At 41.5% G+C, this 72,089-nt stretch overlaps 1 protein-coding gene across 3 annotated transcripts; it reads right to left on the minus strand.

Moving 5' to 3' along the window:
- Positions 1-7,775: 7,775 nt before the first annotated feature.
- On the minus strand, positions 7,776-59,833 carry LOC138200386 (BMP/retinoic acid-inducible neural-specific protein 3-like). Of its 3 annotated transcripts, none has more exons than XM_069152992.1 (8): positions 59,279-59,833; positions 58,670-58,980; positions 40,583-40,773; positions 38,592-38,776; positions 21,106-21,211; positions 20,404-20,640; positions 15,872-16,094; positions 7,776-9,671 (listed from the first exon to the last, which is right to left on the minus strand). In XM_069152992.1, the coding sequence occupies exons 2-8, from the start codon at positions 58,921-58,923 to the stop codon at positions 8,603-8,605; spliced, it is 2,265 nt and encodes a 754-aa protein (XP_069009093.1). In that variant the 5' UTR covers positions 58,924-58,980; positions 59,279-59,833; the 3' UTR covers positions 7,776-8,602. The 3 variants fall into 3 exon arrangements, with proteins under 3 accessions (XP_069009093.1, XP_069009092.1, XP_069009091.1); XM_069152991.1 differs by having other exon boundaries at positions 7,776-9,719; positions 58,670-58,977; positions 59,279-59,832; XM_069152990.1 differs by having other exon boundaries at positions 7,776-9,719; positions 59,279-59,832.
- Positions 59,834-72,089: the final 12,256 nt, after the last annotated feature.

The following is a 72,089-nucleotide window of genomic DNA, read 5'->3' on the forward strand; positions in this document are numbered from 1 at the left end:
TTGGATCGAGCCGCCTACTTATCGGAGGCAAGGTAAGTTATCTCAAACTAAACTGTGGCCACTTTATCATGCCGATGTGGAGCAGAGACGGAGATCACGGTGTGTGACCACAACCATCGAATAGATGATGTCACAAGTCATCGGCTGCACTACGATTACTGTGAAAGTTGAGTGAATGGGCGGGAGTTTAAAGTAGTCTGCGTAAGGATGAACATTTGTACGGCCCTTTAATACAATAACGGCATGAAGTCTACGACCAAAAGACTGAATATTTAGTATTTCCTAGAAAAATGCTTTTCCAGGCCCTCAAATCTCCTGCCAGCAGTTCATGTTTTTTAGGGGGACTTTCTGTCATCAGTCTCAGCAGGTAAAATACATGCTCAGTTGGGTTTAAATCTGGTAAGTGCCTCGGCCAGCCCGAGGCCTTTAATGTCTCCGTCACTGATAAAAGCCTCGGTCGCGCAGGCGATGCGTTTGGGGTCATTATCTTGTTGCTGGGAGGAACGTTTGGACTTTTTCTTTGCTCGCCTTACAGATGAGTTGTCAGTCATTCTCTGGTCTTCGTGCTGCTGCGTGGCTTCCCGGCTCCAGTTTGCTGAATGATGAAAGGACGGCACGAAGGCCAGGCGCCCACGACCCTTTTTATGTGTCCGGTCGTTAACTCAGTTTTTGCTCAGTTGAAAGTGCGAAGGGAAGCCAACACAGCACGGCTATTTCTGTAAATTAGTCAAATGCATCTGAAGACCGGTAAATGAAAGCTGATAATCACTCCTTTTATTTAACATCTTAGGTTATTGGCAAACAATATCTAATTTCACTCCGCTGCTACTGTAGCTTACTCATGGAGCGGACTGTACTCCGTCTGCTTGCTGGGCAGGTAGCATGAAATGGGTTTTTCAGAAGACAATGGTCTGCCTGAGAGTGCTGTGAGTGAACTAAAACAGTAAAAATTGTGGTCTGTCAGGCTTTTCAGTAACTATGTTTGACTTCTTCACCGGGTTGTTCTGTCCCTCCAGGAAATCACGATCTTGGGATTCTTTTTTCTAATTCAACAGAAGCTGTGCCAAAAAGTATTAACAGCAGACAAAACTGACTTTATTAACAAAAATAACTCCTCGTTTACAATCAGAAAGGCTCCGCTCCTGCTTTCTCATCACCAAATAAAACTCGGTGCACCGGAGGAAACCGGAACAAGAGGAAAAATCGGAAGTGACCGGGTTTGTGGGAAATGTGGACTTCACATTAAAATTGTCTAAATAAATGCTTATTATCAATGGAAGACATTACACATTACTCTATGCTGCAATATTTGTATACCCATGTGGAGTTGTAAGAGCCTGCACTTTGTGTGCATACAGTAGGCCTGTGTGTTGAATTAACATGAATTAAACTGCATCTAAAGCTCTTCTTTTGATGGCTGATGTAGTCACAAACTGTATATTCTGTAAGCTCAATAAAAAAAAATCAAGTATTTTTGATGGCAACAATCACAAAAAACTCTTGCTGCTTGGTTTTGGATTCATCACATCTTGTTAGTTAAAAGCTGCTGGCAATTAGAAATAAGGTTGCTGAGATGAGAGTTTGTGAGACTCGAAAAATGACCCTGAATTGATGATCGTCTGTGGGTCCATTCACCTTTCTCACTTATGCAACTTTAAAGGCAACTAGTGGGGCAGGATAAACACAACTGCAGTAGGTAACTTCTCAAAGCTGCAGTTGTTGTCTTTCTCCTCCATTATCCAAAATATTCCATTCACTGCAGGGCTGCTTTTTTCCCCCCAAATCATGAGATTTGGGGAAAAAAAAGCCGCCTCAGATCCAGTTTTCACGTCACGCCTGAACACAACTTGGCGGAGTTGATTGAGGAACACATTTGCATTTGGCCGACCAAATCACTATTTTTATAGACCTCTTTCGCAATTACATATTCTCCGTGTTAATGTTACTTTCAGACGGAATTAGTTCTTTATGTGCTCCGACGCTTGTAGTCCATTAATTTAGTTTTATTGCCGCTAAATTAGATTCACTTACTCCCCCTGGCAAGGAGGCGTAATGTGCATAAAAATAACTTATACCCCTAAACATTTGTTCTCCAAATATTCATTTCAAGCGCACTGTTGGTAGGCCGCACGCATGTCAATAACCTTCAAAGCTCCTTCATGTTTCTGACGCTTATTATGATATGAACTGAATAACTTTTTTCTTTTTCCAATTGAGTTCCTCTAAAAGTCACAGGCTGCCTCCGCCAAGCTAGGACATCATGTATCACCGCCTACTCCGAGTTTCTGAGGGAATCTTTTTCTCTGAGGATCTGGCATTGAGGTAATGATAATATTGTCACCTTCACCCACCGCATTCAGTGCAGACGGCGCTCTTTCCCTTTTATCCTTTAACATTACGCTTTAGTGCCACTATTAAGGCATTATGAGTTTGCAGGAGTGTTTTTTTTTTTTTCCTTCTGCGGGAGAACGAGCTCCCGAGGTCACTTTGGGAATTGTGTGTGATTGCAGCTTGTGTGTGGTGAACTATGAAGTGCATTTTTCAAAGAGCCGAGTGGATTGTTCTGCAGTTTGGACCGAGCTGCCTTGAAACAAAACACGTACAGAATTAAACTGAACTCACTGAGTTTCAATAAAAGAAAGACCAACATTTTCTGACATGACAAACTAGATCGACCAAACATTTTGAAAAAGAAAAAGATGGTTCTCAAATTTGCTGCTATATAAATAACTAATAATGCCAAATATAATCACCGTAAACTCTGCTTAAATGTCAACAAGATGTTTGATTTGGTAACGTTTTAAGTCATCTTTACATAACCAAGACAGTATAATATACTTTTGGAGCCTATCCCAGCTGACTTTGGGCAATTTTGCACGTTGGGAAACTTAAAATAAAAAAAAAAAAATCTTGCGCGAAATATTCATCGCGCATGTTCTGCACATGGAAAACGTGGTTTTGGAACACTTTCATGGTGTAATGTGTGAAGCCCATGTAGATTCCCATGTGAAAAATCTTGTTGCACTGTGCTAAAAAAGTGTAAAACGTGATCACGTGTAGAAAACATGAAAAACTTGTTATTTTTCTACAAGGGGCTTATTTTTCACGCATAGATAAGGAATCTTACTTAGTGAATGTTTTTAAACTGATGTCATTAAACTTAACATTATGAAATCAAATATGATGACCTTACTTGAAGCTACCCTGTCAAGTTTTCGATCACTAAAGGTTCTGTGGAGAAATGGTTTTAGAAGTGGATGCCAGTTTTGTTTGGAAGCTGAATGTCCATAAGAAATGTTCCAACACTGGTAAAGTAGACAAAGTCTGTAAACCAGCAGTTGAAAATTTAAAATATTGAACAAAAAACTATTTTGCAAACATTTTATGAGGAGCGAAATACTTTCAGCGCATTTGTGACGCTTTACATTCAGCTTCTCAAACACAAAACAGACTTTTTGTTTGTCTACAGGAAGAAATACGCAGAGCGCTGCCTAAAACGTGTGTTTGTATCGGTAAAGTTTTGCTCTCGGTTAGTAAAAGATAAAAAATAATATTGCTTGCCAGTACAGCCTATTCATTTTCCGGGGAGGATGATTTTTCTCTGCGTGAAAGCGTAGCCAAATTACATGAAAATTCAAACATCCCACACCCACAGAAAAGTGTTTATGAATTTTGATAATTTTCATTAGAAGAATTTTGTATTCGGCTTATTTTCTTCCTCTAATCTTCCAAGCGGGACCCAAGATGAAGAGAAATTATTTTCTTTTGAAGACTGAAGACAAAGCTTTGAACACAATTCAGACTAAAAGTGCCGGAACTTTTCTTATTAAATGTGACCACAGCAGAGTCTCCCTCAGAGCATCGTCTCCGAGGCATGGAGGGGAGCATATATCATGCAGTCTTGGGATTCATTTTTTCTATACTCTCTGCATGTCAAATGGAATAAATGTATATTTTATTTTTAATGATGATAAGTGCTGTACAAATTAAGATTTTTCAAAATAAAGAGTTGAAAAATAGGAGCAACAAAGCCAAGAATGGCCTCAAGATATGAAACATGTCTCTGTGCTTTGAATAAAATCGCTTTTAATGTGAACGAGCGGGATCACTGCGTGTCGGCTGAATCGTGTTTTATAACCGATTCCAGTTCAAGGCCGAGATCTGACTCTCTTTCAGCACAGACAGAAACATCGCGTCCGAAGCATCACAGGGCTGCTGTCAGTGCGCTGAACGTCTGATGATAGAAATGAGAGTACGGAGACCAAATCAGCAACAAACTCAAAGAAAAAAAATCAAGACTTTCTAAACGCTTTGTAGCTCAAAAAACCTCGGCCTTATAATGAACGGCTGTACAGATACTCGCATGATCGTTTATTTGCTTTTATTACCGCTTTTATTACCACCTGCGTTAAGCTCGGTGCTCTCATTATGGCTTAGAGGGAATGTTTCATTTTCATAATCTGTTTCCCTGCTCTTGCATAAGAAATCAAAGTGATTTCTTATTTTCTTGCGATGGCCTTAGCTATGTTTCATCTGTTTCAAGTAAAACAGTCCCCAGGCCCACAGGAGAGCCCCCAAATTGCTATGCTTTGGTAGATGATGGCAGGGTCTGTCAATCAAAAGACCGCTATATATTTAACATCCCACCGTGTCCACTTATGGTTTTGAGTCACAGCTCATTTTGTGTAGGCTAAATAAAAATCTATGTTTGCTGAAATATTCCAACATGGCATGTTTTATCAAGAATGATGTAGATCATTTCTACCAATCACCAACATCTACTTAACTTAATTGCTTTATTCCCACAGGATCGGGGCATGCTGGGTAATGGCAGGGAGAGGAGTCCAAAGGGGGACTCCGGGGAGTTACCCAGCGGTGTGCCCTTGTCACTTTCATTTCATGTGAGCAATAAGAATGACCACATTGGCATATTGTCATATTAAATGTTGGGTGAAAATAAAATTGATAGGGCCCCCGCATTAGCTTTTGAAAATGGGCCCCCAGGTGCTTAAAGCCGGCTCTGAATATAACATTTCGATTTCAAGCCAAATAAAAATGTTGCTTCGCTCCAATTTAGCAAAAAAAACCCCAACTTTTTTTGGTTGTTGTGATGCGGGGATCATCTCAAACCAAATCACTTTGCAGAAAAATAATGACAAAAAGCAAAAACACCAGACGCTGAGGTGCATGATGGGGCTTACGCTACGTTCCATTAAATCTTGGAAGGGGCAGAAATTCCCGGCTGGCACGGCGTAATTACACCGGGGTTTAGCTCGGATACGAGAAGAAATGAGTGAAACATCTGTGAGATTTAATTTAACCAGCAAATAAGTTTTTCATGCAAATGTTTTTTTGCCAGCTTCACATCCCAGTGTTCTTTTTTTTTTTTTTATAAATTCCATTCATCCAGCAATCCATTCTCTGTACTTCTCTTGTTCAGGATCAAAGGATGCCACAGCCTACCCCAGCATGCACTGGGCCATAGCCAATGTTAAAGTGAATACATTTTGTAATTTATCACATTTTCTTTGATTTTTTTTTTTGAGAAAATACAAAAAAATTTACATTTTTTAAAAATAAAAAAGATGTCAAAGATGGTAAAAGTAAGTCTGAGCAGTTAGTTTTTCCAACTGTCAGTTATAACGATTTTGGAAAAAACTTGGCTGTTGAGAAATCTTTCACACTCTACTCGCAATTTCCACTTGATCCATTCTTTCATTATTCCAGCAGGAAGGAGTCATTTACATTTTCCCTCTGACATCTCTGGCATAAAACATCACTGCCGTCTAAACGTGTGACGGAGAATACTCCAGGCGACGGCAGCCTCTGAAACCTGCATTTCCACATCGACTGCTTTCATCATAGGAAATGGTTAAACATCAGAGAGGCGTGAGAGAAAGTGCCGCGTGTAGTTACGAAGCCCCCCCGACTGCACCTGGAGGACTTTGCGGAGTGTGATGCTTTTATTTCACGGCTCGGAGTAAGACATAAACCCCTGCAAATTACAACAGACTGGGAACCAGCGGGAGGGGCACCTGAGACAGCGGCCTTTGATGCTGCGTCTTCCCGACCGCCTCAAGCAGCCATCCATCAGCACGAATCCACAGCTCAGAAGAGAAAGTCTTCTTTCATTACTGTGAAACATTATTTGAATTGTTGCCTATGATTAAAAAAACAAAAAAAGCCAAGCATCAGTTGCAGCTACGAACATCACAAATTACAGACATGTATGAAATTGTTATTGTATGATAATGGATTGTTTCATGTCTTGGATTGGTGTCCAAAGCAGTAAATGACCACTTAATGAGCCGGAGTTCACCGGATTTTATATTTAAACACGAGCTGCCGGTTTTATTTTCTGACCTCTTAACAAACCAACAAAGCAATAGTTAATACTTAAATTGCATACTGACATATTAAATGGGCATCGATTTATTGTATTCAAATTTGAAAGTCTATATTAATGATGCGAGCATTGTTCATGAATGTTAGGATTCAAATGGCAACAGCAGCTGGCAGTAACATTAATGGTTCTATTGAAGTGGAGCAGCGGTGGCGACGAGCCAGCAAGCACCAAAGGAAAAGAAAGGACAAATTCCCATGACAACTGCATATGATAGTTAAATGTCCTGATTTCTGCTTCCCTTGTTAATCACTCAGGACACTTGGTTGTGTTCTTTTTTTTTTTTAGATACATGGTGTGTATCTCATTTTAAAGTGGTACATGTCACCAAAAAATGATTTCTTCATCTTACATGTCAGAAATGGTTGTTTTTTTTGGTGTCAGCAAATGATGTTAAATTTGCGGAGACATTTTGTTTAATGCTAAAATGTGGACAAACCTGCATGTTTGTAGGTTTGGCCTCATAAACTTGGTGCTCCGACAACTACCTTTGAACTTTTAAGCTCCCTTTGAAAAACTGAAGAACAGAAACGGTAAGTCAACAATCCACAAATGAGCAACGTAGTCCAGAACATTTTCACTGCGTGAACTTGAAGGGTCTGGACACCCTCCATATGGAATCATTTGCCCGGCTCTGGCTATTTCACCTAAATACTTTTCTTCTTTTCACCACAAATGCTGTCACGTAAAATCTTCTACTCAAGAGTTCCTAAACAACAGCCACTTTCCTTGTGGGATATTCCAGTTTTGTCAGGTGTTCAGGTGTATTTTCTAAAGCTGGAGTGAATCAGACCCATTTTCAGTGTGAACATACAGGTCTGGCTACGCTACATAGAGAATCGTCTGCAGTCTTTTCATCCTACTGGGCGTAGACCTCGGGTTGATTTCAACCAATCAGCATATACCGAAACCAGCCACCTCTGCTGCTACTACCTACGGCCCTTCTCCATCAAATATTCTTTTTGTTCTGAGTGTAACATATTTTAAAAATTGTTTTAATGAGCAGCTTGACGAGGTGCTGAATGTTGGCCTGATTTTTTTTTCAGTTGAAAAATATTTACGCTGCGCTCGTCTCTGTCATCAGCCGTCCAATCACAGTGTAGGAAGGGCGGGACAAATGCGGTTAACCACCGACACAGGTCTCTGATTGGTCCGCCCTACTGTGGCGTGCAAACGCTTAATACGAGCCGAGTTTCCAGACTGTTATCACAGCGAATGTGAGCGACGGTCGGTGCAGCCAAGCCAACATCCGACATGTCGTTGCAGAGAAAACGTGTTATTAATAACCAAAATTAAAGCTGCCCAAACGTAACGGAGTCCTTGTCAGTGATACTATATTATTTATATGACAATGCATGACAAGCACACCATCTATAGACCACACATAAAAATGTATTTTATTTAGTGTATTAACAAATTGTATTATACATTTTATAGACAGTATTTTTGTAACTTTTGTTTCACAAACAACAGCATTATAAAAATAAAAGCACATGTAACATATATTGTGATGATGGTACGGTTTTTTTTTTCTCTGCAAATCTGGAGTAATACTGCATCTAATTTTTTTTCCACTTGATTTCATTTACTCTTTTCTTACAAAAAACTGTCGTAGAGCTTAAAAAAAATGAGTGACTGTATGGAAAGCTTAAAACGGATGTGAGGTGTAGAAAATAATAAGTACTTGTGTCTATTTTTGCACTTGAAAATAAATGTGATGAGGCAAAAAAATAGAAACAAAAAACAAAACAACATGCTGGTGTTGAGATGTTTGTGAGATGATTACATTGCTTAAGGGTAATAATATATCCGCAAAAAGCTTTTGTTTACGTATGCGAGTGATTCAGGTTTGTGCAAATCTACAAACGTCAGCACACTGGCAACATATCAGAGACGGCAGAGGTTTAAATTTATATCATTAACTGTCAAAGTTGTCCTTTTTATCAGGAGAGGGAACAAAAAAAAAGAAAAGCTATGAGGCAAGTATGGTGAAATCCTCCTTACTTCTAAGATGTTATACAAATTTAATAGGAAAAGCTGACATGAGGATCTCTAATACGCTCTTGAGATCCATGAAGACGATGGAAAATGTCCCCCGATTGTCCCCTTTGCACGGCTCCAGGATTGCTCTTCACCGTCATCGGGCCCCTGCGCGATAACCGCCCGTCCATCTGTGCTGCCCAGCCGCCGGTCCGCCTATTAGCTACATAATTTGGTTGTTTCGTATTCCATGGAGTTGGGCTGCTTGGCGCTGAACGTCTGCAGCGCCGCCTGGATCCTGGCGACGTCGGTGGTGGAGAGCTTGAGCCGGTGCCGCAGCAGGCAGGAGAACAGGTCCAGAGGCTGGGCTCCAGGCGGCGACAGCCTGTTGACCCGGTCCCGGATCTCCAGCAGCTGCAGCAGGGCCGAGTCCTGCGATCCCTGAGTGTATGGGTAGTCCAGCTGTAAGATCAGGTCCTGGATCGCCTCCGGGTCGAAGTGCATACTGTAGCCGTACACCTGGATGCTGTTGATCTTCATGTAGCCCAGATTGCGCCCCGGTTCCAGGTACTCCAAGGGTTCGTAGTACACGGTTCCGTTTCCGCTCGTCGACGGGCCCCTGATCCGGCTCCGTAGGTAAAAGTGGACTGTCTCAAAAAAGGTTTTCCACTTGTTGCCTAAAGTCAAAGTCCAGTTGTAACAGTCATAGGGAAGGTCTAATTTAGTCCTCTCCCAGTCTGGGTAGTTGCTCTGCTCAATGGGCATGATCCAGCTCTCCGAGTGGCTCCCCCCGAACGGATTGATGTAGACTGACAGCATGGGGTCCAGAGTGCTGTTCTTGGTAAGGCAGATCTGCAGAGACATCCCCAGGAGCATGTGGACGTGGTTGGACTTGTACTTGTTGCTCTTGAGCGTCAGCAGCATCCTCTTCCTCCACGACGGGTCGAACCAGTTGTTGAGCCGCACGTCGTTGCTGACGAAGATGCCGTGGATGCCGATGCGGTTGTCGCGCTTCTGCAGGAGGTAGCGCAGCTCCAGGTCCTGCAGGTCGGTCTCGAAGCCGATGTAGTGGTCGGTGGAGTCGGGCACCTCGTTGCGGCACGCGCCCTGGCTCAGCATGTAGCCCTGGTTGCAGGTGGCGCAGCGGGAGCGGTTCTCGTAGGAGCAGGAGGCGCAGGAGGTGCCCTCGCCCACCGTGCAGGGGATGACGCCCTGGCAGGGGGGGTGCTCGTAGGGGCACGAGCAGCTCCGGGTCTCCTCCAGGTACGAGCCGATGTGGTTGTTCTCGCTGCAGTAAATGATGGAGAGGATGTAGTTGAGCCAGTAGCCGAAGGGCCTGCGACGAAGAGACGGAACACAACGTGAGATTCACCGCAGGCATGAATACAAAATACTGCAGATATTTACATCAAATTTTCAATTTTGTTCGGAAGAAAAAATTACTGTCACGTGGGGACTGAGCGAGTTTTAATGTACTTGAAAAATGAAATGGATGATTTTTTCTTTTATGGGGTTCATATTCAGAAACGATGGGTAGAAGTGATCATTTTGATGGATTGTAATGTTACGGTGGGAAACCTAGTTAAAAATTGTCCAAAAATATTTGCTATTTTTATTATTATTTGTCAATTCTTCTTTATTAATTCACTTTGTCTTTGTAATTTCTTTTCTTTTCATTTTTTTTATGGTGTCCTTGGTTTTTGTTGGTTAAATTAATTGTATGAATTTAAAAGTCTCCAAAAAGAAATGGATGATTTGAGGTCAAAGCAATAAAATATGAGCAACAAAGGAGGAACAGAGGTTTTTTTTAAGTGTATAGTTTTAGATTTTTTTTTGCCTTTCAAGAATATCATGAGGCTACAATGTGGCCCTTAATAAAAGTTAATATAAAAAATTCCTCTCCTCTCTCCATGTCAAACATTGATACATTTTTGATGATACAACCCCGCAGTGGGAAACATATGTATGAATCAAATTCAATGTGATTTCTGGAGACCAACTAAACCAACCCGTTATATGAAACGTGGGTCATTATAGCAGTAAGCAGATGGATATGTTTTCAATGTTTCAATGGTGATATCAAAAGACATGGCTGAGTTCAAGCATCTCATCTGCTTCCTGATGTAAAAGTGTGGGTGAAAGTCAACACTCCCCTCATGCTCACAATCCCTTCATATCCTCCAGAGAGTCTCGCTTTCTGAAGAAATGACCACGTTTAAGATATCTACTGGAATCCCTGAGCAGTTTTATCATATGCTTCTCGAAAGGATATCCTGTCCACATATTTGGTTTCAGTACATTCGTGCCTTTATAGAAGCTGAAATTGCTTCTCTTTCACTCCCTCTTGAATATAGTTGAAAGTGTGACTTCATATTTAGCACTAATTGGCGTCCTCGGGTGATTGGCAGGAGTTTCTCCCTTTTCTGAGAAAAGCTAACACGAGAACAACTTTCATCTGATTCTGATGAGCATGTTTTTGTTCTTCCCATTCACACTTTAAAAGCAGGGAGAAAAAGCACAAACAAAAAATACAAAACCAGAAAATGTCTCGTGGGAAGTATTATTCAACACTTCTTTATACAAACAAAATGAACAAAGTTTTTTCAAAACCACATATATAACCGTTGGACAGTACCAGTGACGGGCGTTACCGGGCCTTCGTCGTTATGGTAGCGATAATAAACGCATGGTTAATGTTTGGAGATGGTCGCAGTTTGGTTATGTTCACCAGAACTACTTGGGTAGATTTTAAGAGAAGATCATGTTTTAGAGGCATTCACACTACCATTTTTTTGGTAAGTGTGCAGTTTGAGACGACACTTGTTAAAATTCACACACTTAAAGTCCTAGTGGCGGCTGGCTTGACCGGTTTGGTCTTAACATACGACACGGTGCTAAAATCTTCAAAACACAAATCCATCGATATCTTTTTTCAGCAGATATCTTGGTTCTAACCAGACTGAGCTAGCTGAGCAGTTTAGTGTTTCTATGTGCTGTATTTATTCAGTTTGAGAAACCATCTCCAGAAAGCAATAAAACAACAAATCCTGTTGCTGGAGTGGTTGCTAAGGGTCGGACTACTCCCCGGAGAGGTAAACATTGCGTACATTACATTCCCTTCCCCTGACGCGACTGATTGTTTTCCAGTTGTTAGTCATACACCATGTATTGCCATGGAAACGGCGATCGCACTAACACAAAGTTTTGTATTTTGAGAGCGAATTGCCCCACAATATGAATACACTGTGATTACATATTTTATTTACATGGTTACTTGTTGTATAATTGCAATATTACAGCCCCCACTCAATATTGCTTAAAGGAAGAACACAAATTGAGACACAGCAATTGTCACTCTTAACGCCAAGTAATCCGACTTCCTCATTTGCTCCCGTCACAATTAAAACAGCCTCTAGAGGTCGCAATAAACGTAAATGGTTCTGTTATTGGTTGTTATTGCTCCAACTATGAAAAAAAAACATCACGTTTTTCCTGTACAATTCTATTATTTTAGAAAGAAGCAGATAAAGAATACGTGTCCTCTGGGACACAAAAATTGGATTTTAAAAACACCACAAATATGTGATGCTGATATGTTTTTCACTCCAGAGCAAAGATGTGGAGTCACTGAATGGAACCATCGGTAACAAATCTTTTATGTATTACGAGTCACGAAAAAGATTCCTGATTTTCCTTGTGAACAACAGGGCAGATGGACCTCGTGACAAGAATATAATGTTGTAAATCAGCCTTTTCAATTGTTCGCTCCCACATCTGTCACCTCCCTGAATTCCTTTTTGTTCTATGGCTTTATGTCGTGAGGCTTCACATTAAAGGGGAATGCGGCAACATAAGCGTGTCACTGCTTTGGTAATTTGGAAGTGCAAAAGCAGGAAAAACGCTCAAAACACTTCATTCCACCGTAATCAAACAAGCAAATATATGTGATAGAAAGAAAAAAGAAGGCTAATACAAATTGAATAAATAAAACTGTGACAGGTTTCTTTCTGGGAATTTATTCAACAGCATTTTGTTTTGTTCCATCCAGTGTACTTACACTTGGAAATGTTAAGCATGAAAAAGTAACTATTATCAACAGAAGTGATTACACATCACTGTATGTTAAAATACTTTTATACACAGGTCAAGTTGTAAGAGCACTTTGTATTTGTGCATCCAGCAGGTCTGTGTGTTGAATCAACATGAATTAAACAGCATCTAAAGCTCTTATTTTGACAGCTGATGTCGTCGTTTGTAACGTATTCTATGTTAATCACAGACTGTCCGTTTTATATGTACGTCACATTCAATAAATCTGGTAGTGCTTAAAAAAATAAAAATGTTCTTCCTCGACCTGCACATTTTTTTGAATTCCCACAAAACTCACCTGAAACCTAAAAAGTTTTGAGAAAATCCGCCCAGAAAAATCGAACACTCACAAAGCGTGGACATCTTATCACAACGTCTATCGAAGGTTGTGATGTTTGGCAGCTTCAAATCAGTGCTTTGAATGTTTGTATTACAACATCAGCGAGTGGAGTCAGTGTGACGCGGAGGGAAATGAAAAAGCGCAAAGAAAGGACATTTTCTCACATCATCAGATTTCAAAATCGGGTGACATTTTGTCAAAAGACTTAGCCGCCGTAAGGTGTCGACGGTCCTAACAGCGAAAGCCCGGCTCCTCTGGAAACTCATCAGTTGGAGTCGGTTGTGCATATCTCACCTTCAGAGCGGCGGCTGTGCGGCGCAGCGAGAGAGAGGAAGCCGTCTCGCCACCGTGAAGCGCTTTGTGTCAGCAGGACGTGTAAACTGTCACGGAGACGCAGCGTGCCGTTCGGGCCAAAGAGAAGCCGGGTGGTTCGCTCTGCAATCTGTTCATTGTCTGTCAGTTCATCTCACACGGATCAATGCCACATACCGACTCTCTCCGTCTGCCGGAAAACTTTTTTTTTTTTTCTCCCCATAGAAGATTTTCTTCCATTAGAGACATATTTATTTTCTTGGTGTATCCACACAAAAAAAAGGAAATAGAGAAAGGGGAAAAAAAAAAAAACAGTTGTTCTGTGCGGCTCCATTACGGCTTTCGCATTCGAAAAAACTGATAAAAAAAAAACCCAAAACCTGCATACTGTAGTTATCTCAAGAAAGTTTCAAAAGAAACTCCAAAATGGATCCGTGCCACACAAAGCAATACAATATTTTTCTATTTACTTTGTCTTCATCTGGCAAAAACCCTGATGCTTCACGATATGAATAATAGCCACGGAGGTGCATGAATATTCTCTTTTGTAGAAAATGGAAAAAAAAAAAACAAAGCCTCCATGAACTAGGTCATTACACAAGAGGCGTCACGAGATGACTTTGTGGAAAAGAAGATTATTTTTTAAATATTGTTTGGGGGGTTGGATAAGAAGATTTTATTTCTGATTACGTCCGATTTTGTATTACGCAAATGTCTATTCGGGCAGATTTTTAAAAGCAGAATTTATGAAGTGTATCTGAAGATTAAAAGACTTGGATATCGAGAGAAATGCAGTATTTAAACTGAGAAAGATACTGTGATCTTAACTGCACGGCTTTGAACTGTGTTAACATGAACCAACAGCCTCCTCCTCAGATCGTTGAAGAGCACCAGGTTATATCACAGCGGGATCCAAAATATCCACTTTGAGCATTTTTTTTTTCATCACTCCCACTCCATCTCATTACTGCATTTACCGCTCTCCCAAAATTCACCCCACATAGTGTCCGGCTTAAGTGTTGAGGAAAGATACCGCATATTAGATTCAGTGCACGCGATGCTGATTTCACTGTGTGAATATATAAGTCTGGCGACCCTCCATAGAGAATCGTCTGCAGTTGTTCCATCCCACTGGGCGTAGACCTCGGCTTAAGTTTGACCAATCAGCACGCGCCGAACTGTAACTACCGACAGCCAGAGTCCACTAAAGTGTTTTTAACTAAATACAGTGTATTCATTAAATAGTTTTAATGGTTGCCAGCAGCTTGACGAGGTGCTGAGTGTTTTATTCTGCGACTTTTTTTTTTCCAGGTCAGCGAGAGTTATAAAACATTAACAACACTGTCACCAGCCGTCTAATCACAGTGAAGGAGGGGCGGGACAAACGCGGTTTGTCAAAACGGTTTGTTTGATTGGTCAGAGCGGCTGTGCTAGTACTAATACGAGCCGAGTTTCCAGACAGCTACGAAAACTGAAGCTGTGAGCGACCGTCGGCGCAGTCAGGCTAAGTTGCTTCAAAAATCATCACCTGAAAGAAACAGAAATGTAAAATTGTGGCTCCTTTGTCTCGCGTTAAGTGATGAAACTGAAGTAACTTTGATGCCTCTTTTAAATTTGCTTTCCTTGCTCTCCCTCAGTGAACCTTAAAATTCTGAATTGCAGTTCCCAGCGGTCTGCGATGATAAATCGGGGAGACTAACTATCTGTAAAGCCACTTTCCTCCACTGTATTTCACAAATCGTAAGAAAAACAAAACACCTTCCAATAGATATGGAACTGGACCAAATTCAAAGTTAACAGTTGTGGCCATTTCATCCATCATACAGTAACTTCCACAGTGTGCATCAACTGGCAATGTGATGCCGAAACTTAAAATCAAAATAACAAAGGTAACAATACATACTGCACATGTATGTACGGTCTGATAAGATCTTGTAGGTGGATGATATCCTGTTTAAATGAACTGGAATTATTTTCCCTTATTTAGCAGAAAGAGAAGGCAGAAGCATTGTGAGACTGTGGCTCCAGTTTAAATTCACACAGCAGAGGATGAATATTTGGTTTCTCACCTGAAATGAATCCTAAAATAAGCTCCATCAGCTGCGGCAGCAGAATCACATTTCTTTTTCATAAACTCGTCTTCCAGACTATAAGACCGACTTTTTGGTGAAAAAAACACCGAAATAGATGGAAATGATTTACTGAAGATCCAAGGAGAACTTTTTTTGTTTTGTTCTTTCCCAGTATGATTTCATCACAGCCTAGTTAACCAACAGGAACATCTCCCAAACTTAGCATATTCCTTTAAAACACTGGCAAACTTTAATTTCACAGTAGGATAGCTTTGATTTCCTGAATGTAAAGGAGGCCCCGGACTGGGAGTGCAGCCAAAGTCATCAGGTGTGACACTATAGCTCACTTCGGGCGGGACCTCCGTTGAATATCAAAGCGCTGATGTATTGTGTGTATTATTACCATAATGCCTAGTTCAGGGGATAACAAAGCGATGTGCACAGAAGTCGGCTGGAGAAAATAAATGGGCACCGCCGCTCACAGCTTGCTTGAAAGGACTTGTGATGTGGCTGCAGGCTCTGGAATTTTTGCTTATTTTCCACACAGGCACAACCACCCACCCAACACACACACACACACACACACACACACACACACACACACACACACACACACACACACACACACGCGCGAGTCAACAGAAAGGTCAGCAGGAATACTTATCAGTGTCTCACCTCTCCCTCAGCATAATAATTTTGGGCTGAGTTTGACACCTCTTGCTGAGGGTGAAGAGCTTGTTGACGATGCGTCGGGCTTTGCTCAGGAGCTGCTGCGCGCCGAGCTCCAGCTGCTTGTAGCGCTGGTGGACAGCGGGCTCTATCTTCCAGAAGTACTGGATGGCGGACGTGTTCAGGGCGTAGAACGTGGGCAGCCTCCGAACGAAGTTCTGAAACTCCTCTGAAAGGAAGAGAGAGAGAGAGAAATGAGATGAGAGAGGCGAAACCATCCATTTCCTTCTCCGGCGTGGTCCAAAACAAAAAACCCTCTCACCCCTCTCCAACTATATTTGTCTAATTTAGTCGGACCAAATGAGAGAGTCACTTGGCGGAGGCCACAAGGGCTTCGAGAGCTGCGGGGCAAACTGGAAGTGATATTGTTTGACGAATATGCTAATAGAGAAAGGCAGAACTAAATACAAGGAGAGGGTGGGATTTTTTTTTTCTTTTTTCTTTCATTAATGAACAGCCAGCAGCTTTTCCCCGGCTTATTTGGCAAGTCTGCCGGAGAGAAATAAGGATGGACACGGGAGTTCAGAGGATAATATCTGTCAGTAACCTCAGAGCTACTTGTTTGCCGCGTGCACAATCCCCAGTAAACAGATGCCATTTCCAGGTCATTCAATAACAATATCATCGTCGGCCATAATCGTGATTGGTGTTATGGAAAATCGAAGCGTGCGCAAGGCTGATTAGAAAATGACCGTACTTCTGTTTTGTAATTAGTTAACGTTACGTTGATAATGAAATATCTGATTAGAAAACCAATTAAGTGTCAATGGCTTCCCCAGTGATTATGCAAGGTGTATTACATGTCCCTGTGAAATTAACAAGTTGCTTAAACAGGTTGTAATAAAATATATTAAAGGCTATTTGGGGGTTCGCTTTTCATGGCCTAGATTTTTTTTTTGAAATTAGAGATTGTCCTGAGGAGAAGACGGATTACACGGTGCAGCTTCCACATTTTTCCACTTAATTACACGAAATCAGTAGATTGCTGCCTTTGTATTAATTTTTCTTATATATTGTAAAAATAAATTTGAAGGATAAGTTCATTGTTAACATCACATCACAGGACAAGACCAAAAAACCAAAACCTTCCCTGTCTGTGTTCATTATAACATCCATTACTTTTTTATCATGGAGCTCTGAGTCACAGAGGAAATAACATACGTGTTCGGCTGTGGGTACACACGTCTTTCAACGGCTTTCATCATCTCCATTTCTTTGAAATATTGAAACGTCATTCCTCGTGACATAAAACAAAATTACAAAAAACTCAATGGGTGAATGCATATCTGACAAGCCAATGCAAATAAAAGTGACAGTGAAAAATATATTAGTAAAATTACAACTAAAAATAAAAGAAAGAAATTACACCTTCAGCAGATTACACCCAAAAATGTTGATGTTTAAAAAAAAAAAGAAAGACATAACATGGTATAAAAAAATGCTGCAAGTGCTTGAACTTGGTGATAACTATCTTAAATAGACCAGGCTATGATTTCCCCCAGGTGTCAGGATGCATGACATTTATTATTTGTGATTATCGCCAACTGATTGTGTGTATTTCATTGTCAACTTTTTCATAATCAAAAACTAGCAAAAAAAATGAAACCTTTACCCCTAATTGTTCAGATTTATTTCATACTGTGTATTAATCTCCGCATCTGGACTTGCAAAAAAACATACTGTATGTTTTGGATACTTGCAAGTCAATAAAAGTAAATAAATACAAGAGATCACCAAATATTAAAATCATGGTGTCTGGGTGAGGGTGGACACATCCGGTGCCGTCTGAACCAGACCATTATCTTATCACCTAGACAACAATATCTCATCCCTGGAAACTGGCTCTTTATAACCACCATTATTATCTTGTCAGCCACTGAGACTCAAGAAGGAAACAGCGCTTCCCTTTTGTATCCCTTTAAAAATAGAAGTCGCTGTCAGATTTGGGCGAAGCATAAGTACAGACGCTGTGTTGGCATTATTAAAACATCACGGCGAGGTTGGAGGGTAACCATAGGAACCGGGGAGGTTACCCCTTAAATTGCTAAATTATGAGGGTACAATTAATAAATGATGTGTTTTAGTAGCGGGGGTTAATTTGCAACATCTTGGAATATATTTTGGACCAAGACCTCTTGGATTCGTGTTTCACCCTGAGACTCTCTCCGAACAAAAAAGGTCACCAGGGAAATAAATCAGCGCCTCTATTAAGACTCACGATATTGATCCAGCTATAGCATATATAATATCTTGATTAAACCATATTCCACTCGGAGGGAGGCCAAAGCAAATCATGTCTGCCATCAGACTGACTGTAGAAACCTCATTTTACAATCAGAGTTATGATTATTAATCTCTCTCTCCGCTACCGATGTCAGTTGTTCTCTATTAGATCAACGACACAAGTAGGTCCACGGGGGTTTTGCGTCCAACTTTATTTTTCTTTATTTAATACAGCCCCCATGCCGCCGCGGCTCTCGGGGCACCACGCTGCTTAAAGTTATTGCCGACTGTGCGGTAATCAGGTTGCCCGGAGTACAGGTAAAAACACTCAGCCAGCGAGGTGCTCGGAAAACATCTTCAGGTGGAGCTGGAAACCGCCGAAGCAGCGCGATGCCCTTCGAGCCGGTTGGTGCAGCTTGGTTTTACTAACGGCACGGAAACGCAGGGACGCAGCCATGTTGGAGGAGGCCGTAAAACATATGTGGCACACAACACTAAGAGGGAATCAACATTTGACTGTTGTCTCTATTATTTTGTCTTATTTATTATTTAAGGCAAGCTACTATAGAATAATAGAATAAAAGTTTTAACTAATAGATATTTCCTTTTAACTTCCCCTGGTGATAACTTTTAATAAGACAATTATTTCTTTTGTATCATAACTTTTCTGAATGTGTATGCTTGATTATGCAAATGACCATTAGCTAATTCATTTTGATTTGCATACATTTTCAGAACAAAAGTCGGAACACTACAGTCGAGGTTCAAAATCCCCGTTTAATTTTTGCTGTCATTGGAGTTAAAGGTTTCTCACTGGGAGAATTATGTTTTGTCACTCCATGAATGAGAAACTTCTGTCAACAATCATTAAAAAGCCATCATTGCCGTGTTTTTGGGAATAACATGTCATTAATCAGTAAGTGTATGTTAATTGTTTTTGGTGAATTTTGGAGCTTTAACTTTGCAAAAAGACAAAATCATTTTGGATGTTTTCTTTTAGTCTAAGAAAAGACATGTTATGGAAGCAAATTTCGCCCAAAACTTCAAAATTGACTCGTGCATGAAAAAACAAACAAAAACATGAGTTTTCTAGCTTTGTGTAAATTTGTTGATTCTACTTGTTTTTTTCCCGTGTTAATCGGTTCAGTAAGGTTAACTGATGAAACGGCAATAACTGCGTACTTTATCATCAGACAAATGATAGCTGGTGGAGTTTGTCTGAGGGCTGTGACAGCTCCTCTGGACGCTACTGACGAGGCTTCATGTGACTGAATTACTATTCACCCAGTCACATCTGTAAATACTCCCCTCTCATTTTCTGGACACTGAAAATTTGAAACCTGCAATTTCCACACACACACACACACACACACACGCACACACACACACACACACACACACACACACACACATACACAAACACGGATACAGTCAAATGGCAGAAAAAGGTGGTCGTTTGAATGCCGGAGAAGATGGTTTGGATGTTTTTGACAACCTCCACTGTGGGATGTCAGATTTGTGAAGTCTCTGAGATGTTTCGGTGTTGGTTCTCCTGAGTTTAGTTCTCCCTTTGATATCTCTGGCTGTTTTTAGGCCAGTGGAGGGCAAACGTTGTTAATCAATAGGCAGCACTGCTTTACGGCCCGCGTTGGATTTACAGGATTTTTTTGCATCAATGAAGTGATGAGGTACCTTCATTTGTCTAGCATTTAATTTAGCTGATTGTTTATGGACATGTTTGTCCTACAAACACTTTAAGTGAATTTGCGGAAATTGAACAAAACCAGTGATTAAAAGACATATTTGATGACATTTTCAGCCATGGACTGCAACATTTTGATGATGTTTCTCACGATCGAGTGTTTTGACCGAGAGAGATCGAGTGGGATAACGACACAGATTAGCTTTTTGTTGTTCAAATTTTAGAGGTTCTGATTGCGTCTGTGAAAATCCATCAAACTGAAATTGTTTAAATGAATAGAGATGAGATACTCTTCTCAGTTGTTTTCATTTTATGTATGTAATTTTGCAAGATGCTGCTCTAAAAATTGCTCCTCTGTGTTGTGATGAATTCCCATTACATGGACTGGATGTAATTTTCCCTTTTTGTTCATGGCCTGTCTGACTTTGTTTTCTTTACCGATCAGCCCCTATAACAATAGGGTGTAATTTGCTGTCAGCAGGAGGGCCACCGCCATTGAATGAATGCAAAAAAAAAAAAAAAAAGAAGAAAGAAAGGAAAGGAAAACACTGACCTGACTCCTCGAAGTCTTGGTTGGCCAAATTCCAGGAATCTCGGATTTGCAGCAAACTGGCTTCCATGGCCCTCAGTTCCACCTCAGGGCAATTACACTGTGGATAGTCGACGGCACACTGGCACCAGCAGTCGCTGTCGCGGCACACAAACTGGCCCTCCTCATTACAGCCGATGTAGCTGAGAGCCGCCTGCACAAACCTGGCCCTCAGATACTCTGGCAGTACGGCCTGGAGGCCTGACGCGAGGACAAAAAACAGGACAAGAATGTCACATGGATGAATGAAGAGCGAGCGGTAAATGCTTTCGGTTTATGCAGAAGATGTCTTTAGAAAGTTGTTGTACGCTAGATCTGTAAAATCACTGAAGGCTGGCACTCATTTTCTTTTTCTTTTTTTTTTGTCACCACGCTTGACATACGCTTGGCGTCACATGCAATATGCTGAGATTCACTTAAAGTTGTGTTTTTACTGTTCTGCTGCTTTTGTTCTGAATCATTACTGCCTGGGATTCAGTTCAGAAATCCGCGAGCATGCATGAAAAAATAAATAAATAAAATAAATAAATAAATAAAAAAAGCAAAAAGAGTGATTGAAGCTAAATTCATTGTGACAATCTCGTGCTGCAGTTATAAGCCTGCCAGAGAACAGACACTGTGACAATTCCATCCGAAATTGGGGGAGTTCAATTATGGATGGCCAACCTTGCAAATGAATCTTGTTTTCAGGGCTCTGAACCAAAACGGAGCTGACAGAGTCGAGGTTGTCATAGTTACTGCATCCGAGAGGGCCCGTCCTTGTTTCGGTCACCTAAAGGGAAGAAAACAGAGGCACATAACAATAATCCATACTGAGAAAGAAAGAAAGCCACTAATGGCATTAAATATTACAGACAGACAGACAGAGGAAAACAAAGGAATGGGGAAAGAGGGCACGTGACCGAATGCCACACAGAATAAGATTAACAGTCGCTCCCTCAACAGTCTCTCACAAAATATATTACACGTTATTTAGCCCTTCTCCATTGTACAAATCAAATTTAGGATAATGACTTTGAGCTAGTGGGCTGGAAATTGGTTGATAAGGATCCCTGGTGGAAAGCATAATGAGTAAGTTGTGGTGTCATCTGTCAAATTCATCTCTACGTTGCGTTTACCCATTACGATGCCCACCGACACTCATAACACGCCAAAATCCATTGTATTGCCGGTGTAAGCGTGTCCTCTTCAATTATACATGCACCAGAGGATTTGTGTAATATTGTTTGGGGCAAAGTTTTACATGAGGTAAGCGCTGCTGCTGCAGGACTACACAGGCTGAGATGGGTTGTGAGGTTTGGCAGCACACCACTAGACTGGATATAAAAGTGTTCGTAGCTTCCGGGTCTGAAAAATGAGGCTGATTCGGAAGCGCCTTAAGCTGCGATATCACCGGGCGCCACTAGAGGTCGGATCCAAAACCAAAAACTCCGGCTCCATAGATTCACACGCAACTGGTCTCCAAAAAGTCAATGCATTTTTTTTCCATTAATTATCTCGGTGCTGTTGGCTAAAGTCGCTCCTTTTTATTTGTTTTCTGGCGATTCATCTGAAAATAATCCCGTCATTAGTTTGAAAATAAGCTTCCAGAGAGCCGGGTTTCTGGGGGTGTGTCTGTTGGATTGGTGGGCGGGATTGGTAGTATCGCCCGGTTACCGATCGGATAGAGTCAAATCCACAGCTCGCTTCCACCCACTTCGTCCTAATATGGTCGCTTCCTGCTCCAAACCGCGCCGAACTAACAAGAGGGCGACGGCCAAAATCAGGACCGGAGGCTTCATAACGGCCGTTCACAAACCGACGGGCGACGTCACTGCTGCTTGCAGCGCACTCATCACAGTAAACATCCTCCAAATGCGGCTCATCTAATTCAGACTTTGAGGATAGAAAGATAAACAGCTTCTTTTTTTCATTTAAATATTTTATAGCAAAATGACATGAATTTCGGATGTTCCAAACACAAACATTAGCTCCGATGTAGCTGGAGGATTGATTTATTAATTATGAATAAAGTAACCTTAAATACTCTTTTTTTTTTTTTTTTTTTTACAAGACGCGGAGCCATGCAGGAGGCTCAGAGAGACCGTGAGCACAGCAGGGCTTTGAGCTAAATGAAAATGTCAGCATGCTCACAATGACAATGCTAACATGCTAACGCTTGCCAACTGGCACGCGAAAAGATACAGCTGGGAATGTCACTGCCGGTATTTGGTCAAAGCACCATCATGTAGCACGACGATGCCGCTAAATAGAAAAGTCTGGGCACCAAAGTCAGTAGATTTCATCTTGAGGGGGGGGGGCACGATCCGATCGTTTTCTTCTAAAAACGACGAAGGCCCCCTAAATTTCACTGAAACTTTATCCAGCCGCGCTACGACAGCTAAATAACAAAAGAACAGCGACAAAGAATACGTGTGAATAACCTCGAAAGCACCTTCAAGTTTCAGTTTTAAGACCTCTTTGCTCTCACATCGACGGATCAATTACGAATCATTTCTGGAGGACGTCGGCAACAATCGAGTTAAATGAAGTGAAATGTGCGAGCTGAAATGAAGGTTGTGTTCTGGGTGATTAGAATCATCATTCTGTCACTTACAGAAACGCAGCGAGAAGCAAAGGGCTGATTGGGAGTTTGTTTTCAAAAATCAATACAATAATCAACTAGAAGGGCCCTCGGAGCGCACGGACCTCCGCCAAGGCCAACAATGCACTCTTCTATGCAAATCTGCCACTGCTGGGTGTATTTACAATCGTGGCGATTGTTACAGTTCTCCCCTCTGAAATCTCCGGGGACCAGATTCTCTCTCCCCCAACTGGTCGAGGCAGATGGCCGCCCACATCTGAGCCCGGTTTTGTCGGAGGTTAAAAGAGACTTTTTCCTCCCCTCTGTTGGAGTTTTTTTCTTTTCTCCGAGCTGAAATGGCAACTGTCGAATTGTTGGGTTCCTCTGTTTAATGTCGTGAAGTTCTGTTGTAAGGACTTTACCGTGTGCCTTGAAATAACCTGCGTTGTTCATTGGTGCCATGTAAATAAAAATGGAATTGCATTGAAAAGAACATATGCATCGCAGAAAATGTTTGCTGGTAACCCCTTGAATGCGGATTGTAATATGGAGTCATCATATTTCTGGCATGGCCTATGTTTTTTTTCTTTGTCACGTTTGAACTTTTTCTCAATAAACGTGAAAAATAATGCGTGGATCTAGCCTCCGTGGTTCACTTTAAAATTAACGGCTTCTACAAACTTCCACCAAGTTTTATGAAAACAGAGGTAATTGTGTTTGTAAGATATCAACAGTCCGTAGTTACATAGTGAAGACCGTCAAAGCACGATCACGGACAGCATCATTTTTTGGACTCTAGTTTCTCTTATTTCATTATTCTCTTGTTTTTAATAATCGCTGACACACAATGCAAAGCTCTGTCAAAGGTGTAAAATGCGAGCGTTCATGGTGTAACAGAACTTCTAGGTGCTCCCGCGGGGGAGCTGACAAGAGAACTATAGGATGATATTGTCAGCAGGAGTGATTTCCTTCAGTCATCGCCAAATGGAGTGGACTTTTTTTGTCCCTTCTTTTTCCCCCAATTCCCTTGAAATAAGCGCAGTTTGCTCAATGGCAGTCTGACAGTTCGGTGACTGAATGAAGGCAGCGGGGAAGGTTTTCGCCACAGAAAATTCACTCAGTGGAAACTGATGTGGCTGTGTGGGTGTAAAAGTCTTCATAAGAGAATAAATTACACCCCAAATAGGCTACTGGCAGTTTGAGGATATTGAATTACAGCAGCTTGAAGGGAGTAACACAAGTTTTTTTTCATGGTCCCTGGGGGACTCTTGTACAAATCAAGGAAACGGTACAGTGACATGAAGTGAGCTGCCAAACAAGTTGGCGGATTTTGTTGGTTTGGCTCTGACAGGGAGGTCATTCACAAACTAAGTCTACGGAGGATACGACCACCTCGTTCGCACCCCGGCGGTGCGTCATGTCTGTATTGTCTGGATATCGCACAAACTAGCGATAAAAAAAAAACTCTTTCAAGTTTGAGGATTCATATTTAAATATAAAACAGCTCTGACAGATGCAAAAATCACTGGAAACAAGATGTGACAGCGTTGGGACGCGCCAGCTGGAGGCGGTGAGGAAATTTTGATTCAACACCTGTTCCAAGTCGGGTTAATAGACTCGAGATCGGGTTCAAGCACGTAAGGAGGAGGAAAAAGAAAACATCAAGACAATTCTTTACGAATGTGAAGTGGACAAAGGGGCTGAGTGTTCATTGGAGGACAGATGTACAAACAAAGACCCCGTGGACAGTTAAGTAGTGAGTTGTGTGTGCAAGGATCGTCTAGATTGTCAGAATGCCGCTGTTTGTCTGAATAAACAGTCTGTGTAGTCATCATCGCTGGGTCCTTTTTGTCTGCAATAGAGAGCCAAATAAAATAACTTTGCTTGGTAAAATTCATGAAAACTGCACCTGTGATCGGTAATCGGGGGCTTTACATCTCGTCTGTGACAGAAAGCTAAATTGCCGTAACTCTTTAACAACATAATAGAAAGAAGAAGCAACGTTGTTTTTGTAACAGATGTGATTATGAGCGGGGTCCAGCTCTAATGCAACATTTAGAAAAAACAAGAACTAAATGACAGCAGGTCTAACAGAGTGTGGAAGATTAGACAATAACTCTCGTCTTGTATCTGTTGCTTCGCTTGTATTTACTTACAAACGAGTGGAGTGAGCTAGTCCTCGCCCCGTTTTTAATATTTTATAATTTTTATACATTTTTTTTAAACCCCCCCTCCTGTGCGCCAAGAGGAAACGATTCTCGGGGACAAATGAGGCTTTTCAAGCTGTTTAGGCAGATAACTGATCCACTGCTCCACTCGTGCTGAATGCGTTTATTTCTTTTCACCGGGTGGATCATCTATTAAAAGTCACCACTGATTCTCTGCTGCAAGACAAAAAGCTAACTATTTTGATGGAGACTGCTTCCATTTTCTGGTCCCATTAGGCCGTTGTCTGCTGTCAAAATTAATCACAGACTCATGCGTTAAGGTACATTGTAGACAAATGGGTTTTAAAACGAGGTAACTAAGTGCAAGCATGTGGAGCGGACTGATTAGACGAGTGTCATTCCTTTTGTACATCGAATACGGTGAAAAGCTCGCCAAACTAAAGTCTTTTTCACATAAAGTCACTACTAATTATTGTGGATAAAAAGGCCGAGAATTTCCACTGTTCGTTTGAAAGGGGCCCTGTGGTGACATTGTACTTTTAAAACTTCAGCATTATTTGGTAAAGTGGTCTGGGTCTGAGTCCGCAGGTTCATGCAAACTCAGGTGAGATCTGTCATCACTGACCCACTCCACGGTTGGAGAGTAAAACCTTTCAGTTGCTTGTTTCTTAATGTACTCGGTTCCTTAGGAAAAAAAAAATGGTATGGTGTTTTTTTTCATGCAGGCTAATCCACTCACAGTCGCGCATAAGTGTATCTAATATTTTCATGGAAGAACATGAAAATATCTCTAGAAGAGGAGAACATACTTTTTTGATGATGCTGCAGGTTTAATACGACTTGTTTGTAAAAAGAACAAAAAAAAGTGACACAAATTGGTAAATACAGAAAGGAGCTGCTACCATTCATTCAAAAGTGCACAACGTAATGAAGTTTTTAATATTAGTTCAATAAGGAAGATCTGTAACCTCGCGTCACGGTTTATTTCCAACTCTGTGAATTAATCCTGCTGCGCTATCTTGTGCGTCCCTTCCGATTTCCCTCGCTGTCAAATCACTCATTCGTGATCTTGTTGTCACCATTTTTGCCCAGTGAGCTCTCTGCCCAATCAGTTTCTTAACTCTGTTCTTTTAAATATCATCGTAATTCTGTCACTCTGCCTTTCAAACCTCCTGATGCGTAACCCTCCTCCTCCCCCGTCACCACCTGATACGTCTGGTTTTTTTTCCGGGGAATCTCCACCGTAGTTCCCAACAGTCATCTCCGATCTCCCCTCTCACCCAACCGGTTGAGGCCGACAACTGCTCACCCGTGATTCCTAATTCTGGTTTTCTTCCAGTTAAAAGGGAGTTTTTCCTTCATTCTCTCTGAGGTTTTTTCATCCTGTTAAAAGGGAATTTATCCTTCATGCTGAAGGAGGTTAAAATGAAGGTTTTTTTTCTCCCAGCTGTCCCTCGTGGGATTTGTTGGGTTCCTTACTTAAGTGCCCTGAGATGTCTTATGTTGTGATTTGACGCTACATAAACACAAATTATGAAATCCATATAGTCCACCAGCTCCAGCATCTCGCTTCCCATTTGGGACTTCTAACCACCAAAATGTCAAACTGTCATTACTTCAATAAATTGTTTTCCACTCCTAATAATCTCTCCTCATTTAAATGAACTAGCATTGGCCAAAATGTAAACAGGCAACACAAATTTGCAAAGTTTATGCCCAGCTCATTCAGGGCACAACAATGAAGGGAGTTCTGAACAGCAACAATTTTATCAAGCCAGGACTTTAATAATAACTCACAATCATACCAAATTAACCTATTTTAGCTGCTTGAAAGAAACCAACCTTCCAAGTGGGAGACATCTTGGGGGGGAAAACGACCTTACATAGACTCCACAGGTGAAAACAATCCTTCAATGATTCAGCGGGGTTAATGGATGTGAACTTGAAGAGGGAAGCCAAAGCTGTGACAACAAATGCTGTGATGCAGCCCAGGGTGGTCACACATGAGAACATTTCCTCAGAAAAAACAGTGACATACAGCCTTTAATAATCACCCTGACGATGGAAAGTAGGCTGAATTAAGCAGAAAATGTACTTAAAGGTCAGAGAGACTTATTTTTTACAGAGTATGAGGCGAAAAGGACACACTGAATAAACCCAATACAAAATATTCTTTACAAATTGGATGAAGTGACTGCTGAATCCTCTGAAGATGGGTAGAAAACAAAAAACAAACCTGGGAGCCAAAAAAAGTTAAAGGGAAAAACAGAGTAACTTTTGGGACGTGCATAAAAAAAGATTTCACAACTTCTGCCGCGAGTCTCGAAAGATGCAACCGGATCCACGCCTTCAAAGACACAACGCCAGATTTGTTGCTGACAGAAACAGAGACACGCATAAAAAAAAACACAGCGTAGCATCTTGGCTGTCCTTTGAGCTCGTAGTTAGATTGTTCACAATCTCGGCTCAATCATCCTTGACAAAAGCTTGATTTAGCGCATACATGTATTCAGGCTCTGCGGGCAGCAAAGATAAACTGCCAACCTGAAGGGAAATCCATCTCCCTCGCTGTCACTGGCGAATTATTGCCAAACACCATGACGGTGTCTTCTTTTAATATTTTCCCAAAGGTCCAATAAGAGCAACCACATCTCCTTGCTAGATTAATGACAGCAACCGTGGTATCCAGCCAGGAGGGAAAAAAGGAAGATTTTTGCCGCTGTGGGCAGGAAAAGTTGTCTGTCTTTTGAAAACTACTTTTGACAACTACAAAGTCAAAGAGGAACAGCGTGTACAGAGAGACATGAGGTGGAATAAATGCTGGGAGCTCTGTATCTACAGTGCAGCCGGTGCCTCTGTCTGTAGCCCACTAAAACAACCCTTAACCCAGCAAAAAGGTTTGTGGTTTTTTTCAAGCTACACTTACAGGAACATCATCTTTTGAATACAAAGACATCCTCACTTTACCCAGGAGATAAATACAGAGCTAGAAAAACAGTGAGAAGGACAGACACCGACTTCCATTCTTGTTTTTTATTATTGATGCGTTAACACAATTAATTAAAAACCGAGCAGCCTCCGTAGGGACCCGCAGATTAATTTCCAACACAGACAGATGTCCAACTTAAAGGGGAAAATTGACCAAATGCAAATCTAAAGATGGCTTTTCTATGCATAGCAATGAGACCATCTGCAAAAAGAACCCAGTGGAGCAGAGCATGTGTGCACAGTCAGCCTTCTCTATTAGAAAGTGACCCCGAGAAGAAAAAAAAAAATACATCATCCGGTTTTTTTTTTTTTTTTTTTATTTCACTACTTTCAAGACTTCATTCAGATTTTTTTGCTTAAAGGGAGAAAACAAGTTATTCTAAAAATGTGATATGCAAATGACACGGATCAGTTGGCAGGGGAATTATTAATGTGCCATAATTGAGAACAAGATAATTGTGCTGACTGTGTTGGAATAACTAACAGCTGCATTTAATGGAACATTTAATTGCACTTAAAGGGTTTCCTAGAATAAGCAGTTTGCGATGCTCATACATGCTGCGGACGTGACTTGTTTATCTAATCACGATGAGTTTAACTTTGTCCTCTAGGCAGGCCTTTTGATGTCTGTTGAAATTCTCCTTTTGGAATTTATTAAGCCTGAAAACATCCCTTGTGTAAATTCAGAAAATATATATATATATTTTGTTTGTCTCTCGGGCTGACATTAATATTACCGTGGTAATTGGAGTATTTCTTATCAAAATATGGCAAATCTTTCATTAAAAAAAATAAAATAGAGAACTAAAACACAACATAACATGATCACATCCTCATCATACAATCCCAGTGGAATTTAAATGACAATCCTGAAATTTCACCCTGTAGCAGAAGTGATTCACAAACATAAGTAATAATTTGCAACCTGTTGAAAAATAAGTCACGGCAGCAGAGCGGTATAACAGACACTTGTCAGATTTTACAAACTCATGCTGAAATGATTCCACTCCTACAAAAAACTAAAGCCTGGTTCAATGTTCCATTAAGCTGTGAATTCTGACCTTTTTAAAGTAACTTTTCTCCTGCTGTATCTGCCTGTTTTGCACCAATTAGAGCTGAGTACAGACTTCACCAACCTGCAGCCTTTTTCAGGTGGCAAGTAAACACTCATCGGATCAGTGCAACATTTCACAAGTAGGAATCATCACACACTCAGTGGCCACTTTGTTAGATTCACCTGTACAATGCACACAACTCTGCCATGATTCCACTTTTACAAACTTCATAGTGTTCGCTTTTTGTTGACTCTTTTGGAAATGTGCCAGTTGAATTCTGTTTATCATTGCGGTCATATGATGTTTGACTGGACTGCATTAGGTTGAGAAGTGTTTCTAAAATTCTTTGGCCAGGATATTAACATAATATCATGATGTTACATTTTACACCGTTTAACGAGGAGGAAGAGCCGAACACACGACACCGAGGCAGGTAGTCAAAGCAAAAGTGAGCTTTACTGCCAAAGACCAAGCACTGAAACAGGCAAAAGTCATCTGAGGAAAACTTACAAAAAGGAATTTTGCGTTCAAATTGAACTCGTAGTTACAACACAGGAAGCTGGGCCCACCACTTGCTTGGTGTTTAAGTTGTTAAGTCGTAAAAACACAGTTGCCAGATAACAACCGCACGGACGGTGTCTAGAAGCCACCGAGGCTAACAATTTATCAAGCTAACAGGCGGACAACGTAATGCAGGAAATGCAAAGACACGGAGGAAAAAGATGAGGCCGTCGAGAAGATAAACATTTTACAAATTACAAAGACAAACTCGACATGACTAAAATTACAATATACTCGCTTAATATCCAACAACAAAAAAAATATTTCTACGGCGTCTGGCATTTCCGTAAACGTCAGAAAACACGTCACAACTTGTGACCTCAAAGGTTGATATACATTTTAGACACACGACAAGACAGGAAGTGAAAGAAACAAGACAGAAGAGGTGAGGGAGTTCAAATTGAAACAGGAAACCGCACTTTAACTAACTTTAACTAATATTAAACGTCTAACCTACTTATTTCCAACAGTGTCACAAACACTAGAGGAATTCTGAAAGAGCTGCATTACAAAAAAAAAAAAAGTACTAAATTTAAGAAAGTAATAACCAGGAAATCAGCTACAGATAGAAAATTAACAGAATATTCCTGGTTGCAGTAAAATGTTTGACAACCACAAGCTGCGACAAGTTTCGGTGCTCATTAGCAAAGATTCTCCAAGTTTCTGGAACTGTATTAGAAGTATAAACATCATTTTTTCCAAATATATTTTCCTGTGCATTGTATCTGAAATCTCCCATAGGTACTTAACTGAGTCGAGATGTGCATATGCAATGCACATGCGATTCATATAATTTTTTTTTACCATTCGGTGAAGCTGCATGAAACTGTTGACAGTTGTTGTGTCCCTGCCCCCTTCTTGTTTATTCATGATTTTCCTTTTAATTTGACTGTATTGTCAAGCAAGCAAGCACTCCCAAGCGAGCCCCTGAAGGCATCCTTCTCAACTCCACCTCGCACTGTGTCTATAAAAACGTAGCCGTCTGCCGGCGCACATATTAGTTGCGGGGAGCAGTGCAGCTCGTAAAGTCGACACCGCTCCCCTCTGAGACGGCACGGCGGCCCGGCAACACAAGTGCAGCGGCTCAGAACGAATCATTTGAACTTTTCTTTTTTTCCCGAGCAGGTGAGACCCAGAGCCGGTAAGTTGGCATCGTAACCGGATTGAACGCTTGCACTGCTGCTGGTTTTACTCAGCGTCTGCAGCGGAGGGAGATGTATAAGTTGAGCTCGGGTTTATTTTCCCCTGCAGAGAGGTTACGCAACACTTGTAGAAAAAAGGGCGCCTCAATTTCTCCCTCACGTTCAAATGCGTTTTATTGGCTACGGCAGTAGAGTGTTGGTGCCAAAGCAAGTATATGATGCAGCAACCGGACCCAGCTGCTATCATAATGAAAAGCAACAACATGTATGTTAATTATTCAGTAGGAAGGATACAATATATTTTCTCTCGCAAATCTGAATTAGCAGGATTATATACAGTTGTAACTGCTGGATAACCAATTGAATGAAGTGAACTTGATAAAAAGAAATTAGCCTATAAGATGGCCTTTAAATACCTGTTTTATCTAAATCAGATTATGTCTCGCACAATTTGTAGATGGATGATAGCCTATGCGCTATTGGTGCGGAGCGACGGCAGGCCAATGCAGCACTTAGCCTGTTAACATGGTCCACTGATACAGATGGCTCTGAGGCACATTCATTATTTAGAAATGTAAGGCTTTAATATTATTATAAGACCAGTTAGACGAGAGCATTTCACTGATGAAGATTCATCACTGCTGCAAAATCCCTCGTATGAATAATTCCACAAAACTGCATAAAATGTCACTTAGCGAGCTTGTGTTGTCAGATGTTTGAGCAACAATGGACTTTAAATGGCTGCACTTTCTGCTTGCTGAAAGAAAAGGAAAAAAAAAAGTACAAGACAGCATTAATGTTTCATGAAAATCATCACTCATCTCAAAATTGCTTCATTCGCTGCACCTTCAAGAGTCGTCATTCGCTTAATCACCGCGGCACAGGAGACGCACAAATCCACATTTGCATCTGAGATACGCTTCCGCCTGTTTATTCAGTCTTTGAGGATTTCAATGCATGTTTTAAGACCACTTTGTTGCACTGGCTTACACTCTAATGTCAACGAGAGAGGGATAAGCTTATAAAGTATAAGCAAGAAAAAAGGGGGAAGAAGAGGGAAAATAGCATCAGAATGAGATTATTGTGTGCCTCCAGACAGGAGGGGGAAAAAAAAAAGAAGCCCCTGAAAAGCCACAGGGGAGCAGAGAAGGGACCTTTGGTAGAAAGAAAGTGCAATTTAACACTGTATGTGGTGTTATGTTCACTGAGGGAAACCAAGCTACGCTATTTTACAGGAAGTACCAGTCACTTAAAGAGGGGCAGAGGGAGCGAATTTGATTTGGTGCGTTTTGTTATTTGTCTCTCCAGGCTTCACTTCTTCTAAACCAGCCGCAGTTTAAAACAAGAAATAGCTGAAAGAGCATGAAATTCTTAAAAAAATCTTGACATCAAAAGTCAGATATCAGACTCGAGCAGAGAGCTATCGCGCACTCTATTTATATCACACTATTATCAGAAGCCTCTTTATGTGCAACATATCAAGGGTGGGAAACTTGTTAAAATTTAAAGGGGTTGAAGACGTGGTGAGATGAGAAAATGTGGGACATTTATCATCCGTCTTGATAATGAAGATGCAAAAAGAGTCGAATGAATAATTCATCCGCGCTAGTGATAAGAGGGCAAGGTACTTTTTTATCAAATGTATTTGTTTTATTAGTTTTTGTTTTGTTTATCCTGTCATCAAAAACTGCCCCGAACTTCGAGGAGCCGTGTTCTCCGTAAACTGTTGCTCCGCCGTCTGATTCGGGACGCTTCAGCCTCAACTTGTGTTCTCTCGCTCTCTGCTCGGACGAATGAAGCGTAACGCGACGTTGCCGACTCGAAGCGCAGGCTGGCGCCGCAAAATGGGTCAAACGTTCCTTATCGCTCCTCCTCCCCTGGTCGACGATATTATCCTCTCCACTTTGCTTTAATGAATCTTCAATACAGAGCGGCCCGTGCTGCAAATAAAAAGTAAGCGCGACGATTGATGCAGCTTATTTTTACCCCCTGTACATGCTGGCACCTCCATCCCTGGACTAAAAAGGCCCTTCTGTCCTCCTCTCATCTCCGCTCAGTCGCATCTGACACCTTAACTCATACCACAAAATGTTTGACAAATGACGGAGGCTCTCAAAGGAAATTACTGAAATGGAAGGGCTGATTCATCACACTGTGTAACAGCGGAGACTGTTTTTTTGTTTTTTTTCGCACTCCTATCTCATTTTCCCCGTCTTTGATTATTTTCCAGCGGCGCTGTGTTCAGTCCTACAGGCCTTCAGGCCAGGCATTTCTACCATTTAAATATGTTATCTATTTAAACCAGGGGACCAGTGCTCTTCTTGAAGGCAGCTTTGTTTTGGCATCCGTCTTCATCGGGGTGAGGTAATAACCCATGTTTGGAATTAAAGGCTGCTGGCGCTGTGAATATTTTACATCAGTCACCTGAAAATGTCTCGCAAACAAACGCACACCCAGAGGGCTTTTTCTTTATTCATCTCAATCAGAGGGGTTTTTAGCAGCACTTTGTTTCAGCGGTGGCTGCCAAATCAGCTCGACGTCTTCTTGCCAATTCACTTTAGAGAATGTACAGTTGCGTCTCTGATGGACTGTATGGTGGGGCATCGCTAAGGACAAGTCAATGAAAAAGGGGCCCGGCTCTCGGGACAAGAAGACGAGGCAATTTGTGTATTTTTTTTTTAAGCGGCAGCTGCACAGTCAGAATGAAGGAAATAGGCCGTCATGTTTCTGTCTTGGAGCTCCCGTTGGCTCCGTGCTGCTCACTGACAACTACTTAAGGTTTGTTTACCACCTGGGACACGAAGTGACATCCACCTTTCCCAACAAAGTACAAAGCAGCCAAGCAGATTAATGTAAAATGTAGACCAGGAATCAAAAGAACATCAAAACATTTTGACTGGTGAAAAATCTGTCCTGCGTGACCTAAATGCATCCTGGGAAATTGAATATCTGAGTATCGGAGGGTTGTTTGTAAAACACGTGATCATTCTTAACTTTTGAACGATTGATTTGACATTATGAATGAATTGTCAAATCGATCGTTCGAAAATCATTTGAAATCTCAGCAGATGCAGATGATGAAATAGCTGCTATACAGCATTCACACTAGTTTTTTTTAAACTGGTCTTGTTATACTTTATCATGTAATTTTCGGAGGGTACACCTTCACAGGAGCAGATAATAATATAGTATTGGTTGAAAAACAATGCAAAGTCTTTCAACAAATAAATAATTTGAATGTCAAATTCGGCGTGAGTCATTGTCAAACAAAAAAAATGCCAAAGGTGCTAGCGCTGCCCCTCCCAATGTGAGGATTTGTTGTTTATTTTCTGTTTTCTTATCATTGCAATATGGTCTGTTAGTCAGAAAAAGTCATTTGAATACGTCACCTTGGGCTCTACACAAAATAGTTCATCGAAAAAAAATTTATGTCACTAAAAAATGAATGCTTTTGTTTTCTCTCCCATTGTTATGAGTCTCAGTAAAAAAAAAAATCTAAGACTTCTTCTATGCACACAAAAGCTTAATTTCTCTCAAATGTATTCAAATCTGTGAGTAAGCCTTCACCTTTGACGAGCTTCATCTACTTGACAGGTGTAACAAATCATAAGGCTGGTTAAAATGCTTGAATATTGCATAAGAGCATTTCTCGACAACAAAACGGTCTCTTCTACAATGTGCAGTGTTATCATACGACACAATGCCACAGATGCCACTAGTTTTGAGAGAACGTGCAGTTCTGACCGTCCACCAGAGCCGCTGCCAGCGATGTGAATGTTTGTTTTACTCCTTTAATATAAACCGTCTTCCAATGTCGTTTCCAAGAATTTGTCGGCGCATCCAAACGGCCTCACAGACTATGTGTAACCACGCCAGCCGAGGACCGCCACATCTGGTCGTGAGTGGGCAAACGCTCTCCTTCCATGGCATGTGGCACTTTGAAGTGCTCTCTTCATGGATGAATTCTGGTTTACCACTACTGGTGGGTAGATTCAATGAACAATAAACTCAGGCGCATTTTAGAGATGGAAATTTCAACGTACAGAGATACTGTGACGAGATCCCGAGGCCCACAGTCGTGGCGTTGGTCCACCGCCATCGCTTTCGTGTTTCAGATTGATAATTCACGGCCCGCTGTTCCAAGGATCTGTGCAAAAATTACTGGAAGCTAAAAAAAAACAAAAAACATCCCGGTTCTTGCATCTCACCCGTTGAGCCGGTTTGGGATTCTCAAGATTGGCTTACGGGACAGCGTGCTCCAATTCCTGCCAAGATCAAGCAATTTCGCAACTTCACCGTTGAAAAGGATTGGAGTAGCACACCGCAGTTTACAACCAACAACCTGAGGAGCTCTCTGCAAAGGAGATGTGTCACATCACACGAGGCAAATTCTGGTTTCCTGGCCCCTCCACAACCCCCTATCCCCCCCCCCCCCCCCCCAAAAAAAGAGGAATATCTGTGAAGAAAAAAATGATAATTGAAGAATATAAAACTGCCTGTTAGAGTGGCCTTTTATGGTGGCGAGCACATCTGTGCAACATTCATGCTGTTTAATCGGCGTCACATCTGTCAGGTGGATGGATTATCTTGAATTGCAACAAAAGAAAATGTTTCAGAAGAAAAGTCTTTGATGTTTTACTTCAACTCCTGAAGAATGGGAGCGGAAACAAAAGTGTTTACATTCAGTTCAACATAATACATTGCTATGGTGACAAAGATATTAACACGAATATAACATGAGAATAATGGTAGTGCATTTTGTAAAAATCTGTACCCTGTTTGTGAAGTCTTTGACCTTTGCATTGGTCATATGATGACACCTGGATCAACTACTTTTACTGACGAAGACTAGGTTCAAGTTTTCTAAATGCATGCGAGTAAAGTTTTTAAATTGAGTTTGGTTTTACTTTTCTTTTTTTAAATCAACTGAATGTACTACTTCATTTCAGTGTTCACTTTGTCGTCCCTCTGTACTCTCTTACCGTTGAGTGCTCCCTCATGTAATCCCAATTGAATTTCATTTTAGATTATGTCACATTAGCTCATTATTTCAAGACAATACATGTTAAAATATATAAATATATAAATGTTAGATCCAAGACCCGTGGATCCGTATAATTCAGAGGTGTCCGCTTCAGTTGCCATCTCTGCAGAAACCGGTGTAATCACATGACAAACACACCAAAGAGCCTGACGGTAGTCTCAGATCGGTGTTTTTGCAGGTTGCAGTTATTACCGACATTGTTTGACGTTAATCTCTTGTTTACCCCGAGCAAGAGTAAACATTAAAGCCACGTGAGGGAACAGACTCCTCGGAAAGCAGAGCGAAATCTATGCGAAGGGCAAACTCAGCCGATTCAATTGTGTCAGCTTGATAACAACTGACAGAGTGATGAATGAACAACCCCCGAAGGCATTAAAGCAGTGAGAGATGCATGGTGATATTTACATCATAAGTACATCTTGATATGCACGGCATGCTGTTCCCTATACAAGCTCGTGAATACACACATGAAAGAGCAAGAAGGAGGGAAGCAAACAATACCGCTCGCTTCATCTCCTCTCTTGCTTGAATTCTCTCCTGCTCATCCAGCGTGCCTGTTTACTCAAATGTCACATCAAAACACCTTAAAGCGCTTCCAACACAATGCTGGCGAGGAAACGTGCATAGTTGTAATCAAACCAGCTAAATAATGTCAGTCAATTATTCATTTTAACTGCTGGAAAGCAAGTTTTTTTCTTTTACGATTAACGACATATTTGACTTAAATAGTCAGTAAGTGTGACCGTGATGATCTTACTTCACCCAAAATCCTGATCTTTCCCCAAATCTATCGAGAAACTTTCACGCCTAACCCGAGACAAATCCTAACTTATAGAGCATCACGTCGGAAAATTGTGAGAGTTTTGAAACAGATGTTTTTCAGTCGCTCAGGAAATTGAATAAAACTGAAATGCATAGTATTTAAAGTAAATTTTAAAGCACCCCTTCTTTCAAATAGGGTATTTCTTTTTTAAGTTTGAAGCCATTGTTGTTTAAGTTCAGCAAATATAGAAAAAAACTGAGAACTAAAATATTCCCAGCTATTTCTGTATGTTTGATATGTTTATTATCATCATAAAGTAAGTATTTTTTTCCTAGACTCCCAATTTTTCAACAATTCTCACAATTTACAGCAAACAAATTGAATAAAACTCCAGAAATTTAATCATTTTTGGGAAAAATATGCCAAAAAAGTTGTTTATCGCAGCAATCACAAAAAACAACAAACAATGATGGATTGAGGCAAAACTCTCGTCGCCAACAAAGCTATTAAACACTTGTAGCAACATAATCTATTGCATGCTGTGTTGTTGAGAAAACATTAGCTAATGAACTTTTAAGCAAACGGAAATAAATGTATTTGATCCATTTAACTGATTGGAATATTTCCAATCTGACATCTGGATGGTCGTATATGAACCCTGATGAATTTATGAAGCCTCTCTTGGCAATGAGGAGCGGAAATGAGGAAAAAGAAATGTTTGATTTTTTTTAAAAAAAGGGTGTTGGCATCCACTGCGGTAGAATACACTTAGTTCAACTGTTTTGTGAAGTTAATCTATTAAGTATTAAAGAGGTTGTATCATTCAGAGCATTCTCTCTGTATAATTTTACTTTGAAGCACTGTGGAAATATCAAAATGGCTGCCACGGGATTTTGCCTAGAACATGAGGTGAGCTGTTCAAGTGCATTCCCTCTTAATGGTCCATTAATTAAAAATTGTAACAAAAGGAGGTGACGTTAATAGACCATGAAGAGATCTTTGAAATATGTTTTAAGAATGATATTCTGCATTTGAAAAAGGCCAAGACCGTGACCATCGAGGATGTATTCAAGGGTAATAAACTGCATACAGTAATTGGTAATGTGTGATAAGTGCTTGGCAGGTACGGACCATTGTACAGAGTGGTTTTCTTCATTTTTTCCAATAATAAATCACAGAAAAAGAAACATGTGCAATTATCATAAAAAAAAAAACAATAAAAAAAAAAAACAGCACAACAGTAAGAGTCTGTTGGGTGTTTTTCTTTACAACATTTTATCGGGTGGAAGAACTGAACCACCAATATGAGTCGGTATCTCTGGTAAAGGTGATATACTGTTCTCATTATATCGTACTTTATATAAACAATAGTTTCATGTCAGTCAGTAAATTAACAGTAAAAGTTTGTAGTGTCTAAAATAAAAAAAATATAGTGGATGTAATTAATTTGGAGATTGAACCCACAAACCCCCCCCCCCCCCCCCCCCCCAAAAAAAAAAATACTGGACTGTGATTGGCTAACAATAATAGCTCCATTTGTTAAAACAAGCTAAATCTTGCTGATTCTAGGGTTTCTATTGAAATGCCCATACTAGCCATGATTAAATTTAAGTCTTTACTCAAGGGACTTAATCAAGACCACTCGTATTAGAAAAATACAATAATTACATTTATCCACTGAAACAAAATCTAATTGGAACAATGACCTCTTGAAAGGGCTGTAATCATGTAATCATATGTGGTAAAAAAAAAAAATAAATCGAACCGTGGCGGCAGTTTAAAGCTTTTGGCAAATCATCTGATTCCATTATTGTGTTAGACAGTAGCCCGAAGAGAAGCAGGGTTGTTGTTGTTTTTGTTTTTTTTACCTTGATGGCAGTGGAGGCGATCTGGATGTGGTGCAGCTTGTGCAGGGTGCTCTCCCTGTCGATGAAGTAGGAGGCGGCCAGCTGGTGCAGAGCTTCCAGCGTCACAGCTGTGCCATTGGATTCAGTCACTTCAGATGTCCGACTCAACTTCCGCTTGTCCACAAAGATCATCAGTGACTCTTCCCCTACGAAAAAACACACGCACGGCGACACATACACCGACTTAATTATTAGTGACTCATCCCCCTGCGAACATGCAAAGCATTCTCAGCGGCGGTAAATATTAACTCATGAACACCTTCCAGCGCTTATTATAGCACCACATGAGCGGGTAAACAATACTTCTGAAGGTGGAGAGCTGCTTAGGAACCCGACAACTTCGGCTAATTTTACACTACACTCAAACCTGTGATAAATCTGTAGTTATAGGGCACAAATTGAGATGCTTTATAGAACAATAAAAAGCCTTCAGAGGAGCGTATTGACAGGTGGTGAAAGGATCGATCGATTAAAAACAAAAGTGGTTCTAATTTGGAGAGACACTAGTACTGACATCCATTACGTTACCACTGGGGATGGATAAAGGTTAATACTTCTCTCCATCACAATGCAAAACAAGTATCTAAATCAAAACAGCCATTGCCGTCCATTATGCTGAACTAACATGTGGGGATTTGTCTGGGGACACGTTTCCGATACAAATCCGGTTCCAAGGATCATAAAGTTAGATTTTTCTGTAATTCTGTTGCATTTTCTGTTCTGTTTTTTTTTTTTGTCTCTTTCCTGATATCGACACACACTTTTTAGACTAGCCTTCGGAAACACTTGTAAAATTAGGTAAAATGTAAATTTATGTTTCGAAATGCAACATAAAACACCATTGGAGTTTTTTATTAGCACTACGATGCAGTTATTTTTTTTTTTTTTATACAGATCTCTACAGGTCGTGGTAACACGCCAGGAAATGAAGCAATGCGCCCATAAAAGGAGTGAATGAAACTGTGATCTAACACGGATGTAAACAACGTAGGATTTAAAATACTTCTTTCAAAAAAAATAATCAGCATGGCACATTATTCATAATGAAGGAACCGGACTCATCATCAAATACAACCAGACTCCACAGGAACCATTTCACAGAGGCTAAAGGTAACGCTGCAGGTTATGTTGGTCATAGTGGCTGCATTTCTTTCTTTCGTGTTTGTAACATAATGTGCGAGCTCGTCTTTTGCAATCTATTTAAATAGTGTTGATATTCATGGATTCTGAATGTTTATGCACAAGAGACAAAAGATGAAAAGAGCCAACAGAGGAGCTGGGAGGAGATTGTGCAGCAGATAGCCACGGGAGCTTTGTTGCACATTACAGCACTCTGGCTAACTTAGATCTATTGTTATGGAAACAGGGTTCATTGACGTCTTCGTCAAACAACCACAAAGACAGATTTTGAGTGTTGAGTCTGAGACGAGCTTAAACAACCGCAAACTGTGCCACACTCATAGCTCAGCCAATATTTAGTCAAATATTTAGTTGTATGGACACAAGAAAGATGTTTTAGAGAATCAAATATGTTTGACTTAAAAATTAATAACTGCTGTTTTCTCCTTTTTTTTTTTTTAAATTTTACTTTTGTATGGCAATTCCCTCATTAAATGGTCTAAAGCAAAAAGGATTAACTGGCAGAGAAGGTGGCAGTGGCAAGATTTTGACTTAGGACACTGTGGTTGCTTATGTTTCAACAGAATAGTTAAAGATACAAGAGCCACAGAAACTGATTTCTGAAATTAAATCAGAAAATAAAACTACATTAGTCCTTTCTAATTTGGTTTTAGAGACACATCTCCCCCCTCCCCCCACGGGCTGCGTGTTCGTCCCGGGTCCAGCCTACCTGTCCTCCCAGAATCTCACCTTTTAATTCCTCGTTTCTCCCCGGTGTTAAAATCGGTCAAACAAAAAGCCAAGAGGAATCACAGCGCATGCACTTTACTTACCTCCCAGTGTAGCGGAGAGCAGGAAGTGGGTTCCATATTTCCTGATAATGTTGTCGGTGATGGCGTTAAGACTGGGCCTCCTGCCCAGCTGCCTAATGGTCTGGAGGAACTCGGGGTCCAGCGGCAAGGAAAAGCCATTGTTCTCCTGTCTCTCCAGGGCCAAGCTGTTCACCTTCCAACGGCCAAACTCCCTGCAATGTCACACAAACACACGCTCGGTGTAAGCGAAGGACCTCGCAACACGTGAAATGCCGCACGCAGGCTCATTTGAGAAATGAAACCAAATGTCCTGCGTACTTCTGACCAGTGGAGGTCTTTATTTTCCATTGTTGTCAAAGAGTAACAGGGATCTGGGAGCTGCTTTTGAGACATTTCTCTCACAGACACAATGCGGAGACTAAATCCACTGCACCGATCTGAACAATACTTTCTGCTTCTTGAAATGAAGGAAAATAAGAGTCTGTTGTTGTCATTTGAGGGGAGGCAGAACACAGCTCGCTCAGATTCAAAACTGTCCCCTCGCTGGGCATAAAATACGATGTATGCATGACCTCTAAGTGACGCTCTTTAAAGATGAATGGTATCATGCTGGCGCTACCTCCGGCTCAGAGAATTGCTTTTGCGCCACAGTGAAAAACATTGTGTTTCGCCACCGATTTTAAATAATAGCGCAATCTTTACTCATCTCAAGTCACTTTTTTTTTCTTTTGGAGGCGCTTGTAATCATGGTTGGAGTCTTGCTACTTTCGGAGGGGGGTGGGGGGACTCTTTTTCGGAAGGGAGCGAGCTTCATCTGTAGTCGTTTGATATTCAGCCTGGCTTTGGAGCATGCCAGCTGCCTTTATCTACCAAGTGCAGACTGAGTGCTGCTGCTTGATGCGTAGATTAGCGCTTTTAAAATGCAGCCGGTAATAAACACGATTCTCCCCCGCCCGAGAGGGAGGTGGGAGGGGCAGAGGGAGAGGGGGGGTGACCTGCGAGGACCTGTCAATCAGGTAGATGACTTTTCTTTTGAGAAATGAGCTGCAAATGAACTATTTCATGTATATTTGAATGTCTTCTTGCCAAGCAAAAGCAGCCCTAGGAGAGATTGTCATGTAAAATTAAACCTCCTCATTTTATATGCTTTCTGTATGTCCTCTCAATAATACAAAGGTACAGCTACCCTTCCTGTGACTGAAATGATGTGCTGGGAAATGTTTTTACGGAACTTTAAGTTACAAATAAATGAGAGAAAATTAGATTAAGTCGCTCATTAAGCTTTCTACTGCACGATAATAAAGAAGTCTACAAATGACCAGGCGATGAGTTACTTGTCTTCCTTCTTTTGGTTTTGTGAAAACAGAACAAAAAAATAATATATATATATATTTTTTTTTTTTTTAATGAACTACAGTGGAGGGTTGGTTGTGATTCGATTTTATAGTCGCTGCCTTTTACGACCAGATGTTAAATCTAGGATATAAACAAACAACAGCCATCAGTCAGAAACACCGGAGACACGAGACAATGCTGTTGATTTGATTACAGCTAATTAAGAGAGAATATACAAAGACATTTTATTCCACACTGTAATGTTCAGTTTTTCTCAGCCTTTCAACCATTTGATTAGCTTGAGATGATCGTGTAGACTGGAAAACGCCATAACGAGGCACTTTTCTGACTAAATGGGAGCCACCTCTAATCAGTGCTTTCTATAATTGACGTGTCATTTTATTCAACATCTTTCACAACATTTTAGCCTCTGTGTGCTTAAAAGGTTGTTTGTGGCAGAAAGCAGACTGACTATTATTTGCAACGTCCACACGGTTTGAGTCACCTGAACCTTTATCACGTTTTTATTCCATCTCTGTTCCCTTATTTCCTGTCATCTGTCTACTTTTGACTCGAGCCCCAAAAAAGACTTACACTGACGATCAATATATCTAAAAACAAAAGATTTGTCGAGTGTTCATTTCCTCTTTACTTACTAATATTGGCGAACCCTGTTGCCATGGCGCCACAGCGACACTGACGCGCTCTTTTTCGGTTTTGGACAGTGACGTTCTGCCCCTCAAAAACAAAATTTTGTCACGAGCCGTTGCTTCATTGCCGTAGACTTTCTAGAGCTGTTTTTTTTTTTTTTTAGAGGTCTCCATGCTGATTTTCTGGGTTCTGACACAAACTTTGACGGACCAGCGCTCACAAAAACGTACGTAGCTCAGAACATTATGATGATCAAGCATTTGAATTTGTAACACGTACTCATTTAGGGTCGCAGCTTCCTCGTGCACCGCGCATGTCACCGTGGTGCGCTACGTTGGCACGCACCAGCAGCAGTCTCCGAAACGTATTGGTCCACCCTCGCACACAAACAGAGCACTAACATCCCGACTTTCAAATCCCTCAAGACGTGGAGAAACATTATGATTGGAAATGTCTTTCTGTCCACCTGACGACTTAAAAGTCCAACATTCATTCTCCTTTTAGCTCCATGTTTGGTCTCCACCAACTCCTAGCAGAATATCTCTCTTTAGTGGCTCGGTGGGTTGCTCAATTAGCTTGATATTGTTTTATAATACTATAATCATATGTATATTTCTCCGGCACTTAAAGACAAACAGGATTTATCAAAGCTTGTTTACTGAAAATGGCGTCTTGCTGCTGCTCAAAAGGGTTAATGAGGTCACTGAGACTGAACATGTAGTATATGTTGCTACTGTGAATACCAACACTGCTGTATGGTAAAAAGCTCAACTGAGTTGGTAATAATGTTCTGTGAGTTGATTCGTGAAGGTTAAATGAGCTTTTCTATGGTTATACGTTGATTCGTCAGGGATTTCACTCAAGGAGACAAAATCGAATGCAAAACGTGAGATGTCTTTTCAGGAGCACAAAGTGATACTGCAGCTTCTGCACCGTTTTACAGAGCGATGCCGACAACCGCAGCGAGCGCGCCCGGAACAACCAGCTTACATGGTTTCTACGAGGCCTCTCTTGAACAGTTTTCTCTGAATACCGGGTCCCTGCTTTACGAAAGACCAAATGGAAACTTCCTCTTCACACACTCCCTACAGTCCACAGACACACACACACAAACACACAAACCAACTCGTGCAACCACGACTCAGTGCACGCGCATTCACACAGCCTGCAGCTGCCAACACTGAAACAAAGCTGCCCTTGCCGCAACAACTTTGGTATCGCCCAGAATATCATATAGCCCCCACGGGTGCGGCCCCACTGCCAATCAATTTCCTACCAATAACAATGACTCCCCCCCGAGAAAAACAGAAAACAGAAAACAGCTCATTAAGGCCCGTTTCATGTCGGTGTTTCTCTATAACGAGCGGCCATTAGTGTTTCCTTCCGTCCGCTGGGGCCCGGCTCGAGAAGCGAGCGGCTGAGAGAGAAAAGGGGAGAGCTTAACCGTGATCGACACGCTGCCTTTCGCTATTCTGCTCGCTGATGGGCATTTACCGACGGTGTCACAACTGAGCTGGCGGAGTAGAGCGCTCACACACGGAAGGTCTGCTGGTCAACCTCGGCTTTAGCACGTCGCGCGCATACACGCGGGATGATATCATGGAAGACTGCAGGTTTATTTCACCCTTAACTCCTCTCAGTGAGATTCTGATTGACTGGAATATCCTATCACACACACACACACACACACACACACACACACACACACACACACACACACACACACACACACACACACACACATGGCGGCAGGTTTGTTTCACCCGCAGCTCTGTGCACATCTACCTGTCAGCCCCCCGACTGAGCGAGCCAAAGCGCCGCGTGCACCAATATGTGAAGAGCTGCCGGAGCTACTTTCGGAGTCATACCCTGCTACCTGTCCATCACAACGCAGGTGTCTCAGATCCATCACAGAGTACAGGCTGCCCGAGGGCATTTCTCAGCGACCAATCAGGGAATCAAGCCAGCGGATAACCTGCTGATGCGGCTGAAACGCACCACTGAGAATACCAATGCAGGTTCCAGGCGGATCAGTATGTCTGTGGCAGGCAAAATCTTCGCCCGAGGAATGTTAAAGTGGGAAATTACCGGAAGAAAACGAAAACGTTTCGAACGCACGCCCAAAGAAAAACCAGCCCGCTCTCGTTTCCCAGGGTTTCAAACGCGGCTCGACGTTGGCGTCTCAGAGATATGCATAAGGCGCCCTTTGGCGCGAGTGCGGTGGCCACGTGATTGAAATATAGGAAGTCGGGCGATGGAGTGTAAAGAGCGGGAAAGTCAGCGGAAAGGAAGGTCAATGTGGTTGGATGGATCAAAACGCTGGACTTTCATGCAGGAGACAGGAGTTCTTGTCAATGTGAAAAAGTTATTGTGGATTCAAGTCATGTATTTAGTAAGTATTTACCTGACGTGATGAATGCAACATGCTCATTTTAACCCGAATCGTGATCTTTTCCAAGGTCGAACCAAGTAGTTTTGGCACCTAAACCTGAGCAAATATTGACTGCATCACATTTAACCAAAAGCATGATTTTTTTTTTTTCCAACACCAAACCACAAGGTTTTGTTGCCTGAACCTCTGGTACCTTGTGCGTATCCCTAACATGCCCTGGGAATGAGAAAAGGTTGACACAACCGTGTTTTAAAACCAAAACAGGCTCTAGTTTTGTATTGTCAAAGATCAAAGGAGTCACATTTTTAGTCGATTCTTTTTCAAATTTCTTTAAAAATTGAAATACAAAAATGGTACAGCTATCAGAATTTGGGGGGGAAATCATACAAAGTCAATCTGAAAGAATTTCAAAGGACCTGTTCTTTTGACGTCCGTTCATCTGTTACTTGGACTGAAAATTAATAAAGACTCATTAAGTTCCTCAATCGTTCCAACACACGCTCGCAAATTTCAAACTAGCGAAGAGATCTATTTTGTTGTTATTCAAATATAATTATTTAAAATCACTCTTTGTGCCTGCAAGATAATTAGACCTGCATAAATGAGGCTCATAGCTTGACACTTCCTCTGGTGTCTCTTTCAAGCAAACTGTAGTGAGCTAAGAAAGAAAGACAGAAAGAAAGAAATAAAGATAGACAGACAAAAATAATTAACTTAACTTGTCTTTGTAGGTGTTCTGACTGGTTGCATTTATCCGCTGTTTCCAACAGTGGGCCGATTACTGCTGAAGACAGTTTTCTTCTCATTTCGATATTTTCCTCAGCTACTGAATAACGACTTTACAGCAGTTACACAACTGTGGATTTAAACCGTGATGGCTACACAATGGAGAAAAATGTGGAACGCAATCCAGCCATTATATTTTCCTTTTAATAAATAGTATTTATTAAATTTTGAGTCATGTCAGCGGCATAAAGAGCTTTAATAAATGCTTGTTTTCACCTCTGAATTAATGTAGTGCCAAGCATTTATTTAAATAACATGTTTGCCATAAATTGCAGACAAGTTCTGTCACATATGTGCTCTAAAACTATTTTTTTCTGACACATGAGCCGATGTTTATATACAGATTATTTGTTATCCTGCTTAAATTCTGTTCACTGGCAATGTCAGATCAAAAACGGTAATACTCACACACTCACACTTGTGGTTATGTTTTGACAGTAAAAGCACTTTGGTTTAATTTTTTGAAATATTTCAGTGCATGCGGTTTGCCCGGTTTCATGGCAGACGTGTGTTGTAAAGGTGGATATTGTCAGGAAAACAAATGAAGTGTAGTTTCTGATTTAAAATGAAAGATGTTTAATATCAGCATTTTGTGAGTTGATAGAATTGTATTACTAATATTCCCACATTGTCAATAATATCTTCTCACCATTACATGTCATTTGAAAGGTATTTGTTGTTGCAAATTAGAATAATTGTAAAAAATGGGGTTAATCTGGAAATTCATTGACCGACCATGACGAGATTAGTCTGGAATTTTTAATAAAAAAGCAAACTATAAGGTATTTTGAGTAATGAAAGCTCTTGGAGGACCGTTCTATATTGGAGAAAAACAAGGGGAAAGAAATCCTTATATTTATTGATAATTATATGTATTTCTCTATTCTTATCCAAAAATCACTGAAAAAAACAGCAACAAAAAACCTCTCAACGCACAACGTTTACCTTGCTGTTATAGACAAACATTGGCTCATCATCAATAAGGGCTAAATGAGAACACATTGTTGTGTTTTGTAGTTAGGTTACCCCAGATACCAAAATAACCCGCTGTGCAAAACAGTTGGTTGATGTAGATTCAAAGTTATTTCAAGGACCTCCCCAAAGAGAATAGTGCAAAATGAGAGAAAAGTCCTTCACGCTTCATTCAGTAAGATAAACCAAATTACATTTATTTGGAAGACCTTGTAGAGAAACCGCAACTGCAACCGCTCAGCAGTTTTTAACGCTATAGTTTTAGGGTTTTTTTGTATTTAGCTTTTTTCTTTTCTGCAAGTTTTTTTTTGTTTTTTTTTTACATTTAATCTGATGTGACATTGATCCTTTTCAATATGCATGCGTCATTAGCAACAGGGAAATTATTTGAGGAAATTAAGAATCACAAATAAAGAGGCTTTTCTTTTGAGTGGCATCAAAAAGGAATTCGACACATGGCGGTCGCATAGCGAGCGCTTTCCTGAAAGGCACCTTCATAGTGGCGCACATTAACATTGTTAATTGAGCTCGTGATGATCCCGTTTTAACAAGAGAGCCGGAGAGTGAAATGAGAGTGGGATTGAGATGGGACAGAAGAAGACAGACCTTCCTCTCCGTGCGTTTTAGTCATCGGCGCACCGCGAGAGACAAACTCGGAAAGAAAGCAGGATCAAGACAGAGAAAGGGGAAGAGAGTGTAATGATGTAGTTAATGGCTGCTGGTTGTCAACGCTCTACAGAATTGCCACCAACAGTTTTTTCCAACATCAAACAAACATCAGACCATTAATTTGTGAAAATCCCATTAAACCTGCTGAGAGGTCGTATAAACAAGGCGACATACTGTGTCACGCACATTTTTCGCATTTCTACGCCTTTGATGCCACTCAGTGCTGCTCAACTACACGTTTCAAACACTTGACTACCAGCTAAGAGCGTGACCGTCATCGTGGACATTCTGAAACTCCTGCAGAGGAACAGGATGACTTGAATTTAAGATGCAAATTGATGCAAAGGCAAGCAACCGAGGCCTTGAGAGGTTGAAGACGATTCCGACTTAATGGACATCTCATCCAGTGACTAATTACCTGTCAAATCAACTTTATATAAATATTGTAACTACATAGCTGTGACTGACTAGATTTTCATGTCACAATGAGCATGATGAAAATAGAAAGGACGACCCAAGTGGAGACGCAAAACCGGGCTTGCAAGAACAGTTCATCGCTCTTTTTATTAAACTGAAACTACAGGCAGGACGGCCGGTATACAGGACGAACCGGGTCATCGCGACGACGAGAGCAGAACGTCCTAGAGAACAAGAACGAGACAGCAATCGGATGAACGACCAGAGAAAGATGGCGGGAATGAAAGATGATGGCAGGTTGGTGTGGGCACAGGGAGGAAAAGTCATGCCGCGTTCAAATAGGGTCGTGTTTACCGTGCACACGAGAAGAGTCCACATGAACGGCGCCCTTCCGGTGGTATTCGCAAATTTGTCGAGGATCCCCGAGTTCACGAGTTGTGACATGTTTGCTGACGTTTAGAGAAATGTCAGAGGCCATGGAAGTTCATTTTTCGAAGCTAATACATTCTAATTTTAGTCATGTGGAGTTTGTCTTTGTATCTTAGTTAACAGCCCACGTCTGAGGAAAATGTTGATCTTCCCAGCAGCCTCATCGTCCTCCTCTGTGCCTTTGCATTTCCTGCATTACGCTACCTCCCCGTTAGCTCGCTAAACTATTAGCCTATGTGGCTTCTAGACACCGTCCACGTCGCCGTCGTTTACCAACTTTTGTTTTTAAAGGTTTAACCACTTAACCACTTCCCGTGATGTAACCATGAGCTCAACAAGTTCCATTTGAAAGCAGCATCAGAGGACTGTGGGCAGATTGAAAGTGGCAGGAGAGAGGGAGGAAGTGCTGAAAACAATCAGGGCTCAGGCAGGAATTGTCATATTTTTCTTTCTATGTTTTACTATTCCAAATTAATACTGAACAGATGGAATAAAGGGGTTAAGACAGACTAAAGTCACTGATTATTACTCTTCAATCAGGAGTGCCTAGCACCCTCATACTGAAGAAGACTCAAGATATCCCGAGACCTTTTTGTTATGAATTAAACATATGACAGTGTAATGCATTAATTAGTAAGCTGCAGAGGTGCTGCTATTAAGATGTTTTTTGTTCTTTTGTTTAAGCCTTTGGACAACCAGAAAAAGATTCCACTGCTTCCAATTTTAATGCTGTAAGATAATCATTTGCTCGCTGGAACCATAAATCTAGCGAGAGTGGTAGCCATCTTCTCAGCTAACTGTGCATAAAATGTGAATAACCATGTTTCCCAAAATGTTTACCCTTTTTTTTTTTTTTTTTAAGTATTTGGTTGACTGTTTCCAGGTCAGACACTTTGCATGCCCGGTCATCAACCTTGACCTATTCTGCTTCTCAAAAGTAAACTGTCAATTTTAGCAAACTACCTTGAAAGCATAACTGTAAACCATTTGATCTCATCACAAAACAACCAATTACTCTCATTTCTCTGGCTCTCTTTCAAAGAAATAAAACCAATATCTATGACTGTTTTTACAGGTGTACATTGTAGCCTCGATAACCTAACACTTCTCACTAGTTGCTGATACACTCGTGCCAATACCAATTTGCTGCTGCAGCCCCCGCCAGGTATTGTTGAATAAGATTAAATGTGTGTGTGTGTGTGTGTGTGTGTGTGTGTGTGTGTGTGTGTGTGTGTGTGTGTGTGTGTTGAGAGGAATCATCTGTTTTGCTCAAGCCATGCTTATCCTCAAAATTCTGAGGATAAGACAAAAACTCTATAACTCCATCTCGGAGGGAATTTCTATGTCGTCTGTGCCTCCGCATAAGACTAGTCTAGTTAGTTTGGCACATTTTCACCCCCTACATTATGCAGCCTTGACAGAAATAGTTCAGTACCTCGGGCCTACTACCTGCTGCCTTGACACTCTGTCTACAAGCTTCTTTAAAGATGTTTTAAATGCACGGCATCAGATACACTGCAGCGAGTCAAGATAGCTCGCTTCAGTAAGACATATTTCCACGGGCCCTTAATATTGCACTTATTAAACCTCTTTTTTTTTTTTAAAGAAGAAACTATTTTGGATGCCTCAGACACATTTTCCTTCACAACTTAACACTTTCATAGTGCAAAACAATTTATTTGACTGTTTTCTCAATCTGAATATCTCCCGCACCATTACACCGAAGCTGCACTTGTTTAAGTTGTAAACGACATTCATCCGAGTGGGGACGTGTCAAAACCTTTGGTTTTGGTGTTAATGGATTTCAGTGTTGCGTTTAACCCAGTTGACCATATTACACTGCTCAACAGAAAGTAGAAGCGGGTGACACAGTGTTAAATGGGTTCAAATCAAATATAAGAAATAGGGACCACCTCGTGTCAACTGGGAGTAATGGATCTGTGCATGTGGAGTTTTTAACATCTGCATGCTCCCCCTTGCTGAGATCAACAAATATTTTAACATCTCTGATCATAATTATGCAGACGACACACAACTATACATAAAAGTATCACCCCGAGACTGCAGTTCCTTGAATTTGCTGAGTAACCATTGAAAAAAATTGATGGGTGGATGTGCGAGAATTTCCTGGAATTGAAAAAAAGGGTTATTCTTGGAAATAATTGATTTTGGCTCCAAAAAGGAAAGCCTGAAAGTCAGTGTTCACCTTGTGTCCATAACATCTACAAATCAAGCCAGATATCCTGGTATAGTTTTGGACTCTGATCCCAAATTTCAACAGCCAGATTTGGACAATTACAAAAATCAGCCTACTTTCTTATCACCTTGAAAACAGCAAGAATGAAAGGATTTATTTCCAAAAAGCAGACTAGACTATTGTAATAGTGTCTTCACAGGGCTTAGTAAAAAAAAAAAAAATCAACCAGACAGCTACAGCTCATTCACAATGCTGCTGCCAGAGCCCTCACCACCAAGAAAGTCAAGTACATTACACCAGTTCTTAAATCACTGCACTGGCTCGCTTTGTGTCAAAGGATAGATTTTAAAATCCTATTACTCGTCTATGAAGCACTAAATGGTCTTGAGGCCTGAATACATTTCTGATTTACTTGTACGTAACAAATCCTCAAGACCCCTCAGGGACGAGTTTATTCAGTGTTCCCAGAACCAGAACCAGGCAAAGTAAAGCAGTTTATTTTACATTCTGTGTGCTTCCCCACCTGTGGGACAAAACTCCTGAATACCCGAGATCTGCTTAAACTGTCAGCTCATGTAAGTCAGGGTTTAAAACATTGTTTGGCAAGGTTTTCCTGGTAAATAAAAAATGTAACCACAATTAATGTCTTGTACTTTTATGCCGCTATAAAGCACTTTATTTATTTATTGTCTACTAAATGCAATTTTAATGTGTTTGTAGGTCTCTGTGAAGTACTTAGAATTTCCCTGTGTCTGAATGGTGCATATTAATAAATTTGCCTTGGCTGAGATTCTTTGGGAACCTCCCCCCTCCCCCTTCCCTTTTCTGTCAAATATGAAAACTATTTCAGTGGTCACTTTCTTAATGTAAATATATCTGACCTAACTGCTTACTTGATTTGATTTCCCAACCAAAACCTATTTTACTTTCCACCTTCTTTAAAGAACCAGTTGTATGAAATAGCAGCTGTCCCTTTCTTTTTTTGCTCCCTTTTCACAAACCCTTAGCAATTATGTTTTCTTATAAGAAAAGGAAAACATTCAATTTGACCATTTTACCTCATTACAGCCAATTGAAGCTATTCAAACAGACCAATTTGGTGACTGTGCGAAGAAAACAGCTAAAACACTGTAGGAGGGTGAATTCTATTTAAAAAAAAAAAAATTGCAATATTGATTTGTGGCTTGCTTGAATATTGCTACAACTCCGATAAAAGAAAGGAAAGGGCACGGCAGAGAGAGCGAGATGGTGATTTACAGGAGGGGGGCTGCTTATCGCAATTTGCCATAACACCGTTGACAAGAGAGCGCTCTTCACACACACAACGAGCAATGTCGGGAATCATGTCGTCTGCATCAGCATGCAAATACTCTTAACACACACTTTGCATACACTCGACCTCACAGCCACACCAAGAAGTGAAACAGATCGTAGAAGAGGCCCAACAGTTGCAGCAATTCCTGCTCTTCGTTCTGTCGACAACACGCCTACATGGGCTTTTGAAAAGCATCCTCACATTCTGCAGCTCTGCATCTTCCCCTCGACGCATAAACACACCACGAATGGACATTTTCAAACGAAACCAACTGTCTCCCGTGAACTGTGCGTCTAAGTGTTTAAGTTCAACCCTTTCACGATTTATACAGAAAATCTTGTGGCACTTCAGGTTAATGCGACGCTCTTTCTAAAACGGCGTTTTCCCCACAACGTGTCCTTGAATCAAAATGTAGCGCACAGTTGTGACTTTTAATTTTTGTTTTCTTTTCAGAGCAGGTGCAGGTTAAGACTTCTGATTTGAGAGTTTCTGAGTACACTGCAATCATACCACACAGTGTTGGTCAAAATCATTATGGCTTCACACTGTGGTGGCTCACAACAGCGATGGCAACCCATGGTTTGACTTGAATGGTTGCAGGACTTGTTTGCCAAGAATCTTTAAAAAAGAAAATGTCCCCTCCTTCTTCATGTCTTTGTGAAGAGATGGAGAACACAACAAAAAAATGTGTTATTGATGATACTTGCTTGGGTTTTTACTTCACCCTTTTTCCATTTCTTATGATTGAATGGTTGACATTTAGAGGTGATCGAGTGAATTCGTAAGGTTTCGAGATCATTCGGCTGTGGAAGTACCTCCTGAGACTGGTTTACAGACTTTAGCCCAAATAGCTCCAACCATCCGTTCAAAATTTACTGAAACACTCACACCGAGTCTCTCTTTCATAAACACTTCTCCCATGGACTTCTGGCCCTGATAACGCCCTCATCACACACTTGTCAGAAGCCATAAGCTCTGCGCTGGATGAAGTCCTCGTCACTGCCATCGCTGCTGGTGATCGGGGAAAGAGGAGGCCGCTCTGGCTTCTGTCCCGAAGACACATTCAACCTCTGAGTGGGGGACGACAGACTGACTCGTCTCCCATCGAACCAGCTGCTCAGGCATTCATGCACGAAAGCAAAATGTATCTCGCTGTAGACTTTGGACGTGTTCAGCAAAGTGTTTGCAAAAATAAAACTGCTTGACCCACAGTAAATTCAAGACACTAATATATTGATTATAAACAAACGAGACCAGCGCAGTGCATTGCGGTGTCAACCCCAAGGTCGGATTTGATTTGGTGACGTATGTCGGGGAAAAGTGGAGCGGCAGGAAGGGAAGTGCTGGAGTGTGTTCTGAATTTAAAGAAACACAGAATCAACAATAAATGAAGCATGAAATGAACCAACTGTGTCCAATTGTCTACTTTTTTTGTACTAAGTACCACAAAGCAGAATAGTCAGAGACATAGCTCAGATTTTGAATTCCCTTTAATTTGTAATTTCCTTTGAAGGAGGCTCTCACTATGTTGCTGCTAAATACAGGATTGTAAGGTTATATCCCTTTAAAAACTCATGCAAATTGTATAATTCTGGCCCGTTATGCAATCTCCATCTCTCATCGCCGTTAAAACTTAAACATTTGATTTGTTTTCTTATCTTTTAGAGAATTGCTCAGCGATCTTGATGCTCTCATCCAACTGACTATATACTTCTTGATGACTGTGTGAGACAGAGAAAGTGAGATATCACAGTTCACCTGTCTGCTCATCTTCTGTTACTGTGGAGTCAACCAAGCAGTCACTGGCCCTGCCCTTGAGCCCTTGAGCCCCCCCACCCCCGACCCTCCAATGACTGCTCCAAACCCATGCAGCTGTGAAGGACCCTGCTCCCCCGGGAGGAACGCCGTCAAAGTCTCTTGGAGAATTGATTCTTGCACTAATGTCTAAAAAAAAAAAAAAAGAAACACCTGACATCAGGCTACGTCGGCCAACATCATCAACCCTGCAGCGTCTACGCCTCAAACCAGATTAGATAGATTTTCTATATCCTGGCTTCATATCTAAGATCATAGCTTTTCCTTCTCCCTCTTATGAGATTCTTGCTCTTGGGTCTCTTGTGGCGAATCGACGACCAATTGACTGATAACACCGGTCGAAAGTTTGAGTACAGCAACGTGGAATTCTTTACAAAGTATGTGAACTTTCAAAGACCTTTCACTGCCATCTATCTTTGAATATTACACGTGCAGATATTAGGAGAATTGTACATTTATTTTCAACAAGATATGTTTTAATGAAATTACCAAAATGAAAAACGTGCCGCGCGCCAAGCAGGTTTAGTCTGTAACATGTGTAACTGGTGTAACTTTTTTATGTCTAATGTATTTAATGTTTACGCAATGTGTTCAGTGTGTGTGTGAGGATAAAATTGCCTTTATTTCTTCATTACTGGCATCAAATCATCAAATTAGTAATGCACTAGCATACGCATGTCATTTCTTTAAAAACCTTGGCGTTACTGATGGTGCTTGGATACGGCAGAGCCGCACCGTCACATTTTCACCGGTTGCAACTGGTATCAGCAAACTGAAGTTTAGCTTGGTTCTTTATATATTTTAACTTTTGGTCACATTTCTTTACCTTTTGCGTGCAGTTTGATCGTAGAGTACGCGAGCGGGAAGATGATCTGAACCGCGAATCCGCAAGCAAAAACCTGGACTTTGATATTCTGTCTTATGTCTTTGTATGAAAGCAGATCCTTTGATTTGACAAAGAAAATGTTCATATCAAAAAGGCTTTTAAGAGTTTTATATCATCCCACGCCCATTGGTATTTTCTGTGGTATGGTTTCCTTTAGTATTTCAGTGCATTACGGCATTCAATCCTCAACGCTTTCTTCTCTTATCTTCTTTCTTCCATTCTCTTCATTGCTTTTTCATTGCAGTTGTACACCCCAATTATTCCATCCCATTTCATAATCTCTTTTAATGTGCCTCCCATTCAAAACACAATGGCAAAGTCATAAACACGAGGCAGATAAAGCACAACAGCTGAAGGCAAATGACAGGTATTGTAACATCATGCCTATCCTCTCCACAAACATGTCTGCATATAATTGAAACACTAATCACTCCATAATTACGAGAAATGACTCTTTATGTCAAATGGAGTCAATGTAATAGCCGGTGGGCTGACAGGAAGAAAAGAGAGGAGAAAACACGGGAGATGAGGCGTGATAGAAAAGTTATGGCCCATGAAGAAGAAGAAGGGAGGAGGTGACATTTTGACTAATATGCTACCGTCTGTGGATGTGGCTCGACGACACAAAGAAATCATGAAGTAGGAGCTTCTAACATTCCCGGAGAACACAGCGAGCTTTTCAATTATTAAAACGAAACATACTTTTTTTGGGGTTCATTTTACACCCACTTTCCACCTCTGAACGTGTACGTTACTGCACCAAAGTTGTCTAGAAATTAATCTCACGCTATCTGTGAACAAGAGGTGCAGTCCAAAAAACAAATACTAATGATGGTCTAAATTCAGCCTTTTTTGTAAATATAACAAGGTGCATCTGGCCGACCGAAGGTAACGAGGAAGCACGCTGACGGCTTTCAGAATAAAACAAAAGCCACAAAGCTGTTTGAGCTCTGAGCCCTTGCCAGGAGAACGGAAAGAATCAGAGAATGAATAGGTGTTTTAAAACTACCATTATGCCAAACATAACAAGTAATATTGTTAAGTGCCTGCGTGCCCGTTTTCCACTGCTTTTTGAAATTCCCTGAATCCATTAATTTATCACTCCCTGTTATTGCGTTTCATCAGGACCTTGAAAATTAAAAAAAAGAGAAAAGGTATTTCACTCAAAGGATTTGCAGTCTGAAAATCACATTTGTTACAATGTTTCACATTACACAGCTGCGACAGGAAGCTATAAATCTTTTCGCTTTTTAATCAGCTCTATAAAGCAGTACAGACAGAAGATGGAAAAAAAAAAAAGAAAAAAAAAAAGTAAAAATTAAACACTTTACAGCTTCTACTCTGGATATTACTCAATTACATTTTTATTTTTTTTAAATCATAAAAAATTTGAAATAATGACTGCAAAGCTGTTCCGGTGCAGCGACCGGCCAGCAGGGGGAGATAAAGCTACGGTTCCTCTACAGTGTTCCCCTTCTGTACTCCCGACTCCTCCAGTTCTCCTCGTCTCCCTTGCCCCCTGATGGAAAAGGCCAACTGAGCTCTGGAGAATATTTATGAGCGAGGGAGAGCAATTGGTTTGAGATCATTCAATGAGGGAGAGAAGGGAGGGAAGGGAGGGAAGGGAAAGAGAAAATGTGAGGTAGAGATGGAGATAGAGGCAGAGACAAGGGTTAGAATTTAATATTTATATTTAATTTTCTTTTGACCTGGTGGATAATTAAGACTAATTTCTTAGTTATTTTGCATCTATATTTATGAGTCTGTACCGAATCTGTTATCGAGGAAAAGGAACGTTTTGGCTGCTCCTTAGTTTCACGTTGGGGCCAGTTTAAGATTTTAGGCTCGGATTACGATGAACGGCGGTGATGATTCAAGAGGCAATAAACAGGACTTTTACTGACCCATAAAGGTCTGCAAAGTGTTCGGGATGAGCAGAGCAGCGTCGCTGATCAATACAAATGACTCACAGATTACTTTACCGACATTTTTTTGGGGGGGCTTATTGTGAACCAAAAAAAATACCCTACAAAGCTCATTTCAATTTGAAGGCATTTGTGATCTCTTCAGTTCTCAGCATCCTCGACTGCTTGGCGATGGATGACAGCGACTGGCAGCGCGAGATATTTAAAGCCTGAAAAAGAAGTGTTTTCTCAAGCCAAGGTAAAAAGCAAGGAACATTATTTCAAACAGGGCTGATAGTTCACCTTTTCGCTCTAATTAGCCAGCTTATTTTTTCAGAGGAAACTGAAAAAGGCCACAGTAGCCTGAGGGGTGGGGGGCATTTAGATATGTCAAGTTTGCATTTTTCATATATTTGCTGATAGAGGTCAATAAAAGTCACACTGCAGGGTTACAGAAAAAGGGCTTAAAGCTGCAGTTTCTTGGAAACAAAAGTGAGGTTTTAGTGACGTGGATGCAAATATATGTCAGATTTGCATGCCTCGGTTGGGCGGGGGGCGCGAGGAGGGGGGGGGGCAAAAGGATCAGGAGGACAAAGAAACGAGTATGAAGACATCCTGAGAGACGGTAAGAAAAGACGCCTGCAGAGAGAGGCAGCGAGCAAGGAAATGATGGATGCGGGGAAGCCGGCAGCGCTACATTCTCTATCTTTGCTTGGCATTGTCACCCCTGTCAGCTGCTAAATGCCAGTGTCAGTCAACCCCTCTGTTCATCTGGCAACAGCCCCCTCCGCCTGCACAGCGGCGGACACTCCCGACATCACTCTCATCAGAGTGTCAAAAGACTTACCTGGCAAACGCAGCCAACAAAAAAAACAAAAACACAGACCGGCAGGAACTCACACACACACACACACACACACACAATCCCGCTCACACACACACACACACACACACACACACACACACACACACACACACACACACACACACACACACACACCGTACAGGATCCTCAAAAGAAGTTTGTTGTTGTTGTTGTTGTTGTTGTTGTTGGCTTTTCATCAAAATTAGAACACCCACGTTTGATTTTGGCTAAAAGGAATAAAGGCATTTTCTTAATGAGAAATTTCCCACAGGAAAGTATGCACACACACACAAAAAAACCCACTCATTTTGCCAGTTCTGTGAACTAAATACATATGAATAAGATGATCTATGAACACACAAGACCATGTGTGCACGTCACACTGCCTTTACCAACCGACTGAAGGATTCGTTTATCAGTCTCGCTTTCTGTGTGGAAATTTAAACGCCTCAGAAGCGTTTCAGAAGCAACTTGGGGAAACACCAGCACAAACACAGACACCCTCACTCGTATCAACACAGACAACTAGCAAATGAAGCCAGCTGGATTACGTTCAGTGTTCACGGCTGCTGCTGCTGCTGCTGCTGCTGCATTCTTTTCTTATGTTCATACATGAAATTCTTCACTAGTAACTTCGGAGGAATGTGTAAAAAAAGACAAACTTGTCGTCTTTTTCCTTTGACACGCAAGAAATGGAATTCATTGAGGCATGTCCACATCGAGCACTACTTCATACCGAATGTTTTGTGCATACGTGGAAGTTTGCATCTCGGAAATACTCCCTTTAATTCCACTCTTGTCTCCTAAAAAAAAAAAAAAAAAGACTAAGAAAAATTACATCATAGCAAAGCTTTCAAACAACACCCTGCTGCTTCTAAGCACACACCAACTGTACTTCACACCGCACACTTCTGAAGCCATCCTGTCTAACCCACTGTCACACATCAACTGGCTCAGTCAGATATCTGTTATGTCCCACTGCTTTGCCCAAAAACCCTCCTGCGGTATCTCCGCTTTTGGAGTTTCCACTGATATTGCACCATTCAGAGAGTTTTGTATCGTACTCAAACCATATGTCTCTCTGCTGCCCACAAAAAAAAAACAGAAAGGAAAAGAGGAAGCAGTTGATCGCACCCAAAGAGGCTTGTCATCCCAAACAGAATGCACGCAGGGCTTTTGGTTTCTATTTAAACTCCTCTAAGTATTTGTCTCAATGCCACCTACAGTTTTGCGACCTACGAAATCAGCATCCTTTATAGTGTTCACAAAAGTGTATTGTGATCTCTTTGCTTTTCTAAAGAGCTTTGCCTCCTACCAAAGGCACAATAATCAAGGCTGAAGTAATTTGCACAGCCTCTTTGCATTAGGTCAGGTTTTTTGTTTGGTTCCCACTCAGACCACACAAACAACCTTCCTCTCTCACGCGTTCCAGCTGTGCAGATTCTGCAGTCATCTCTGACGCCGCTGTTCCTCACCTGTATATCTTGTACTTGGTGGTGAATCCTTGCTGGTAGCGCTCCGTGAAATCAGAAAACTCCTGCGAGTTGTGAAAGGGACCCTTGTCCGACAGGAGCCAGCCCAGGGGCCCAGTGGAGCCACTGAAGCCCGCCCCGGCAGAGTCTGCCCCACTGGCCCCCGCCGACAACCAGCTCTGGAGCAGGCTTAGCGTTAACCACTTCCATAGAAACATGAGGGCCGTCAGTCTAATGGAGATGCACGGGCCACTCATGCTGCTTCCCCCGGCCCCGGTGACTCCTCATTCTCCCTGCACTCCCGATGAGTCCTGCTGGAAAGGAGGGAGGAAGAGGAAGAGGGAGAGAGGAGGTGAGGCGAGGTGCACACAGAGCACAGTGAGGTTGTCATTTGACTTTGGTTCAGAAATCCTTGCAAAGAGACAGAATTTTTAATCAAAAAGTACATTTATTGAAGCAATAAAGCCAATAGAAATTAAAAAAAGATATATAATCTTTTAATTATATATATATATATATCTATATATATATATATGTATATATAGATATATATATATATATAGATATATGAATATGACATTTAGTTATAGTTTTAACGTAGTGCTTTCTTACCTTATTCTGTAAGTGTTGAGGTCTGTCACTGGTCGCGATTAGTTTCCGCAAAATCCCCTGATAGGAGCGTGAAGTTGGACTCGGCTGGGCGCACAGACGGGGCGGCATCGGTAAATGACTTTTCTTTTTTTTTTTCTTCTTTTTTTTGGTCGGGAGGGATTATCGCCACGAATGCAAACAGAAGCACAGTTAGGGGCAGCAGCGCAACTTGAGCAAGAGAGAGGATGGCATCCAAACACCCCTTTACAGTGTGCTCTCCTCCTTTTTTGAACGGACGCTTATAATATTTCCAGCTGGAGGAGCCTCCGACGTTGCGCAGTACAGTAAGGTCCACTCCAACGGAATGAGACGCGGCGGACGCGACGTCTTCCACGGGGTCAAATCTTCCAGTAGTGCGTAAAAACACACTGGTAGAATTTGGATTGACGCACGGGAAAAGGCTGCTGTCCTCTTAACTCATTTCTGCCCTCGATTGGAGAGGACGCGCTCAGGGCGCATGCAGGACGCGCGGAGAGGTGCTGCTGATGGACTCCCAGCGCACGAAATGTGTGAATGGCATTCGGGGGGCGCGCGCTCTCTCGCTCTCTCTCTCCCGCCCTCCTCCCTCCCTCCTCCCTCGCTCCCTCCTCCCTCGCTCCTTCCAGTCCCGTACCACCGCAATTTCATTTATTCCAGCAGCGAGCACACTCCCGGTTGGCTGGGACGTAACTGGAGGAAGTGAGAGTAGGCGGTGTTAAAAAAAAAAAAAAAAAAAAAAAAAAAAAAAAAGACAAGAAAAGGGGGGGTTGGGGGGGGGGGGGGGGGGGACAGAGGATGCTCCTATGTGTTGGGAGTCAGATGCCTCATTTTACGAAAACAGATAGAAGTCACCTGCATTTCAGATTCATAGACGGGAAACAAAAGGACAAAACAGGCGGAAATCAGGGTAACACGTCAACTTCAATTTGCAGTGAATTCACGTCTTATTACGAAAAAGAGCCACAGGAATAGTTATCACGAAGGAATCTGATGTGACAAAGGATCATATTCTGCCTCTCTACTTGCCATAGAATCAACACTAGATTCGAGATTGTTAAAATGGATGTTATCTCCGTGTACATGCATCCCGAAAAAAAAGTTTGAATTATCTGATTAATCACTTTAATGACGGTTGTGGTGGCGATGATCATCATCATGATGATGGGGGGGGGGGGGGGGGGGGGAGGAGAGAGGGGTGTTCAGCCCCCTGCAGTTATTCTCGTTATCTGCTTTTGCCCTCTTCCTCCCTCTCCTCTTCTCCTGCAGAATAATCATCACTTTCACCATCAGCAAACTTAATTAGATCGGCTCTATCCGCGCGCCCGAGCGTCGGACACCGAGCGCGGATCAAGAGAGAGAGACAGAGAGAGAGAGAGAGAGAGAGAGGCAGGAGAGCGGAGGGAGGGATATGTGCTGCCTTTCAGCTTTTTCTGTAGACGTTCAAAGGGAGGTTTTTATACAGGGATTGGATTAGAGAAATGAACACCATTGAGTCACGAGATTTACTGGCTCCCGAACTCAAAGAGAAGCTGAAATCCCGTGGCACAGCCACTTGCAGAATCCGGAGTAAAAAGAATGAGTTGATTTGTCACAGTTTCATCATCATGTTTGGGATTGGGTGCCTTTTCTTTCTGACCCTGCCTCGCAGCCATGACGACTTGTGAAGGACAACTACCGAATAGGAACAGGCAGTCTTCGGTCCACGGTGTCGGTTCTGGATAGAGGGTTTCTTTTTTTTTTTTTTTTTTTGTACTTGTTTTTAAACTCCACTGCAGCTGACCATTTCAAGTCTGCCTGCAAGTACAGGCTAAACTTTTTATTTTTTTAAGTTTTAAATAAAAGATGATTTTTTTTTTTTTTTTTTTTGTGGGGTGTCACAGCTCATTACTTCCAAGGATTCACACTGCTTTTTAGGCCGTTGGAGTTCGACCACTGTTTTCCGGTTTCAGAGGCCAAGAACTCACAATTTCAAATAAATGATTCATCAACTTGAATTTCCTTGTGTACACGAGTAGATACCATGGTAGTAAACATATCTACTCTCCGTGTGCACTCCGATAGTGAGCTTGTTTATTTCTTCTTCTTTTTGTAGGAGAGAAATGGGCAAGGCAACATAATTGATTGTCAATGGATGGAGCATAAAGCTGTCCGTGCGGGCCAGATATAAGGCCAGTGCGCAAAGGAAGAAGAAAAAAAAAAAAATCAAAGACAATGTCACAATGTCACAGCAAAGTGCTCATTAAAGCTCCAGAAAGGTACACGTGACGTGTAGGTCACAGTGGGTGAGCAGTGACCTATAACAACGAGTCATCCTTAGACTCTTTCAGGCCAGAGTAACCAAAGATTACAAAAGTGGAGCCTTGGCAACTGCATTCAGTCAGATGGCCTTCAGCAGAGGTTTTTAAAATGTGTAAACCGTGAAGAAATACTACAAGGAATTGTCTGTGTACTGTACGCACCAGAGAGCAATGCAATTTTATTATCATATATTCCTTTTCTCTGACCTCGGGGTTGTTTTAACTCCACTGCCCCTAAAGGAAAATGTTTTTGGCCGGGAAGCAAGCAGGTAAAATGCAGAGAAACATAAGCCAGAACTGGCAGAAAACATGCATTGCAAACTGCTTAGACTTTAAGTGGTAGAAAGTAACAAGTTCGCCTAAAGCTACACTGGTTCATATTTTTGGATGAACAAAAGCTGAAATGACTCTTGAAAGAGAAAATACGTAGGGACAAACCCGCAACAAATTACCACAAAACCCAACTCTACTAAGCATTTTCATGTCTTACAGCACATCGAGGTACTGTGGTATTTCCCTCAGGAGTTGGTGGAGACCAGACCACAGCTAAAAGAAGAATATTGGACTTGATCAATGGTCAGAAACTGAACTTCTAAATGAGCGCTAATCTTTGCGTCTGCGAGATGTGTAAATAGCCAATCATATTTGCTAACACTTTTTTTTATAAGTGGACGTCGCTTTAGGGTCAGAAAAATTAAGGCTGAAGCGGAATTTCTTTAATCTTCAATATCCCAGAGTGATGCTAAAGCTCTGGCTCCGTAGACTCCCAATTCAAATTCTCTCACGAAATTAAAAGTCAATACTTTTTTTCCCGCAAGTTAGTTTGGTTTTTGCAGGCTCAGCTCACTGCTTCTTATTCGTTTTTCTTCATCTGAAAGTAATCCCGTCATTTATTGGAAAATAAGCCTCAAAAAGCAGATTTATTTTTTTGGGGGGGAGGGGGGGGGGTTCTGTTTGATTGACAGGCTTTCAGTGGGACGGGACCAGATCAAGTCAGATCCACCGATCACTCCTCCCCAGCTCGTCCAAATACGGTCAATATCCAAACTCGATGCTTCATAACGGCCGTTCACAAACCGACGGGTGAGGATACTGTTGTTGGATGCTTGGTTGTCACTGATAATAGGTCTGGAAACCCTGTCAGCGTGAAGGTTCGCTGAGCCCTCCTGAAGGTCGGACTAATAAGCAACAAGAAGTAGGCGTGGCTTAGCGTGATGACACAGAATTCAAGCTTCTGTCTTTTTCGAAATGTAGTTCCACCAACGATGGCCGGTAGAGCCGGATGAAAGAGACATAAACAGTTGTAGCAACACTGGCAAATATATAGGAAGTGAAGTCAATGGTACTTGTATTCTTAAATTTACTTTACAAAGTATGCGATGGTCGTTTACTGCCGTGGCGATGCACTCTGTTCGGGTACGATCTCTGTTGTTTACAGCTCGGTGAGTTTTTTGTCGTAAAACATACATCGTGCGGTGGTCAACGCCGATTGGTTAAAGGCTTGCTCCGACAGTTTCGAAATGAAACCGAGGCCCATTAGGATGCAACCGAAACAATCCCCGATGGAGCGTAAACAAAGTGAACTCGGGCTCTGGTAATTCCAGGCGAGGACAGTCCGTCCCCGGCCGGCGAGAAAAAGACCCCGTGCAGCTCATTATTCATCTGCGTTTACCCCGCGGCGGTACGGCCGTTCACTTTTCACATTCTCGCATGTTGGGCAGGTTCCAGAGTCTTCCTCCATCCACATACCTGTCAGCGCATCTCCAAGCAGACAGGAGAAGGTACGGACCCTCCCCTCCCTCCCCCCTCTCCCCCATCCCCAAACTAACATTCCTCTTTGAGTTAAGCAACAGAGCGCACCACTGAGCCGGCAAGCTGTCCGGCAGTCATTACACACAGCCAAATAATAGCAACCTGCAAATAGTGTGGGGTCGTCAAACAGCTGGCACACGCACACGCACACGCACACGCAGACCTCGAACCGGGGGTCTCATCGCCCACGCGAGCCTTGTGTAAACTCCACGAGCGGCGGAGAGGCGACCGAGACAGTCGCATTTACTCAGCGCTGAGACGGATAGTCATTAGGGGAGGTAAACATTCACTTAAGCCTGAGCGTGCTCATTGATGCCACTCAAGGGGTCTTCGTGAGGAGTGATCAGGGAGCAGAGTGAAGCTGAGGTTTTAATTAGCCCTGAAAACCTGACGGTCTGTTGTCAGGGCTTCGTCACAGCGCTCTTGGCTTTTACCGCTTTGCTCCCGACGAGCGATCGAACGATCGAGACACAACTGGCGCGAAGCGCCGCCCCGAGCGCCGACGCCGCATCTTCAAAGTCATCTACGAGACCCGACGAAGACGGCGCATCTTTTTGTTGTTGTTTTTGTTGGGGTGGAGTGACGCTAAATGGGACAGGGTGACACTTCACCGTCTTCGCGTCTCTATCAAGTCATAAATTGCCACCAGTCACTTGTGATGAAAGAGAATCGTCTTCAGTTAATGTCGTCCAGAGAACAGAACTCAGTGGAGCGCACATAATGCCGTGATTAAAGAAGCCAATAGACTGACGAAGCTTTCATCAGAATCTGGATTACTAATTGCTCATTTGGGTCACCTGAACTCGGCACTAATCAACTCTGTAAAACCTCCTCCCTCGTGTCTGGTCTTCTGGTTGTATCATCATCATCATCATGCTTCTTTTTTTTCTTTTGTAGGGAATAAAAATAAGAGGAGGAATCTTTTTGTTGTTGTTGTATTTTCAGTATAATGTTGAAATTCTGAGACAAAAGTCTAAAATATTTTAACTTTATTCTCCACTTTACTGACTATATTCTCAACATTTTGCATGGATTCTCAAAATTATGTTTTCTCAGCTTTTAGACTTACTTCTGAAAATGCGAAAATTTAAAAAGATAGATCCGCTCATTTTTTAAATATATTCCTTAATTTGGCCCTAAAACTCTGTCGTACAGGACCACATTACTATTTAACATGTTTTTGTAAATGCCGCTAATTAAGCGCGTGGTTCAGTTTGAGGTCTTTGCGTTGTTCTCTGACGGTATGAGACACATTTTTTTTCGTACGTTGAAGAGAGTCAGTAACAAACCGGGCCGGTAGATCGTGGCCATGACATCATTGTATTCATTTTCTTTTTTTCTTTCGTGTCATTAATGCACTTTTTTTTTTTCTTAATTCACTAAAACCTTTCCCGTATTCATACATTTTTTTAACATTCTAGAAATTTAAGTTCCACCTCTTCTTTTTAAACGCGTATTCTCTTGCTCCCACGTTGGCTAGTTAAACGTGTAAATTCCATAAATTGAACGGAAAAGTACAAATTTGCATCCCGCTGTGTGAAAACACAAACACTGAGAATCTGCAGATTCCATCCTCGCCTGTCATCGGCTGCGAGATAAAGCAGCTGTTTCATGAAACCTTGTGAAAGTCACCACGGCAACCGTAGTCGCACCACACCTCGTATGCGAGCTTGTTTCTATTTACGCATGCACACGTCGATGTGCGATTTATTTTCGGTGTCAATTTCTACTGGAAATGCTGCAAAACACTGTGTGCGGTACGATGCGTTTGCATTTCATAATAAAGACATTTTAAAGTGTTTAGGATGAGATGTGCAATATTCTTGGACAAGTACAGTTTATTGTGACAATTTTAACTGTTTTATTATCCTACAAAATGAGCATATTGTTTCATGTCTCTGTATATGGGTGTCAATGAAAGTTATTTGTACATGACTGCATTGAGAAGATGTCTCATATCATCCCTATAAATGAATGTACATAGTAATACTATGACTCTGGGCGATATATATTCATGTGTGTGTGTGTGTGTACTGTGTTTTTATTCCTGTAGATTGTTTTCAGCTGAGCCCGTTTCCGTTGCGACGTCACGTTAAAAGTTTCACGTTTCATTTTTTTTCGCCGCCATTTAATGTTATCTTCTCTTACGTCACATGTTTACTGTTAAAAACGGATACGACGCGTTCATCAAAAATCTGCAGCGAGATGGAAAGAGAAAGCGAGAATTAATAAAGTGTGTCAGTCTATCCACAGAAGGAGGAAGCTCATACCTCTTCATACCTTACAGCCTCCCCAGATGCTCGGCGTCTCCCTGTTGTTGCCGCTCTTATTGAACGATTCTGACATTCACATATTCAGTCATGAATGCAGCGACAGCCGGTGTGTGCGTTTGTGTGTGCGTGTGTGTGTGTGTGTGTGTGTGTGTGTGTGTGTGTGTGTGTGTGTGTGTGTGTGTGTGTGTGCATATGATATGATAAGGAGCCCGTGTGAAATCATTCCCCACTGTCAAGCCTGGTAGACTTTTCACCTCATCAGGGAGTTGAGTTCATTTGCAGCAGCAAAATTGTTATTTTGCAAATGTGGCCACTCCAGTTGAAAAACCATTAACTCCAGAAATTGAAATGTATACCGTGTTGCATAGTAAAGAGTAAACATTATTGCATTTTTATTGAGTGGGGAAAAAAACACAGGCCGAACAAGCAGATGGCTAGTATGTTGAGTTTACCAGATGACTGTGCTTACAGCAATTATGCTATACTCTTGCTTTCTTGTCAGTTATGTTGGATATAATGGAGTCGCAGGTATACACGCAGCCAGCCAACTTTTTAAATTATGTCGCGTCAGCAACTAAATTGTGTGCAAAGAGGAGGTGTAAAGAACCGAGAGTACCGACACTTCTGATTCAACGTGGAAATTCTCAGTATAACTAATAAAAAAAATACAAACATTAGCTAACAGAAGGGTCAGCAAACATGAAAGCTTCAACAGCGGGTGAGATATGCATCTAATGACTAATCCTTTGCAGGGATGTGGAAACATGAAAAAAAACTCCTCCTTCACACAGTTGTTATCCGGCCGTGGACCGCAGCATTAATTATCAACAAGTCAGTGACTCATAACACTCCCTTATGTAATGTGCTGGCAGTTCATTTCTCTTTACAGAACTGATTGTTTTTAAAGTGTGAGATGCAGCCTTGCATTGAAAATCTTTTCTGAAATGTTTGGCATAGGGAGTCTTTCTGGTTAGCGACTGTGGGAAGATTGTAAACTGAAAATGAGTGGTGGTGATCATTAATTTTTGTTGTGGGGAATTGCCGTTTAAATTGTAAGGACTCAGAAAGAAAAAAAAAGAAAAACGGAGAGATGCAATAGCTTATGTCACTACGGTTAAAAAAAAAAAAAGACATCCATCACCAGGTAATCACGATGACCTAACAGATGTTCCCATTGACCTGATTAAATGACCGTTCACAATTGTCGAAGATAATGTTTACTGGCTGAACGATGATCTTAAAGTGGTGCATATACAATACAGACATATAAATAAACACCAAAGACAGGTACAAATTGTTACTTATCTCCCTAAAGTAGCACAATAGCTCACTTTTTTTTCTTTTTTTTTTTAGCTTAGCCTACCAGTTTTATTTTTGTCCAGCTGGGCTGAATGTGGTTAAGGGTCTCATAAAACATGGTAAGAATGCTTATCTGACCAAACAGATTGCTTGGCTGGCACTACCCATTGTATAAACCTTGTTAGCGTTATGCCCCCTTTTTTTTTTTTCTTTTTTTTTTCTTCTTCCTGTTTGTACTTCTTAAGAGTTATATCTCCTTGATGCTGGTCTGATTTTGCAGGGAGGGGGGAGGGGGAACGATTCATTCCCTCCAGAGGAAAGAAAAGCAAACAATCCACCAGTGATAGAGAGACTTTTTACTGAATAAAACCCAGTGTTAGTAGGACATTGTCTCGGTTTATAGAGAACATAGGTCAGGGATAGAAAGTGCCCAGCCTCTGCCTGTGGCGGCCGGCTGCTGATAAATGGACCTCGGCCGACGGCCGTCTGGGCTGCAGCGTCCGGTCGTAAAACCCCAGAGCTCTAATGTGATCGTCTTCATGCGACGCACATCTCCTATACCGGCCTGATTTCTCCGCCACAGTAAAGTGTGACCGTCGTCAAAATATGCAAATTGCCCAAACGGCTTAGTAAATGTTAGCCTTTTAAAGCCCGGATCACACTTCAGCTGCAGAGCAGCGCTCGGACAGCGGGCGAGGATGCACTTTTGGAGATACCTACTACGCACAAATACAGGCGATACGAGCATCCAGTTACTCATTTTTTTGCGGACTATCGTTGGAGACCATGAACGGCTGTAGATTCTTACATGGTGCCTAAATCTTTCAAATATAGATCGCGCAATCGCTTCAAGACAAAGCAATGCGCCGACAGCGCCTCTGACCACAACTCGTTTGAGCTCCAACGCGCCCATCGGCTCTAAGAAGGCTCCACGTACGAGGGCGGATCAAAAAGGTTCTGGGGACGGCTCCTGTCGCGCATAAACGGTCCTGCAGCACCGTGACGTGCACGGAGAGCACCGAGGAAGCTGTGACTTGCACGAGTAAGTCCTCGAAGTTCCAACCGCTTGATCAAAATCAGCACTGTTCACGCGCAACAGGAGCAGTCTCTTTCTTATCCACCACTCCTACATTGGCTGTTTCAACAACAGGACGGGAAAATGACAACAGCGTCGGTCTGAAACTGGGAAAAAGTTTTTCTCGCGCTTGGTCGAAGTCAGTGGTGCGTTAATTTACTGTGAGTATAAGGGAGCATAGACGGGAACATGTTCCAACACAAACGGATGCACAAAGCACTTGTGACACTGAAGGACAATATAAAGATGACAGCGTGACAGATTATCATTGTGTGTACGATTCGGGTCCGTTTCCTACGACAAGACTTCTCTCCTTAGCGGCTACTTAAAAAAAAAAATCCTCTGTAATAATTGCAAACCCCCCCTCCCCCCCCTCCTCCCTCCACCCGCCACCCCCGAGGTGCAGTTACACCCGGCTCTCTGGGAGACGAACACGGCCATTTTAATTAAGCTGCAAAGCACCACCCGTTCAAACCCTGCTCTTCACTTTGCGCTCAGATTATCGGCTGTTAAATTAGCAAAAGTGGGTTCGGGACACGACCTAAAGGCACATCGCACCAGATGCTTTACACCGTGAGCTTGGATCGTTAAAATACAGCATCTGTTGGTTGAACAAAGTCCCTTTAAACACACTTGAAGTGACCATCTCGTGTTTACAAAAAAATGAACTCAGTACTCAGTACCACCGAATACTTTCAGCACCGGGGAACAAATATTTGCTCATGACATAAAGAACAAGCAGCTTTGCCTCTCTTGGTAACGACCGCAGTGAATGCAGACGGAGCAACTTTTTTTACTGTAGGGTCTTATTAGTTTTTTCACTAATAAGTATTTTGTATTTATAGCCTTTGAAATGTTGGAACCAATGCACTTCCACGAAGGGCAGGAAGACAGCAGCGGTGGCACTTTTTCCACGTGCCTGCAATGAGCTGCCGGGCCATTATAGCACCATGATTGGAGAAAATCTCGGGATATAATGAGGTAAATATTGGACTTTTGAATAGTTGGATTGTTCCGCACAAGATGTTTGCAGTAATTTTAATGGTCATTGTTTGCCCACAGTGGAGCTCAAATAACCTTGTAAAGGGTCACTGATGTTCAGGAGAGAAGCTGCGCCAGGCAAACTTGTTTTGTTATAATGACATGCAAACTTCATCTGTAGAGAAAAAGAAGATTTTCATTTTTAAGGATAAATTAACAACTGGAGAGCTTTGAATCTCTCTTCTCTTCTCTTCTCTTCTCTTCTCTTCTCTTCTCTTCTCTTCTCTTCTCTTCTCTTCTCTTCTCTTCTCTTCTCTTCTCTAACTAACTCTGTAGTCACCCCAGAAAAATGAAATAATTTTAAGATTCCCGAGACCATTACCTTAACAAATTGTGGATATTGCTCTGTATTTTGCTGCAGGGTATATTTGAGATCATATGCTGGCTGAGGTGGAGAATGTATTCGAAGCTTAAGAGTGGAAATGCGGTCTTGAAAAAAAAGCTGTATCACAAAAATAGCATCCCCATTTTCTTGTGTCCTGCTCCAAGTTGTCTCGCTCAATGTTTATCATTTAAAGTGTTGTGTATTTCACTGTTTTCATGTTGTGACTATCTGTTTGGAAAGACAAATCCCTCGCAGGGTGATATTCACGAATAGATTTGAACGCCGCCTCTCTCATATGGCACAACATAATATCATTATATCAGAGACCATATGTCCCTGCAATACTGGAAATTACACAGCAGTGAGATTTTCAACAGCAGACAACAGACTGCGGAGAAATTTAATGGAATGACTGCAGATGGACGAACAGTTAAGAGCTAATGCAGCAGTGAGATGGGCCGAGCTGGTTAAATATAGTGTATTCAGTGTGTGTGTGGCAGTTTGTGTGACAGACTGTGTGTGTGTGTGTGTGTGTGTGTGTGTGTGTGTATGTGTGTTTGGCTATGAGGCACGGCCAGATGCTGTTTTGGGACATGATCTCAAGAGAATAAAAGGCTTGGCTCTCTAAGACCTCATCAGCTGCCATCAACGCTGGGACAGTGGAGGGAAAACCAAATTACATGTGATCACAAACACTTACCGAATAAATGGACTGTTGTGATCTGAGGGTGTTGCTGGAAAATGACTGACACGGGGGGAGACTGCGGGGGTACCTGAGCTGTCACAACTAAGGCCAGCCAGATGCAAAAAAAAAAAAAAAAGGAAAGAAGAGAATTACAAGAAGTGTAAAATAAATAAAAAAAAAGTGGTTAGAAAAATGTATTTGCCACATACACTGGGATATGGAGGATTAGGAAAGCACCTCAAGTCCTTTTGTGAAATAGAATCTAATTTGCAGTTAATTCAAAGTATTCATCACTATAAATGGTATCGTGTCTATGTGCGAATGTTATTTTAAGAGAAGCAAATGCTTTTCTAAAAGTAAAATGGACATTTGTTTTGCTTTTTTGTGATATTCAGCCACCGAAGGTTGTATTTTCCATGCATTTTCATTTTTATGCTGCATCATTACACACAAAGCAGACACTGGCCATATCTTTCCATCGGGTGATTAGTCGTGTTTAAAAATGCTTAAAGAATGTGCACTTTGAATTTCTTTTTTTTTTTTCCGTTTGGTCTTCACCACATTGACCTTCCCAGCATTAGGCTTTATTTTCTAAGGTCCTGTGGGCCTTGCAGGAAGGGTAAGAAGAAATGTTATTTCAGAAGACTAAAAGTGCCCAACTCTCTCTTTTAATACTATTATTTAAATTTCTCTTACTTTGACTTTCATGGGAACGTCTGAAAGTCCTGGTTTCATCCACAATATTAATCCGAAAAGAGCAATTCAGGCAAGCATCACGATTAAGGATGTATTCCTTATTTTCTACAAAATAAGGAATAAAATGCCGTTGTGCTCCCGAATAAACCAATTAAGTACAATAATTCAAAAGGTATCACCACCGCAAGAGCCCGTGAAGTAAAGTTTCCTGCCTTTTCGGTTTGTTAGCGGACGCTTCTCCACAGTGTGACCAGCAGATGTTTTGACACTCTTCCAGCTCCTTCTGCCGCCTTGATATTCTCACAAGGATTCTCCCCTGGTTTTATTTTTAACTGTCATGAATAAATTAATTACTTGAGAAGGAGCAACAAATGAAGCTCCTCTGTAAAAATAATGGCATCACACCACGCCGTACTGCTTTGCCCCAGTGCAGCACTTTCAAGATCACACACACACACACACACACACACACACACACACACACACACACACACACACACACACACACACACACACACACACACACTCACCTGCTCATAAATCTCTTTCCCAGAGGGACCTAGTGTTTCTAATTGCGGTCATGTAACTTGTGTGTAGCTATGTTGTTTAGCCTGAAAATCATCAGTGCGTTGCACACAACAATGTCAGCACCATTGCTTCCACGTTTATGTCCAAAGGCAACAACTGCTTTAAAATGTACAAATTAGTTAAACGGTCGAGGCCTTTGATAAAGTTGAATCTGCCACCTTGGGACTTGCCAGCTAAAAACTCAATTGTCCAGTTTGCTATGCCATTTTAAAGCATGCTCTTCTATATTTTTTGAATAATTGTGGGGGAAAAAAAAACGACAGATTCTACGCTGATGACGTGGCTATCTTTTGCTCTTTCCAATCGATAGAAAAAAATCTTTGAGTTTCTGTAGTCTGCTTTTAATGTCGTTCAGCTATTATTCACTCAGAAAAGTATTATATATCCACTGGCCGTAGATTTACCACCGAGTAATTGAAATATAAACACAGATGGAGATGGTTTTGAGATGCACTGACTTCAACGTTGAAAGTCCATCCATCTCTCGAAGTTAATAACACGTCAAAGGCAAAAGCATTTATTTTAAAGCAAGCTAGAATGTGTACACTTATAATAGAAACAGCAGATATTCAGCCCAAATCAAAGATAAGGAAAAAAAAAAGTACTTAGACAGCCAGTACTGGCTTCACAGACAGTGTTTAATATGTCATTTTCAGTGCTCTGGCAGGGACACTCTAAGACTGTGATTTTCTCCTGGCCAAA

This window comes from Embiotoca jacksoni, unplaced genomic scaffold (assembly GCF_022577435.1).
Source record: "Embiotoca jacksoni isolate LCO1_2020_lvr unplaced genomic scaffold, fEmbJac1.0.p SCAF_19, whole genome shotgun sequence".
NCBI lineage: Eukaryota > Metazoa > Chordata > Actinopteri > Embiotocidae > Embiotoca > Embiotoca jacksoni.

Bases quoted from the DNA above. Each gene is read 5' to 3' on its own strand.
- LOC138200386 (XM_069152991.1), bottom strand. From the start codon at position 58,923: ATGAGTGGCCCGTGCATCTCCATTAGACTGACGGCCCTCATGTTTCTA. The intron at 38,777-40,582 runs GTAAGTAAAGTG...GTTTTTTCGTAG, and splicing joins GCTCTCCGCTACACTGGGAG to GGGAAGAGTCACTGATGATC. The intron at 16,095-20,403 runs GTCAGTGTTTTC...TCTTCCTTTCAG, and splicing joins CCAAGACTTCGAGGAGTCAG to AGGAGTTTCAGAACTTCGTT.